Genomic DNA, 72,089 nt, shown 5'->3' with positions numbered 1-72,089 from the left:
GCTGAAAACACTGTATATATAATCAGTCATTTACTCCCTGAATAATCCAGTAAGAAAGGGAGCATATTGTATTTCCTCCCTTTCGCCCTGTATCCTCTTTCTTTCCTTCCCTACCTTACTCCTTCCCTCCTGATAATTGTATCAGACAAACCATATGAAGTCTGGCTTGGTAGGTCAAAAATGGTAGAATATTTTTTGTGGTTCAACCTAATATATTCTAGTAAAGGTAATAAAAGCTACATTTTAAGTGGACTTAAATTTTTTATTGAATACTGTAGAATCAGGTTTTTAATTGGACATGATCTCTTAAGATCTAAGACATTTTTAGCTTTAACTTAATGTTAGAGAAATCTTTTTGTCAGAAGGAAATTGATATATTTCTTTCTCTTCCTTTCCATCCTTCTTCACTTCTCGGAACCCAGCTTCCAGATTCTCTAGCCTGAGCCAACAGCCTCAAAGATCTTGTAAGCCTGGGGACTGTAACTAACTTATAGGTGCATGGAAACTTGTGTGACTTTAGCATGGCATGGAAGTTCAACTTATGGAAACATCCATACTTTTCATTTTTCACACTACATTAGCACAAAAATTCAGGAGCTGATCAGAAATGTCAGTAGCACTGGGCTCAGCTTTCTCTATCTAACCATCTATTTCTCCCTTTCCTCATGTCTTCACTGGATGCACTTGCCCTGATGGACTGATGCTCCATGGCAGGCCTCCATTCAGCCACTCACATCTATCTTGGTTTGTTTGGCTTTCTTCCTTTCTGCCAGAAGGATCTGATTTGAAGGTTTGCTGTGATTTAACAAAGGGGGAAAGTGGGGACCATCCAATAGAATGTGGTGATGAATGCATAACAGAACTACCAGAGGATGCAAGGTACCAAAGTCAAGAGGAGCCTTGATCTGGGGGCACACTCTGTTTTTTAGGGATTCCTATTTGCTTCATTCCTCAGCTTTAGGAGCTTAAGGATACCTCAGATTGATTTATTAATGTCTCAACTTTATTCACTTTTCAAGAGAAACTGTGTGACATCTTTGTAATGGTTCAGCTAGAAATCTCAGCTCTTATTCTGCTCAGGTCTGTTCCAAATGGAAAAGAAAAAAATGGAATTTTGAAACTTATCCCTCAATATTGATTTCTTTTTTGTGCCTGCTGCATCTTGTGTACTCTTTAGCTTCTGGACTAGCGTTTGTAGAAAGGGTTTATTATAAATGATCATTGTTTCCCTAGACAACTAAAAAGAGTTATGTTAGGGAATTAAATCGGCTGAAATTGTACACAGCGACACAGATACCCACACAGTGCTGGGATACTCACTCAGAAAGAAGGAGGCATACGAAGATGGGCTACCATCTGAGAGGTAACTTTGGGGCCCCAGCTGCTACCTAGGTTCTTAACTGGCTTCACACCTCCAACGTCCATCCCCATAAAGCCCATAACTCCTTCCTTGGTTAACCTTCTCCAACCACCAATGTTTTCTTGTTACTCCACTGCTTAAAGACCTATCCTTAAAGACCACATCCTACCCTTCTCTTGTTATTAAAAATGGACAGCATTCAGCCTGGACTGGAATATAAACCATATTTTTCCATGTTAGCATCACCAGGTCAGCTCTTCCACTTGTCCATCACAAATCTGAAGCACATGGAGCTCCCCATTTAAAATGAACATACACTTCAGGCACAGTTCAAAAACTAATCCTCAAAGAGTTCCTGCCAAAAGTACTGTGGAAACTATTGTTTAGTAGACATCATATAAGGCTTATACTCTCCATCCATTTTTGCAGTTCCTTTACTTACTCATAAATTAGGTTACCAAAAGCCAGTGCATGTGCTTGTCTGTCTCAAGAAAGCTTTTCCAGAGGATCATGAATTCTACTTGCCTTCATTTCAGGAATGCTACAATATAGCATTTAAAAATGGACTGTGAAAGTACAAATAAAGATAGCACTGCTGATTCCTCCACGTGTTATGTGGCAAGTGCACTGGACAACTCTCTGGCTGGCGCTTTTATTTCTTTTGTATTAGGAGTGTTGCTGACTCCAGTTTGGCTTTGCTCCCCCCACCCCTTTAAAACTCTTTTATTCCTCTCGTACATTACCCAAATGTATTTCAGATAATATTGCAGGCCATCCTCGATTCTTTCTGAAACAAGGTAGGTTACCAGTAAGTACCACAGACAGACCTTCAGCTGGACACTTCAAGAACTAGATATGTCAGGTCTCAAATATCAAGAAGTGTTCCACGTGGCACTGCCACCTCCCTGACCACATCACAGCCCCAGATGCTCTGAGCTTCCCTGCTAGATCCTTCATTGACCATCCTATTTTCTCCATGGTTCCCATGCTGCCCTATGTTCTTGGCTTCCTTTGGGCCTTGTGGGTAACTTCATTTTCAACTCAGATGCCTTCCAAATCGCCCCTTAACCTGACTTATAATGTTCAGTCATTTGAACTACTAAAACCAGCCTCCTGGGAAGGAACTTCTTTTATTGCAGCATTTTTCAAATTTCAGTCAGTTGTATCCTTCTTCACACCTGAACCTTATTTTGCTTAGTATCTTTCCTTAAATCCTCTTCCTTGCATTTCTGATTGGACCTAAAATACACAGAATTGAGTTCATCATTTTTTTTGTTGTTGTTGTTCTTGACAGACTCTCATCATCAAAGCTTATGTTTCCTTATTTTGTTAATTATTTAATTTCTTTGACTATGTGTCTGTAAACCGCCACCCCAAACAAAAGCCAGGATGTCTATATAACCCTTTCCCACAAACTATCCACCTACCCATTGCCCCCAGGAAAAGCATATTGAATCTTGTGGTCATCATTCCCTTTCTATATAGTCTCATTTCATCAATATGTAGATCTAAAATGTGCATGTTTTACTCTAATTGTTTTTAATCTTAAAAAAAAATTAATCTAACTGCATGTAATCTTTTGAGTCTTGCTTTTTTTTCATTTTATATAACTCAGATTTATCTCTATTATTCTCAGTGGTGGTAGTTCATTCATTTTGACTGTTATATAATATTCTGTTACGTGAATTCACCACCATTTATTCATCTACTTTTTTTTGCCATTGGGTATTTGGTGGAGTTCTGTGATTTCCTTAGTGTTCAGAGGACTGGCTGTGAACCTTATTCTGCATATCACCTGCATTCAAGTGCTAAAATGTATCTTGGATATGAACATACAGGCTGGGAGGGTGACTCATTAAAGCAGGCAAATATTCCATTTAAGGAGGCAATGCCAACATGTTTTCCAAAGCATTCACATCAATTTATTCTGCCACCAATCATTAAAGATAGCTCTGAATTCATGCCTTCCTCAATGCTTGCAAGTGTTAGACTTCTGAATTTATACCAACAGGATAGGTGAAAAGTCTCACTTACAAAATTAAGGGGAAATGTTATATTTTTAATTATAAGTAGAAAACTCATATCATTTCATACAAATAGAAAACCATGAAAATAAATAAATAAACCAAAACCAAAATCATGTTCAAAATCAACACTGGATACTTCTACCTATTGAAAGCAATTAGCCTGAGGTTGCCATTTCTTTTTTTTTTTTCATTTATTTTTATTAGTTGGCGGCTAATTACTTCACAACATTGCAGTGGGTTTTGTCATACATTGCCATTTCTCTTTTAAAAGGTAAAGTCAGCAGACATCAGCAAGCATTGGAGTTTATGACAACAAGCTGAGATGGTCTGACTGAAAGAACATTGTAAAGGAGCTTCCTTTTTCAATCTGTGATTTACTGTATTTAATTTTGAATACTCTTAATTCTTAACATCATCTGCGTTGCCACCCACACACTTGCCCTAATTTGGTTCTCTGCAGTATTTCCTTAAATAATCTCTTATTAATCACAGCCAATTCCCAAGTGATCCTGTGAGGTTCTGATATCTTGTTGACAATGTCAACTTATGTTTTGAATTTATGCAAATAAATTCATTACATTTCATATCAAGAAAGAGTTCATTCTTTGGCTTTACCTAATGAGGACATCTCTGGAGAAGGAAATGGCAACCCACTCCAGTACTCTTGCCTGGAAAATCCCATGGACGGAGGAGCCTGGTAGGCTGTAGTCCATGGGGTCGCTAAGAGTCGGACATGACTGAGCGACTTCACTTTCACTTTTCATTTTCATGCATTGGAGAAGGAAATGGCAACCCACTCCAGTGTTCTTGCCTGGAGAATCCCAGGGACAGGGGAGCCTGGTGGACTGCTGTCTATGGGGTTGCACAGAGTCGGACACAACTGAAGTGACTTAGCAGCAGCAGCAATGAGGACATCAAAGTCTGTTTGGATTTTACTTTTTGCTTCAGTAGTAAGGGATTCTTGTTGTACTTGAGGGCTCTTAGTCGAATATTTTTTTGCCTGAACTGTTTCTGATCTTTCTGGTTTATTTTTTAATGTTTTGTATCATACGTGTTTTAACACTGGAAGCTATCTCAAGTGTTTCAGACGTGTGTGCTAAATAAATTATGCTATAGAAAAGAGCTTCTACTGTGAATGAATAAGTGATCAATACTACTCTGCATTGTTTTTATACTGTTCTGTGTGGTGACCTCATGTTTTTCACATAGAATATAAGCTTCTAGGAGACAGGAATTGCCTTACATTAAATGTATGTATATGGTTTCCCTGATAGCTCAGTTGGTAAAGAATCCGCCTGCAATGCAGGAGACCCTGGTTTGATTCCTGGGTTGGGAAGACTCCCTGGAGAAGGGAAAGGCTACCCACTCCAGTATTCTGGCCTGGAGAATTCCATGGACTGTATAGTCCATGGGGTCACAAAGAGTCAGAAACAACTGAGTGACGTTCACTCAAATGTATGTATTCCTTGGTTTTTAGCAAAATGTTGGATAGTAGGCATCACCTAAACACTTGTGTTTCAGGGGGACATCCTGTAAAGTAATGGCAGGAAATCTGGAGCTGGCAATGACCTTAAAAAAAAAAAAAAGCTAACAAAAAATAGAATGAGAAAGGCTTTCTAAAATCATGTCACCTTCCCATGCAATAGAACAGCTACAGTACTGTTTTTCTTCATAAAACCAGTCTGCCGGTGTGCTGAGTGACAATTTTGCTTCAGTTCTGAACATTCAATGTTCCTTCACTTCATACATAATCAGGGAGAAAGATATTCAGGATTGTGTGGATACTGCATCTCTCCCAAAGGATTTTATTGACCCTGAGAATACGTGCTGGAAATGAGGGATAACATTTGTGTTCCGTGTGGGATAGGACCTTGCATACTCCAAGACACCCTGATGAGAAGGCTGGAGAATGTTATTCACACGAGGCCAGCATCAGATCCTGGGCTAATCAATGGGGGTGCTTGTAAGATATGAATCATGCCCATTATTTGGCCCACACTTAAGATTCTGAGTCTGTCAATGAAGTTGGTCAAATTGGCAGACATGTCCGTTCTGGTCTCTGTGAACACTGGAGAGCTATAAAATTGCTCTGAGTGGAAAATTCAACTCAAGCAGGAATTACGCGTCTGCAGCCAACACCACCAAGCAAACTGAAAACCAACCAGAATATTAAAAAAACAAATGACCACAAACCATACAAAATGTTCAGGTCCGTGGTATAAAGAAAAATACTCCAAGGACTCCAAAGGTCTGATTTATTAAAGACCTCGGTTCTTGCAAATGCATAAAACTGCACAATGACTCATAGAAAATCAGTCCCTCAATGCATTTTGCACCAGGTAGAAGATATATGAAGAAAACCCCCATTTATACAAGGAGCCCATGATCCCTGTGATTTATTAGGCAATTTCCCCATGTGCAATACTGTGTGAGCACCAGGCCCAACGTGGAACCCTAACCAGAAGAAGAAATCAGGATGAAGCCAGAGGGGCCAGCAAAAGTCTGGATTCAAAGGCATGTTTGTGTGCAACTTGGCAGCAATGAGACCAAGTAGGGAGGTTGGAAATCTTAAAGAAAGAAAAACATTCCCCATTGGGCTCCAACAACTACAGAAGGAAAGTTTTCCCAGAGGAGACCATTCATTCTCAGCTAGCTCTCCTGTTCTACAAATTAGTATGGCTTTGCCAGTGTCCCCACAGTTTTCCCAGGAAGAGAGGGGTGGCCTGATCCACTGTGGACTAGCTCCCTTTATTGGAAATGTCTGTGCTCCTGTGGACCGCCCCCACTCCGCCACCTTCCCTGAGGGGTGGTTCCATCATGCTGGTCCAGAAGATTAAAATCTGCACTGAGCTGAATAGAAATATTATGCCTTAGGGATGTAACGGCAGGGAAGAGGATGCTAGATGATAATCCTGAAGTCATGTTGACTGAAAACAAAGGGTGAATTTTAGTCTCAAAATGCCTGAAACCACTCATTCTGTGATCCTGGCTGCTCTATCTAAAATGGAGTCTGTTTGGGACGCTTGACGTCTATTAAGGAAAGTTCATTTAACCAGATGACTAGGAATAAGGCTGGATCTCTTTCATGTTTCCATGTCATGATTTTCTCCTGGTAGTTTCATGGAATATTGCCACGTGGGGCATATTTCTGTCTCCAGACACAAAATATCTAATTACATGGCTGGAACTCAACATGAGAAGATATTAAAAAGTTTAATTAGGAAGTTCATATATATATCTGTAACAAATGATGTATGTGTGGAAAAAAATGTATACATGTATGTTTTCCACAGACAGAATTCCTGGACAACTTTGTCCTGGAAAACCCATTCCCTTTTCTTTAAAAAATCTCAAGGCACATGCCGCCCTATTTCAGACTTTGCAGTTTGTGTCATGGCGGAATTCTGTCTAATATGTTGGCTAGAGCTGTGGAAGCTGGTGGGCCTCCATATCTCTTGTGGTATCTCTGGCCTTCCTCTGGGTGTCAGCACTGGAGATACTCAGGCTCCACTCTGTGTCTGAGTTTTTAACTCGTGGCTGCAGGTCAATGAGATCAGGATCCTTCTGGGTGTGGGGATGGGGGAAATGAAAACACAACTTGAATATTTCACTTGAGGGCTCTCCTGTCTTCTCCTTTCTCTAGTATGATTTTCCTAGGGCTTCCCTCGTGGCTCAGTGGTAAAGTATCTGCCTGCCAATGCAGGAGACACGAGTCCCATCCCTGGTCCGGGAAGATCCTACATGCTGTGGGCACCAAAACTATTGAGCCTGTGCTCTAGAGCCTGGGAACCGCAACTGCTGAGCCCATGCACCGCAACCACTGAAGTCGCCATGCCCTAGAGCCCATGCTTTCCAAAGAGACGCCACCAGAGTGAGAAGCCCATGCACCACAACTAGAGAGCAGCCCCAGCTCTCTGCACCTAGAGAAAAGCCTGTGCACTAATGAAGACCCATCACAGCCAAAAATAAATAAATAAATAAAATTATTCTTAAAAATCATGTTTCTAAATTAAAAAAAAGAGATTTTTCTATTTGCAGAAAATCATTCCTTGATTTCTTGTTTTCCCTTCCCCGTATTTACCTACTCAGTTCTCCAACTGCATTAAAAACATGTATTTAAGTAAAACAAACAAGCAAACAGTTAACTCACCAAAGCCCCTATTTTCTTTTTTTACTATGCATTTTTTAATTGAACACAATTAATTTACAATGTTCTGTTAGTTTCAAGTATACAGCAAAGTTATTCAATTATACATATATACATTCTTTTTCAGATTTTTTTTCCATTATAGGTTATTACAAGATAGTGAATAGAGTTCTGTGTGTTACATAGTAGGTCCTTGTTGTTTACCCATTTTATATATGGGCATGCATGCTAAGTCACTTCAGTTGTGTCTGACTCTATGCGACCCTATGGACTATAGCCCACCAGGCTCCTCTGTTCATGGGATTCTCCAGGCAAGAATAGTGGAGTGGGTTGCTATGCCCTCCTTCAGGGGATCTTCCCAACACAGGGGTCGAACTCACATCTCTTATGTCTCCTGCATTGGCAGGTGGGTTCTTTACAACTGGTGCTACCTGGGAAGTCCTAGATTCCTAATTTATCTCTCCCTGTCACCATCTCCTTTTGTAACCATGTTTGTTTTCTACTACTTTTCAAAGAAACCATTTGAATTCAGGCAGATACAGGTTCTAATATCAGTTTCACAATCTGTGAACAGAAAAAGCCAAGCGATATAAGAATACTACCATCACCCTAAGCAAAAATGTCTGCTTTTCAATTTATCAACTGATAACTTACCATCAGTTATTGTAAGTGGACTATATTAGGCCATTGTGTTTATTATCAACCTCAATTTTCAAAGCCTTGTGAGGTTTAACTGTTAAAAGAGTAATTTATAAAATTCCATGGTTAAATGTGGAAAATATATCTCACTTCAGAACTAAAATTATATATTATGGTTTCAAAAACTATATTTTAGAGAGATATACTTAATAATTACCAACATTAATTAAGTATCCATGAATATTAAATGCCTTGCTTTCCTACTTTTTGAGTGAGACTATGAAATACTAGGCTTCTCTAATAGCACAGAAGGTAAAGAATCTGCCTGCAGTGCAGGAGACCCGGGTTCAATTCCTGGGTTGGGAAGATCCCCTGGAGAAAGAAGTGGCAACCCATTCAAGTATTCTTGGCTGGAGAATTCCATGGACAGAGGAGCCTGGCGGGCTACAGTCCATGGATTCACAGAGTCAACACGACTGAGCGACTAACACAAACACACACACATAAAATACAGATTGTCTTTGGCATTTGTGAGCATTTGAAGGGGAGGAGGGAAATGAACTTAAAAAATTCCTTAATTTATTCCTCTCAAATAAATTACTTAAGTCTCATTCTGCTTTACCAGTGAAACTTTCAGGGACTAATTGGTTAATTAGAGGACATATTTGAGAATATTCCACTCATTTTTTTTTCTGGTAAGACCAAATGATGGAAAAGAAGTATAAAGCATAAGAAATGGATGAATTTATGACCTAATATAAGTGGAATCATGCAGAAGTTTTGTGTGTGTGTGTTTTCTTATTTTGGGGCCCATCCTGATTCACTACTAATATGTTTTTAAAAATCAAGGAGGAACTTGTCCAAACCTCAGTTCATAGGAATGGAATTAATATTGCTGTAAAAACAAAGAGTGGGGGGAATAAGCTCTGGCACTCTGACTAACAGGAACCGTTGAACTCAGTCTCTGTGAGGACCGTGTGACTCATTCCGGGAAAGAACTTTCCTCTGCCATTCTCTGAAGGGGATTCGACCTTGTCCATCAGCTATTAGCTCAGCTTTTTAAATTAACCACATTAAGACCCACCAAAATTGCCTAGAAAAAATCATGTGTTGATGTGTTGTCCATGTATTTGAAGACACAAGGACTGTGAGTCGGATGCTCTTAAGAATTTTTTTTTCTTTTTGTAGCATTTATTGTAAAATTTTAAAAAATCTTAGTTGGAAAAATTGGAAAAATAAAGTTTTATGGAAAAATGTCTGAATCCTGTTCAAATGAGAAACATTACAGGGAATTTTTTTTTTTCCTACCTCAATTGGTTTTGTTTTCAAGAAAACATGACCCATGCCACTTAAAAACTTCAAGATGGGAGAAGAAAACTCATATGCTTTCAATTAAAATAGGTTCTTTTTGTCTCCCAGAGAGTATTTAAGTATTCCATGGGAGCCTGAGAAATCAGTGCAGTTTTATACTTTTTTTTCAGAATGGATGTGCTACATTATCCCACAAATTCTTGCCTATGGTCTGGTCTCATCCAAATTTCCCAATTTGCCGAAAGAGAAAGGCTATTTCCTAGTTGAAACAGGTTTCTCTTTCACATATTTTATCAGACGAGGCTTCACTGATGAACTCTCACATATCAATGGCTAAACCACAATGGTTTATTTCTCATTCATGTTACACAACTACACAACCATCATGGTCATTATGGGCATTCAGGGACCCAGTTGCTGAGAGTCAAGATGGGTTGAAAGACTCCTTTGGAAGATCTTGCCTTAGCAATTAAGTGCGACCCAATTCAGATTTTGGCCAGAATGAGTCACATGATGCCATCCCACCTCAAAGAAGTCAGGAAGTACAATCTTCCTGTTTGCTAGCTTTGTGTGATGAAGTGTGAGAACACAACCACACATATAATTGCATACCTACATTAATTACTTAAAGCTTGGCTTCCAATAATTCCTCCCTGGCATGGAGGTGTCTGTGAATTCTAAAATCACTTGCAATTCTTGTAATGTGTGTGTGCATATGTGTGTGTGTGTGTGTGTGTGCTCAGTCATGTTCGACTCTTTGTCATCTTATGGATTATAGCCACCATGCTCCTCTGTCCATGGAATTTTCCAGGCAAGAATACTGGAGTGGGTTGCCATTTCCTCCTCCAGGGGATCTTCTCCAACCCAGGGATCAAACCTGCATCTCTTGCATCTCCTGCATTGGCAGATGGATTCTTTACCACTGACTGAGTCACCTGGGAAACTCTATTCATGTAATATGTTGACCCATCTCTTCCACCTTGTATTTGTGGACAGACATTAGTTTAGGTTAAACATATGGACATTTTGATTGTGGTTATCATCAAGCCAGTGGTTGCACATGTATTTTCCTTTGATTCCTGTATTTTCATAAGCCAGTTAATTCACCAATCATTATCCAATTGATAATTTATTTCTGCTCTCTTTTTCATTGACATGAGATTTTATATTTTTCTATTACAACTCACCAGAGAAATCATTAATTGGAAACCACTTCCCCTCTAGGAATTCACAAAATCTGACTCAGCATTCTGGCTAGAAAAAGAGATGTTTTAAAAAATTAATATAAAAAATTAATTTTAATAACTGTCCATTCAGTGAATATTTTGAAGATAGCATGAGGATTTTGCAACTATTTTGGAAAGCACTTCAAAATGTCCTAATAGTAATTTCAAGATTATGTCTAAATCTATTTTCACTCTAACATTTAGTATGTGAAGGTATTTGGCAAATGCCTTGAAGCTGTAAATGCTTTGAATTCCTAATTTTAAAGATATTAATCATAAAAAAGGTCAGAAGCTGCTCTAATTAGGCACTACTGCTAGGAAAAATATCTTAAAAATAATAAATGAAAAAGTTAAAGAAATGATGAGTTTAAAGATCAAGTGCAGTGGTCTTGAAACTTTTCTCATCCCCCCAATAAATATTTACTCAGAACGCTAAAGTATTAATAGGTAAGAGCAGGTCTGCTTTCCTTGACCTGGAGCCACTGCAGGTGGTAGGGATGGGGAGGAGGGAACTGAGACAGGGCTATGGTGGAGGGTTTTCTGCCCTAACCATCTGATTTTTTCCTTGCACCTGTCTACCTCATGATTGCTTTGGGGGCGCTTTCAAAACCTCTAGGGTTACATAGAGTACAGCTTCAAATTTGCTGATCTACTTCAACTCCTTATTTAGCAGACAAGACAACCAGAAACAGACAGGTCAGCCAGGGGACTAAAGAGGCATAGCTAATTGATTGAAAAGCCAAGTGTCTAGAAGTAAAAGATTGAGGTTTAGGGGTTTTGTGAAATTATTTTATTGACAGATTCCTTTTCTGGCAATGTATGCTAAATATACATGTAACACCTCAAATGACATGTATTTATTAAGACAGACCTTGATGCTGGGAAAGATTGAAGGCAAAAGGAGAAGGGGATGACAGAGGATGAGATGGTTAGACAGCATCACCAATTCAATGGACATGAATTTGAACAAACTCCAGGAGATAGTAAAGTATTCTTTACTATCCTCTATTCGAGGAGCCTGGCATGTTATAGTCCACGGGGTTGCAAAGAGTCGGGCACAACTTAGTGACTTAACAACAAAAACAAATATCTCTACTTACTTACTGAGAAGGGCAATATATCCTAGATGCCATGGGATTAAGAAAAATAAGTGACATTTCCCAGCCCTGAGGAATTTGTTGTCTAGTTGGAAGAGAAAATTCTTCTAATCTATTTCTCTGAATCTAGTACTCAACCATTTACGCATTCCATGAGCACTTATTCCATAAATATTTAATGAATATCTGATTTATCAACTATACTCTATGTCAGTTCATATGCTTCTTCAATCTCTTGCATATCTTCTGCTTTTCAATTGGTCCCTTTTCCCCTCCTTATTTCTGGTCTTTTTCTTTTTTCTTCTTTACCACTACCATCTAAAATAGGCTGTGAGCTAGTTAAAGCCTTGTAACATAGAAAATAGCCTTTCATTCCACATTGGAAGATAAAAGGATTAAAATGCAGATGAACAGTTGAAGGCACAGGTTATTCTTGTGTGACTAGATTTCAGTTAAAGTGCAATTAATCAATCCATCATCAAGGGTAAGTGACTGATAAGAGTCTTTCCTGTTTTCATAGGTGTGTGGGGAGCGGGAAAGAGAGTGAAGACCGTAGAGGCCTTTGGGCAAAGGGAGGGCGAGGGGGAGAGGTACCATCAAGAAGCAGAGGGGATCTGGCACTGCCCAAGTTTGATAGTTTTGCCTGGGACAAATAGAAGCATTACCCTGAAGTATCAGCGCCGTGCAGCTGCACCGAGAAGGCAGCTCCATGTGATTTATGAAAGAGCTCACATGATTTATGAAGACTTAAAAAAACATCAGCACACAGCTGACTTTCTATAAAGGAGCTTCTTTCCCCCGGGATTCAAGGAGCTTGGAATTTAATGAGGGAAACGGAATCTACAATGAGAAACGATAAGGAAACGGGACTGTTTCTCACACAGACAGACCAGAATTGATGTATTCTGATACTCTGGCCTTCACAGGCCTCAGCCAAACCCAGGAACTCCTTGTTCTCAGAAATCTCTTTGGAACTCGTCCACTCTGCCCATCACCCTGACACCCTTTCTAATATGGATCACCCCTGAGGTTTTCTCAGAACCTTTAGTTTCCCTGGAATGCTGGCCCAGCTCCTCACCACCCCCTGTCACGGCTGCCAGTTGAAATCCTATACAGCCTTCAAGCTGTAATCCAGATATCACAAAGCGTCTCTCTTGCCTCCAAACTTTTTAGCACTCTGTTCATGTCTCAATCATCTTATGTAATATACTTTTCTTTGTTTTCGGTAAACATTTTTTTCAGTTCAGTTCAGTTGCTCAGTTATGTCCGACTCTTTGTGACCCCATGGACTGCAGCACACCAGGCCTCCCTGTCCATCACCAACTCCCAGAGCTTACTCAAACTCATGTCCATTGAGTCGATGATGCCATCCAACCATCTCATCCTCTGTCATCCCTTTGTCCTCCTGCCTTCAATCTTTCCCAGCATCAGGGTCTTTTTAGATGAGTCAGTTCTTTGCATCAGGCAGCCAAAGTATTGGAATTTTAGCATCAGTCCTTCCAAAAAATATTCAGGACTGATTTCCTTTAGGATGGACAACAGCAAAAACAAAAAGATGAAACTGAACAACTTAAAAAACAAAAACAAAAACCCAAGTGTTAGGGTAGGATGTGTGTGGCCCTGGTATGATACAGATAACAGAGGAACCCTCATCTCTTAGTTTATTCCCATAGTTTCCGCATAGAGAATGGGAATCGTTTCTGTTTGTTTGCCTGACAAGCATTTCCATTACCCAAATCTTTAGCCATCCACAGTCAGGATGGAGTGGTAAGGAGCAGGGGAATGGCCATGTAGAACAGGCCTGGGCTTGACCCATTACTCTAGTCCCATTTCAGGGGACATGATGATTGGTCTAGAACTGGCAGGTGTCTCAAGTCCAGCCTATCAGAACCAAAATCTCTTAATGTAAATTAGGTAAGAAGCTTTAGGGGCTATGATGGGGGTTGCTGGATTGAAGTCAGATGGACAAATGAAGAAGCAGATGGAGGGAGAAAGAGACCAGGATATATTTCATCCTGTTTCCGACCCCCAATGTTACAGTTTCTTCTGTCTATTGTTTCAAGATATATACCCTAGTATTTCATTGAAATGAATTAGCCATGGATTTACATGTATTCCCCATCCCAGTCCCCCCTCCCACCTCCCTCTCCACCCGATCCCTCTGGGTCTTCCCAGTGCACCAGGCCCGAGCACTTGTCTCATGCACCCAACCTGGGCTGGTGATCTGTTTCACCCTAGATAATATACATGTTTCAATGCTGTTCTCTTGAAACATCCCACCCTCGCCTTCTCCCAGAGTCCACAAGTCTGTTCTATACATCTGTGTCTCTTTTTCTGTTTTGCATATAGGGTTATCGTTACCATCTTTCTAAAGTCCATATATATGTGTTAGTATACTGTAATGGTCTTTATCTTTCTGGCTTACTTCGCTCTGTATAATGGGCTCCAGTTTCATCCATCTCATTAGAACTGATTCAAATGAATTCTTTTTAATGGCTGAGTAATATTCCATGGTATATATGTACCACAGCTTCCTCATCCATTCATCTGCTGATTACCCTAGTATTTTCTTTTTTGTTTGCTTGTGCTAATTTAAATTGGCTTTCTAACACTTACTGTTAAATATCTTTACTAAATTGATCTTAAAGAGAATGACCCTAAAACCCAAATGAATAAGAAAGAAGCCAAAACAGAATCACTTAGCGAAAAACAAATGTCATATATCAACGAATATATATGGAATCTAGAAAAATTATATAGATGATCTTATTTGCAAAATAGAAATAGAGACACAGATATAGAGAACAAATATACGGACACCAAGAGAGGAAAGGAGGGGTGGGATGAATTGAGAGATTGAGATCAACATATATACACTATTGATATTATATATAAAATAGTTTACTAATGAGAACTTACTGTTTAGCTCAGGGAACTCTAGCAGTGCCCTGTGGTGACCTAAATGGTAAGGAAATCCAAAATAGAGGGGGATATACTGGTTCACTTTGCTGTACGGTAGAAACTAACACAGCATTGTAAAGTGACTGCACTCCAATAAAAATTAAATAAAAAGTAGAAACAATGAATGAATGAGTGAAGTAATTTTAACAGAACTTTCTAAAAATTGTTTGGATGTCATGTTAGCAATTCTCAAGGACAAAAAAAAAAAAAATGAAAGAAAAGAGAGAGATGGATAATTGCAAATAGAGTTACAATTTTCAAAAGGTAAGACAGGAAATATAGCAGACCTGACCAGCTGCCCACCAGAGATTTTCTTCCCATTTCCATAGCTCAGAGTGCAGCTGGAAGAGAGTGGAGCAACACTCCCATTTGGCAAAGCCAGGTGGTTGGTTGTCACCCATGGCATGTAAAGGTGACAGGGAGCAGGTGTACCTTCTCAGCTCTCTTTCTCTTGGAAGCCCTGGGGGATAACAGAGACACGAGGAATTAAATCCCTAAACCACGACATAGTCATTCTAAGAATCATAACTACTCTGAGAATGAAATTAACTTTTATTTCATTAATCCTCTGAGATTGTAGAGCTTACCTGTTATGGTAGCCAGCAGTACCCTACCAATTCAGACAGGTTTCTCAAGCTCAGGTCAGAAAGTGTACCATGAAGTCCTGGAAAAATTTTGTGCCAAATCTTATATGTTAGAAAAGGAAACTAGTATCCAAGAATAAGTTATGTGAGACTAACTGCAGTCCTGATTGAAAGAACTTCTTATTGAAACAAGAGATGTACCAGTGCATTTGTTATCTCTGGGTGTAAACAAGAAAACTGACATGGCTCTCTTGATATCCTTGGACACAAGACAAATTTGTAAAGAACTGAACTAGAGGGGTCCATCGATTATGATTGGTATTACCTGGAGGAGGCATTAGTGGTACATGACAGGACCCAATACTATTCTTAACCTTGTCCTACTCTGTATTCATTTTGTTGTTGTTCAGTTGCTAAGTCGTGTCTGACTCTTTTTGACCCCATGGACTGTAACATGTCAGGCTCCTCTGTCCTCCTCTATCTTCCGGAGTTTGCTCAAATTCGTGTCCATTGAGTTGGTGATGCTATTTAACCATCTCATTCTCTGCCTCCACCTTCTCCTTTTGCCTTCAATCTTTCCCAGCATCAGGGTTTTTCCAGTGAATAGGCCCTTCATATCAGGTGGCCAAGGATTGGAACTTTAACTTCAGCAACAGTCCTTCCAATGAATATTCAGGGTTGATTGATTTCCTTTAGGATTGACTAGTTTGATCTCCTTGCCGTCCAAGGGGCTCTCTAGAGTCTTTTCCATCACCACAACTTGAAAGCATCAGTTCTTCAGTGCTCAGCTTTCTTTATGGATCAACTCTTGCATCTGTACAGGACTATTCATTTCAGATTTCATAAATGATATAAAACATTATCCTTATAAGAATGGAGCCCTTGTGTAAAAGGGTTGGGTTATTCTATGTTTAATTCTAGAACTAAAAATCTAGACGAGGATTTGGCATATTTTTCCTGTAAATGGACACACAGTAAATATTTTAGGCTTTGTGGTCCAAGAGGTAAAATTGAGGATATTATGCAGGTACTTTGACATAATTTCTGTGTGTCATTAAAATATATATATATTTTTTACCAAATATTTACAAATATAAAAATGACTCTTAGATCGTAGGCAATATAAAACAGGGGGTGGGTCTGATTTAGCACATAGGCCACTATTGTCAACCACTGATTTAGAGCAAAATATTGGAGTGAATATAAAAGATGAAGTTATTAAAGACTGAAAATAGGATGATGGCATTAGACCTAAAAATAATCAGTCTCACAAGCACAGAATGAGGCTTAGAAGTAGATGAGTTTCCTCCATGGACCACATCATAGAGAAATGATTGAAGGCTCTGGAGACAGTGCTAGGAGGGACGGAGGACACTGGGTTTGATAAATGATGAGCTGCTCCTTGGAAGAGGAACCAATGCCTTTCACGTAAGGCACAGTGAGTCACCAGGGGCCTTCTTTTTGGGCTTGAAGTCTGCCCAGTAAGGAGAGAAGCCAGGAGATCTGAGCTCCCAGGACTGGCTGGCTTAGAGAACCTTTAAGACCTCTCCAACCTTGAGAGTCTGTTTCTGTTCTTTTATAATCATGCTTCTTTAAGACATGGGAGATATCTATTTCATGATTCTATTTCTCACCATAAATAAATATCTACTAGTGAATGAACCATCTAGATTTTGCCAATTGCTTTGATATATGAGACAAGGAAAAGTAAATTCTCCAAGCAGAGGGAGGTGGATTGCCCAAGTGAGGGGCTTGGTGTGGTGAAATGCTCAAGGGTTACTGGATTCAGTTCAAAGTTTGGCCCTTGTTCTTTGTAACCTTGGCCTTGAGGGATAGATAGCAACCCTTGGGCTTTTCTTCCCAGCCTCAGACTGCATCCCATTAGCCCTTTCAACACCAGAACAAACGTTCCTCCGGCTTTTAGGCTCAGCTAATCCCGGATGCCCTCTGACACTCACCCACGTATGGGTGGGTGGGAATCTTCCCCCGGAAAGGCTGAGCTTTCCAGCTTGGCTCATAAACAGGCATCATACAAGTCCTCAGAAAGCCCTGGAACGAGTGTCATCCAGGTCTTACAAGCTGACCGCAGAAAGAAAGCTCAGTAAAGCATCCATTGGTGTCAGAGCTTTTGGAAACCAAATGCAGGGGCAGGCACCAGGGATCTTTCAGCGAAAGTAATTTCCAGAGCTCACATTCAGCGCCTGGCATGCTGATAAGCATTTAGAAGGGGTCCTATTACTACCGAGAATGAACCGGCAGCTGCCTTGCCTGGATTTTGCCCCAAGGGGGAGAGGTCAGCAAAAGGTCACCCCAGAGAAAGGCTGAGACCAGGGGGGCAGGCCACAGGCCCCTGTGACCCTCAGTTTCACCCCTAGGAGCAGGTGCTGTTCTCAGAACAAGTTTCATCAGGAGGGCCGGGCCTGGATGCCTGGTAAGCAGGTTATTTCCCAGGATGAAAGGAGTGCTGCTCACTGCATCCCCTCGAGGCTAGGACCAGAGGTCTGAAGCGGCAGGCTGCAGACACCACCTTCTAGGAACTCATATGCCAGAAGCACAAATGGCTCTTCCCTTCTGCATATTGTGTCTAGTGGGCTTTAAACAGACACCAAAAAGTTTGTTGTTTTAACGAGAAGTTTTCTTAAGAGACAAGCCCCACCTGTTTTTTCTGTTCCCAGGAGACTGTCCGTTTATTTAACAGTTGAGTCTTTTCCCTGGGAATACAATCAGGAAGGCAGAGACTGAGCTGCTCCTGGCCTCATGTAACCACCCAGACAGCCTGTCACTGCAGGGCCAGCACATCCAGAAGAAAAGGTGGGCCATGCACAGCCCTTAAACGCGGATGTTCCAGGAAGACTTCCAGTTTCACGTTCTTTGTGAGGATTTGAGAAACCTTAGGGAGAGCTGGATGCTGCATAGGCCTGGGTGTGTGTTAAGTCACTTCAGTCATGTCAATTCTTTGTGACCCCATGGACTGTAGCCCGCCAGGCTCCTCTGTGCATGGGATTCTCCAGGCAGGAATACTGGAGTGGGTTGTCACTTCCTTCTCCAGGAGATCTTCCTGACCCAGGGATGAACCTGGGTCTCCCTCATTGCGGCAGATTCTTTACCATTTGTGCCACCAGGGAAGCCTGAAATTTGGCAAAAAGTGATTAGTACACTTACTTATTCCAGGTCCTCCCTATGGCCTTGAGCCCATTCTTATCCCTGCTCCTTATCCTTATCCCTGCTCCTCTGCTAAGGACAAATAGGACAAGAAAGGAGGCTCAGGGACCAACAGTCTTTGCCACTCTGAGGGCACAAGGGGCAAAGGTATAGATGGGAGACAAGATGTCAGAGGCTTAAGAAACATCTTCTGAGCTCTGGTCTCACCCCCCAAGTTGTCAGCTGGCCCCTAGGGTGGGCCTGGACCTTGCTCACTCTCTGGGACACTGTCTGCCAACTACAGGGGTTCCCTAGCCAGTTCACAGGGGTGGCCTTGCTACAAACTGACAAATCCTCCAGACTTCCACTGGCACTACTCCAGGACCCACATCAGCTTTGATCATGCTCTGATTAAAACCCTTTGGAGTAAAGTGTAAAGTTTTAAAAATAATGTCAAAGGCCCTTGTGGGCCCTTCCAACCTCTTTCATAACATCTCTTGATGACTTGTTCTCTGCTGCTCCTCACCACTGATTTTCTCCCAGGTTTCCACTCTTAAACTGGTCGTTTCCACACTGACACCCCTACACCCCAGCACACATGCAGACACACACACATACCACCTGGCCAGCACCTATTTGCCTCTACAAATCAGCATTAATATCACTGCACTTAGAAGCATTTCTTGACTCCTTACTCCCACAAAGAATGTTATATGTCCTAGGTTCTCTCTAAAACTTTGTTCTTCCCTTCATAGTATAATGGTTATACCATCATATCTGAATCACCCACTAAATGGGAAGTTCCAGGATGGTAGAACCATAACTATTTTTCTCATCGCTATGTTCCAGGCACTAGCAGAGCCTAGAACTTAGTAGGAGCACAGTAAAAGCTGATTCATTCAATGAAAGAATGAATGAATGAATGCACTTTGCATTTGCTTAGTTCCAGTGGTTGGCTGAGATTACATCATAGTCTCTGCATCAGCTATCCATTTATAATCACGAATGCTCTAACGCAGGGTGCCGTGTGGTGGTAGCTAGCCTGGACCATCTCTTAAATTGTCAGTTGGCTTCAACACAACACCTTCTTCATTCCCATGGGGAATTCTAATTCCAGGTCCTGGCCTCTTCTAATCTGCTCCACTGGGTGATAGTTGACTGGGTCTGGCCATAGGGTACCTGTAGACCTAATGAATGGAGCTTGATAGAAATACAACTTAGCATCAGCATATCAAGAAACATCCTCAGAATTTTAACTGCCAGCACACTCTGTGTGCATCTGCCATGTAACTGCTGAGGAAGCAAGTGCTAGAGTCTACATTTCCTGTACTGCTCTTCTGATAAAGAGGAAGTAATCACCTAGCCTACTGGGCATGTGTGATACCAAACCTATAGAGCCAAACTCAGTTCAGCACATCCCCAAAGAGGGAAATAAATGGATTCAACTTGGGAGAGAAACATGAAAAGTGAGGAAAGACTTACATAATTCAAGTTGTAGACAGAGAAGAGAAAATGATGCTTGAGAGCACTCTTTAAATATGTGAAACTTGTCATCTGAAAGCCTAATAAGCCCAATGAGGGATACAAATGTGCCTTCATGGGACAAGGTTGGTCCATAAACTGTCTGAATTATAAGCATAATTTCAATTGTAGGTACATTTTTCTTCCTGGAGAGAAATCCTGTAGTTTTTTTTTTACTTTTACCCACAAAAGTAATATCTGTTTATAAAGTATATAAAATTTAAAGTCTAAGCTCTTTCCTACTTCTATCCCCAATTATACTTCCCAAGAGTAACTAACTAATGTTTACTATCATTCTAGAATTTTATCTATACAAATACAAAATGCATACATATTTCTACATTTTTTGTTAACACTGCAGTATTTTAGAGATAGATATATTCTACTTTATGACTTTTAGATGGCTCTAATTCAAAATGCTTTATAAACATCAAAAATTACCAGATACTCCTTCCCCCTTTAAGGTTGTAAAAGTAGTAACCAGTGACAGAGAAACTGTACAATAGCAAAATGCTAATGTGAATTCAGAAATTAAGATATTTTATATCAATTTAAATTTGTTCATCAAACAGCAGCTCTAGATATTTGAAAAATATTTTTCATATATGTATGCATACATTCAGCCTGTAGATTTTCCTTGTTTCTCAAAGAAGTCCCCAAAATATTTAAAAAACTAGATATGATTGAAAGGCAAAAAAGTTTTAAAACCATTGATGTCTGCTATCAAGCAGAATTGAAGGCATGATCAAATAGAAAGTCACTATGTCTGGTAGGAGAAGAACAAAGGAAAGCACTGAAGAAAAAGGAAAACTCCTTACTGGTTATGGGGCAAATGATTATAAAAATGCTCTTGAGGGGAGGTTTCCAGATGAGGTATTTTTACATTCATTTTGCTGAAGCCTGACCACTCCTGTAGTTTGGTCCTATGGTTCCCTTCAGCTAGTCTTTAAGGCTTCTAGCATCTGAGTCCTTTAGAATATTGGGTTGGCCAAAAAGTTCATTTGGATTTTTCCATGCCATCTTATGGAAAATCATAGTTAGATTATTTTTTTTCTAGAGGTCTTTAGCTGTGTACAGTTGCTGGGCAGTGTTGACAGAAAAATCAGCCTCAGAAATAGCCTCAGATAATCCCTAAAATAGACTTGATTCTGGGTGCTCTCTGTGTAATCATCCAGAAACCTTGACACTCCTCCAAGCACCCCAAGAAGCAGCCACACAGGTGTGTGATTATACAGCAACAGGTATGAGAGGTTTTAGCCTGCCCTGGTAGAGAGAGGGTGTCCATATAGACCAGGGTAAGGGTCTCACTCTCACTCTCCAAAGCCCCAAGAGAAACCCTGCTTCCAGGAGCATGACAGAGTTGAGTATTAATTACTTGCTGAATTTCATGCCGAATAAAACCACATGTGTCTTTCAGCTGTGGTTTGGAAACATTTCTACCCTGGATATTATCTGTGGAAATTGGATGGGATTACATCACCTTGCCGCTGGTTTATGCATGTTCAAATTTCACATCAGCAGGGAAGAGAAGATGCTTCTGTGTGCTTCTAACCTCAGCATGCACATCATGGAGAGCTGTGTCTACCAGCTAGGGAGCCCAAAGTTGACCCTGTGCCAATAAGGAACCCATGGAAAGTTTTGTTTAAAAATTTGAATGAAATGTTAGCACTAAGCTAACAGCATGGCGTAAAGAGAGTATAAGCAGAGAAACAAGAGAAAGATTAAGGATCGAGAGCCTGAGAATAGAAGATATAAAAGATGAGAGGCATTTTGAAAAATATTTAGGATAAATATTCCAAGAAGTATAATAGTAGAAAGAATCAAATTATGCAGATAATCAAGTTCTGTAGTAGCAAAAGATAATTATTTTTTAATTGAAATATCAATGAAGAGAAAGTTGATGTTTTTTTCTGGAGGAGTTTTAGAGTTTTAGTGAGGGTAGAAGCTTATTATGAGACTCTGAGGTGAGAATGGGCAATAAAAAAATTTAGTGAGGAAATATATTCTACTTTTTCAGGATCTTCAACTTACAAGAGAAGTGGACTGAGCCAAGGGTAAAAGTATACTGTTAAGGGAATGGTTTAAGTTTTAGGGTATTTACTTGTTTCTGTGTTTGTTTTGATGAGGGAGACTTTATCAAGTTTAAAAACCAGAGGAAATGAGACAGTAGAATAGGATAGATTGAAGGCAAAAGGTAAGCGAGGGAACCAGGTCTTTGGGGGACAGAAGCAGAGAAGATAAAGAGTTAAGGTGGCTGTTAATAGAGGGAAGAACTAGGTGGGAGGGAGAACTTGATAAAGATTGAAAAATCCATAGTCAAGCCCCTCAATATCCTCCAAAAATGTTATAGAATACAATATCACCTTTGGAAAGAAGGGTAAGTATAGGATTGAGGGTTTGAGAAAAGTTGTGAGTCCATTAAAACATTGCTTAGGTGAAGATTGAGCTAATCAAAGACTAGCAAAGGAGTTCTCAGAAGATATTATTAGGAGACTTAGGAATTTGTTCCTAGGATATTGTATTTGTTACTAGGATATTGTAACTACACTAATGACCAGAGTTTCAGCTCTAAACCAGTAGGCATGGACCTGTGAACTTGAAATGATGGTGTAACTGACCACAAGGATATGAATTTCACCTGGGAAGAAAGAAACATGGAATGAAGAGAGAGGCTGAGTCTTTTGCCATTGTTTTTAGCGAAAATGAGGGAGTGTTCTGTAGTATGTTTAAGAGCAAGAGTTTTCAAGACAAATACATCCGGGTTTGCATACCAGTTCAACCACTACTTAAGTGTAAGATCTATGCTAATGGCCTTGTGGCTTCTTGTGCCTCACAGTCTGCAGTGTTGAACGAAGGAATCACAAACTAGTAGACCAGATGGCCCAGAATGCTTCCCTTGCCATATCACTGAAATGGGAAGGAGGAAATTGTTTTTAATAACTAGTGTCTCACCAAACTGGTCTGTCAGCCACTATCCTGCATGCTGTCTCACAAAAGAAGTGTTTCACATGGTAAAGCTAGAGATTAGAGAGAAGTTTATCACCGATTGCGTTCTGCTCTACCCAGGCCATAAAGTGAGAACTCTGCTCATTAATCATGTTAACTCCTCCATTCCCAGATGGGATCACGGCAGAAGCTGGAGATAAAAGTACAGGTATATTCAACCTTGCATCCAGTCTAGTAGAAACATACATTAATGCAGTTGCTACTACTTACATTATATCTTCTTAGAAAATGAAAAATCCAGGACAAATGCAAAACCAAAAGGGAATTGGAATCCGAGACAGCAGTCATAAACCAGGACTCAATGAGGCAAATCAGAAAGTAAGGTCACCTTTGTGGAAGTATGAACATCAACCCCAGAGAAGAATAGATTGAAGGTAGCATCCTCAGGAAAACAGCTTCAGTTATAGCTGAGCCAGGATCTAACTTCAGGTGGCTGTTCCCAAACCCGTTTCCTACTAGACCAATAAATCTCCATCCTCAAACACGACTAAAGATGCAGGCATTTCCAGGCATTGCTCAGCCTGGTCAGAAGAGCCAGCAGTGCTTGGATGTTTTCCCATCATGGCCTCTGCTGAGGTTGACTTCTTGCTTTTTTCAGTGGCAGCAGCTAAGAAAAAAATTTTCTGCTGTGAAGATTAGCTTTCATCTTTGAATTGTGGTTTCTGGTTTGGAGGCCACAGGGATAAAGTTAAAGACTTCTTCCTGCCTTCAGAAGTCCCCTTGCCTAGAATAGACAAAACCTTCCAGGGCAGAAGGTCTTGGGTCTGCTCACTGCAAGAAAACTTGGGTAACGCCATTCTAATTTGATGTAAAAAGTTCATCCAAAATCTCCCCTAATAGTCTATCACCATGGCTGATTCTTCCTTGTGATAACTTTCCGCTTACCATTGTCCTTGTAAAATGTAGACAGCTTCTGGAAATATAGAATAATCCCTCCTTTTTCACATTCCACTGTGAATTATTTTATCAGGCTCTTTTTCATCATGCATGGAGGAATCTGGATTGAGCATTGTTTAGGGGTGGAACCTACAAATCAAAAAGACAAACACAGGACAAAGGACAAACAGGTGTATGTACGTGTGTGAAGGAGCTGAGGACTGTAAGAGCCATGTGCCTGAGACAACTTACTGGCTCCATAACTTTGCCAGAAGTAGATCTGCTGAGGAAATCTGGATGAGTGAGCACTTCTTCGTTTTTGCTGTTTGAATTTTGGTCTTATAAACACTTTAAGTGAACTTACTTGACAGAGTCCATATTTGTTATCCCTGTGTCTGGTCTGAAGTTGGCAGCAAAAACAGAAAAATTGAGGTGTTTGAGAAATGACTTTCATTTCAGCCTCTCTGGAAATATTTAATGTCTAAAATATTTGGATAGTTACGATTTACAACTTTAAGGGACCTGCAAAGGGTAACAGTAACTACCTAACTACTGAAACTGATCTTTCAAAGTTTTATTTTCACTTGTTTTACTGTAAAGTAAAGCATATGCATATGTATTTATATAAAATACATATGTATGATTTTAAAATAATACAGGCATACCTTGTAGACATTGTGGGTTCAATTCCAGACCACCACAATAAAGCAAGTACCACAATAAAGTGAATCACATGAAATTTTTGGTTTCCCACTGCATATAAAAGTTATGTTTACACTATTATTGCGGTCTATTAAGTGTCCACTAGCACTACATCTGAAGAACCACCAATATACATATCTGGATGAAAAAATACAAAAAATCTCTAATTATAAGAGTGACATCAAAGATCACTGATCACAGATAATTACAGAAAATATAATAGTAATAGAAAAGTTTGAAATACTGTGAGAATAACCAAAGTGTGACACAGAGACATGAAATGAGTCAATGATGTTGGGAAAATGGCATAGATAGATTTTCTGGACACAGGATTGTCACAAAGCTTTAATCTGTAAAAAATGCAATATCTATGTGGCACAATAAAGCTAAGTGCAATAAAACAAGGTAGGTCTGTAAATCAGAGAATGAACAAACTATTTATGCATGGAGCAACATAGATAATTTCACAAACAAAATATTTATGGAAAGCAGCCAGGAAAAAAAGAGTATATATTATATAGTTCCATTTATATAAAGTTCAAAAACAGGCAAAACTGATCAACGGTGTTGGCAGTAAGAACACATTTACCTTTGAGAGGGAGTTGGCTACTAACATTCCTTTTTTGTGTACTTACACTTAGTATCTTTGTTCTTCAGTAAGATAGCTAGTTGATTCAGACGTAGGAAAGTTTTGGTGCTGATTCACTGTTTCAACTTCATTCACTGAGCTGCATACTTCTGTTTGTGCATTTTTGTATACATATGTTCTATTTAAATAGATTGCTAAAAGTAATACAGCAAATACCTGAGAACTTGACACCTATGTAAAGAAATAGATTGTGCCACTTTCTTAGATACCCTCCTTTGAGCCTTGCTCCTATCTGCCCACCACATGTAACCAGTATCTTGACTTTTGTGATGATCATTGCTGTGCTTTTCTTTAGGATTTTATGACTTTTGAATGTATCCAAGTAATGTTTTCCTTAGTTTGGTCTGTTTCTGAAACAGTACTCCATGTACTTTCTCTGACTTGATAATATTGCTTATCGTTATGTTTTTGTGGTTCTTCTGTGTATCAAGCTGTAGTTCATTTATTTTCACCACTCTCTAGTATTCCACTGCATAAGTGTAACACAAATTATTTAGCTATATATATGTACATATTGCATTCAGGGTAGGAGAATGGGTCATTTTTGTCTAGAAGTGAATTTTATTGAAAGGTCTGAAGTCTATCATCACTCTTCTTCCTGGCAACACCACTGCATCTCCATGACTTCTCAAGCTATGTTATTTGTTGCATACACATTTAGAATTCTTATATCTTACTGGTAAATTAAATAATTTACTATTTAAAATTAACCTATATCTAAGAAAATCTTTTGCCTTAGGATCTATTTTGTATATTACTAACATACAATGACTTTTGTTTTTATCATTAATATTTCATGATTCATATTTTTCATACTTTTCTTTAAACCTCTTCTATCCTTATTGTTGGGAATCTGCCTTTTGTAAATCATGTCTCATAGAATCAGATTTTTAAAAACCCAACCCAACAACTTCAGCACTTTAATTGGATTATTTAGTCATTTACATTTGCCATTATGTGTAATGTGCTATATTTGGGTTTATATTTATTATCTTGTGCTCTATTATTTTGGCCTCCATACCCCACAGGATCATAAAAGCTTAAATGGTTATGGTCTTCAAATCTTAAGGTAAAAATAGTGGATGAAACACCATACTTGCTTCTCCAGGTTCTCACCTGCACTTAGATTTTGGCCTAAAGATTCATTATTTTCTTGCTAGCTCACCAAATCAGTTATTCAACAAATATCTGTGGACTTCCTGTGATAAGGCAGCTACTATTCTATGTTATTAGCATAAAGCAGAGTAAGAAACACAACAGTCCTCTCAAAAAATTGGTATCACAACAATTGAGAGGTTGTTTTAACAAGATTTAAAAAATGTTTTCATCCAGTATGTTTGTTTTCAGTGAGTTGATGCAGATATGTAGCCTGACATATACCAAAAACCAGAATATCTTTCTTTCCATCAAGCTTTGTAAAACAGAATAATGACAGTTTTCAGGTTTTTGCTTTTTTTAAAAGATGTCTTGGATTTAGTGTTTTGGAATGAGCACAGGACTGGAAAACGGGAGACCTAGAAAATTGTCCTATTCTGTATCTTACAAGTGTAAATATCAGGGCTTACCTTTTTTCCTCCTGGGTTAAATGGGCTGATCATGTCTCTATCACTGGGTTACTTGGGGACACTAATTACGCAATGTAAGGGGAGACATTTTGTGAAGATTATGCTTCAAAGTCAACGTTCTTTTACTTTCAGTTTAGAGAATTAGTTTTAAAAGAGTGCAGAATCATGTCCGAAGTCACATAGTAATAATTTATTGTTCAAACTAAATCAGTTTTCTTTGAGTAAGAGGGTATGTGTGAGAGAAAGAAAAATTCATTTCTAATAGAGGCTTTTACTTTTTCCAGCTTTGAGTGAGAAATCACTTTTTTGAATTCACAGAACCCATCATGCCTTCCCCGTTAAATGGGGTGTAAGCGACATCAGTGTGGTCACTGAAGAGCCACACTAAAACCACATTCTGTGCGCTCGTGAGAGCCGGAGACGGGAGGAAAGACAGCGAGTGTGAGTGGGGCAGGGGAGGTGATACAAAGCCAACCCTTCTTAAAGATCCTACTTTCCAATACCCACAGCCCCTTCAAAAACGACCTCATCTGGGTCTACGTTACCCCCCGATATCAGCAAACACCCACAGTGAGGCGGCTGAAAGGCAACGCAACTATCTGATGGGCCTCTCCTGTGTTCTGATAATTAGCAAAGTGCTGACTGAGGCGTGTTTCTCTCAAAGGAGTGCCAAGCATCTCTGCACCATTCGCTCATGATGTAAATCAGGAAAATCAAGACCCTGTTCTAAGACTCTTCAGTGTAGCTGAATCAGCTGCTACATAGGATGAAGCAAAAGCCTGCCATGGACTCGCTAATTGTTTGTCTACTCTGTGTCCACTGATGGATTCTAGTGAGATTTAATCATACCTTGTGCTTCTGGCTCAGCACTCAAATTGCTCAGGAAACGCCAGTCCTTGGACTAATGGAATTCACAATCTTACCAGGACAAAGTGTTTATTTATAATAAAAAGAGAATTTTTCTAATAAAGAGAGGCAGATGTTAACCATCTTGATTCATTTCAAATGTGCTTGGACTAATTCAACAAGCTTCAAATGGAGGATCAGAGGGCAGGCCCTGTTTTGCTTATACCCTTCAGGGTCACATTAAATCCATGTTGTGTTTTCTGCAAGATTAGAAACAGACAGCTAAATGAACTCAACAGCTCTGAGATGCAACTTTTCTGCATTGAATAGAAAATCCCACAGTTTGGTTTCCATGCTTATGAGGAAGAGTTCTTATTTATGCTAAACAGTCTTTTATTCAAAATCTCAGATGTGGCTGGCTTAGATGCTGATTATTCAACATTCTCATTATTCACTATTTATTCATCACTGAGTGCCTAGTGATATCAAAGTGCATAAAATTCAAGGGATTTTTAAAGAGAAACATTCATAATTTCCTAACAATAAAAATGTATGTTTCTCCAACAGAAAAGACAGTGATACATGAGTAAGACTCCCTTGAGTCCAGGAGATGCTGCTTAACTCTTTGAGAAGTTTATTCTTGCCTCAAGTAAAATAAAACTACTAAATATTAAGCCACAATGCTGATCACCTGATTAACAAATTGCTTTAGTGCAAATGTGAGGCTCACATACTTTGACTTTACCATTTTTCACTGAAGTCTTTCACTAAACCTGACCACAGCTGTCCTTGAGGCCAGATGTTAGCTGTAAAATTCAGTGAATTTAATATACCATGCAACCTCCCTGCCTTTTTAGACAGGCTGAAGCCTACAGCGTCTGTGTGTATTAGCTTTACATAGCTCCAGTCGCTGTGCTGAGATGGCTATTATCCTCGTGTGGTTTGGCCATGTCTCAGATTGCCCCTAAGCCTGTGCACAATTACTCCATTTAGAACCTTCTGCTTCTCTTTGAGTGAGGGAACCTCACAAATGCACTTGAGACCGGCCGTTGCTAAAAGTATTTGGATGAAGTCAAATACCTTCCCTTTTTGTCATTGTTCAGCTGCCCAAGCCCAGTGCATTGTGGCCTCATCAAATGCATTTTCCTGGAGGGTTGCAGGACCGGGGCTTTGCACGCCTCACAGGAGAGCGAGCAGTCTGCAGAGTGCCGAGTTGTCGGGGTCCTTCACTCCTGCCTTGGCCAGTGCATTTTCTGGTCTGTTAATTAGAGCCTCAGGACTGCAAACGCCTGTCTGTAACTCCTCAGGGCGAATTCACAAAGCCTGGGGAGCAGTGATGCAATGGAAAGAGTACAGGGTTTCAGAATTGGAAAGACCCAGGCTTAAATCAAGCAACACCATTGAATTCCCTGAATGCCCGTTCATTCCAGTCTAAGCCCTACTCCTCCCGATTTAAAGCAGTCATTTTCAAGCCAGGTTTAGGACTGCTTCAGGGTCTGCAAATGTTTGAATGGCTTTTTAAAGAACACATTAAAAGCTTTTTAATAAAATTGAGCTTAAAAAAAGCACATATGCTCTGATGCGTTAGGTACCAAAATGTGGTTTTCCCTAAACTGCCCCATTATCCCTATTGATTGCCCTTAAAAATGTGAAATTATAAATTAAATTTTGACTCATAAAGTTATGCTTTCATCTATATTATATGTTGGAATCTCAACTAATGTTTCATGTGAAAAAAAGGGCCTCCATCATTCAAAACGTTTCAAACCCCCAGTATGAATTCAGCATTTCTAAAATGATTTCTCTCCCGGGGAATTCAGTGTTGCCCATCACCCCATGAAATGTTGCGGTTTAAGGTGCCTAACTTTCAGATCTCTCTTTATAATTCCTTTTGCGGTTTGAAAAATGACAAGGATGTGGGCAGATTTGGTGAAGCACATCCTCTGTGTTGCCAAAGAGGCTCCACCCAAGTGACGGCTCCGTGGAGAAGTCAATCCAGTGGAGGGCGTGGCTAACGGCCTAGGAGGGGGTGGGCCTTGTAGTAGGGCAGCCGAACCAGCAAACGTGGAAGAAAGCAAGACATTTGACTGTCGGAGGTTGTTCTGTGTGAACGGACATACAGAAAAGTAGGTCTTAAGCAAACGATGCAGTCTTGTATGCTGCATAAATGTGTTTGAATTTTATCCAGGAAGAACTTGCTAAGCAATGGGAAGTTTTTTGTTTTTGTTTTTGGTTAAAGAAAGATGCTTGGAGACTTCTGCGTATATCTTCTGTATTTTCCCAATGGTTGTTTATGTCTCTTCCCTTTTTTCTGCTCAGAAGTTTAAATTCTACAGAATTTTTTTTTTTTGGGGGGGGGGAGGGGATCAAATAGGTTAAATAGAGTAGTTTAGGTTTTATCTAGTTCTTGTCACTTCCAAGTGTGCCTTTGGCCAAGCCCTTAAACATCTGAATTGAGTTTCGTAGGTCTGGTACCCTTCCTCTAAAGCATATTTGAGCTCACGGTAAAGGAAAACCTTATTTGCACATGTTCTTTCTTCCAAAACACTCTTCTGACTCCTCTTCACAAAGTAAACTTTTCTTGATTTTAGCCAGATGTGCTATCTCCAAGGACACCGTTCTCAGATGCTCAGGTTGGATCCAGACCACAGTCCAACAGCACCCAAAACTAGTCTATAGCTGTGGTCACTTTTGTAATAGAGGTATGTCTTCTGGGTTCTTACATACTTGAGAAACTCCAAATGTTTTCATAAAATCATTACCTAATAAAATGATATTGTCATGAAGAAATTTGAGGTTGTCTTGGAAGTTTTCACCATTTTTAGAGCTCAATTCCTATGTTTAGGTGACTGAAGAACTAATTTTTAGAACGTATGGGGAAGTACAGTTTACATACAATGAACTGTACATATGTATAGTATACAATTTGATGTTTTAAAACAGGAGTCTCCAACCCCTGGATCACAGACTGGTACCCCTCCTTGGCCTGTTAGGAACCAGGCCACACAGCAGGAGGTGAGTGGCAGGGGTGCAAGCCAAGCTTCATCTGTATTTACATCTGCTCCCCCGTAGCTTGCATTACTGCCTGAGCTCTGCCTCCTGTCAGATCAGAGGCAGCATCAGATTCCCATGGGAGCACAAACCCTATCGTGAACTGTGTGTGCAAGGAATCTAGGTTGTGTGCTCCTTATGAGAATCATCCCCAAACTATCTCCTCCCACCCTGGTGCCAAAAAGATTATGAAAAAATTGTCTTTCACGAAACCAGTCCCTGGTGCAAAAGATTATGAAAAAATTGTCTTTCACGAAACCAGTCCCTGGTGCCAAAAAGGTTGGAGAACCACTATTTTAAAAATGTACATTACTTTGAAATAATCAACATAATCAAGGTCATACATTCATCACCCCCAAATGTGTGCTTGTGCCCCTTTTTAATTGCTCCATCATGCCTACATCTCCCCCTCCCCAGAAAACCACTGCTCTGCAAGTTATCTGGCAATTTCTAGTGTTATATATAAGTGTAGTTATCCAGTATGCACTCTGTTTTTTGGTCTGACTTCTTTCACTGAGCATAATTATTTTGAGATTCATCCATGTTGTTGCATATATGAATCATTGCTGATTAGTATTCCATTCTATGTTTTTATCAACATTTATTTATCCATTCACCTGTTGATGGCATTTGCACTGTTTCCAGAGTTTTGGTATTGCAAATAAAGCTGCTATGAACGTGTGTGTGTGTGTGTGTGTGTGTGTGTGTGTGTACATTGGAACTTAAGAAAATGAGAACTTCTGCCCTCTTTGAAAGACATTGTTTAGAGAATAAAAATAAAAACCACCTACAGGAAGAAAGTATTTGCAAACTGCATATGTGCAAAGGTCTTGTATCAAAAAAATATATATATATTGTATATCTAAAAATTGATGAGAGTAGATCTTAAAAATTCTCGCCCCAAGAAAAAAACATTTATAACTATGTGAGTTGATGGGTACTGAGTAAACATATAGTGGTCACCTTTGCATTATATATGTCTATTAAATCATTATGTTGTACACCTTAAGCTCATACAAGGTTATGTCTCAGTAAAACTATATAAAAAGAATATATGAAGAATTTTTGAAACAATAATAGAAAACAAAAAATTCAGCTGAAAAAGAAAGACAAAAATTTGGTTAGACACAAAACTGAAGAAGTTACTTGGAAACATTGAACACATTGAAAACATTTTTTTTTTTAATTTAATTTTTTTTATTAGTTGGAGGCTAATTACTTTACAATATTGTAGTGGTTTTTGTCATACATTGACATGAATCAGCCATGGATATACATGTATTCCCCATCCCGATCCCCCCTCCCACCTCCCTCTCCACCCGATCCCTCTGGGTCTTCCCAGTGCACCAGGTCCCAGCACTTGTCTCATGCATCCAACCTGGGCTGGTGATCTGTTTCACCCTAGATAATATACATGTTTCAATGCTGTTCTCTTGAAACATCCCACCCTCATCTTCTCCCACAGAGTCCAAAAGTCTGTTCTATACATCTGTGTCTCTTTTTCTGTTTTGCATATAGGATTATTGTTACCATCTTTCTAAATTCCATATATATGTGTGAGTATACTGTAATGGTCTTTATCTTTCTGGCTTACTTCACTCTGTATAATGGGCTCCAGTTTCATCCATCTCATTAGAACTGATTCAAATGAATTCTTTTTAACGGCTGAGTAATATTCCATGGTGTATATATACCACAGCTTCCTTATCCATTCGTCTGCTGATGGGCATCTAGGTTGCTTCCATGTCCTGGCTATGATAAACAGTGCTGCGATGAACATTGGGGTGCACGTGTCTCTTTCAGATCTGGTTTCCTCAGTGTGTATGCCCAGAAGTGGGATTGCTGGGTCATATGGCAGTTCTATTTCCAGTTTTTTAAGAAATCTCCACACTGTTCTCCATAGCGGCTGTACTAGTTTGCATTCCCACCAACAGTGTAAGAGGGTTCCCTTTTCTCCACACCCTCTCCAGCATTTATTGCCTGTAGACTTTTGGATATCAGCCATCCTGACTGGCGTGTAATGGTACCTCATTGTGGTTTTGATTTGCATTTCTCTGATAGTGAGTGATGTTGAGCATTTTTTCATGTGTTTTTTAGCTATCTGTATGTCTTCCTTGGAGAAATGTCTGTTTAGTTCTTTGGCCCATTTTTTGATTGGGTCATTTATTTTTCTGGAGTTGAGCTGGAGGAGTTGCTTGTATATTTTTGAGATTAATCCTTTGTCTGTTGCTTCATTTGCTATTATTTTCTCCCAATCTGAGGGCTGTTTTTTCACCTTGCTTATAGTTTCCTTTGTTGTGAAAAGCTTTTAAGTTTCATTAGGTCCCATTTGTTTATTTTTGCTTTTGTTTCTAATATTCTGGGATGTGGGTCATAGAGGATCCTGCTGTGATTTATGTCAGAGAGTGTTTTGCCTATGTTCTCCTCTAGGAGTTTTATAGTTTCTGGTCTTACATTTAGATCTTTAATCCATTTTGAGTTTGTTTTTGTGTATGGTGTTAGAAAGTGTTCTAGTTTCATTCTTTTACAAGTGGTTGACCAGTTTTCCCAACACCACTTGTTAAAGAGGTTGTCTTTTTTCCATTGTATATCCTTGCCTCCTTTGTCGAAGATAAGGTGACCATAGGTTCGTGGATTTATCTCTGGGCTTTCTATTCTGTTCTCATTGATCTATATTTCTGTCTTTGTGCCAATACCATACTGTCTTGATGACTGTAGCTTTGTAGTATAGTCTGAAGTCAGGCAGGTTGATTCCTCCAGTTCCATTCTTCTTTCTCAAGATTACTTTGGCTATTCAAGGTTTTTTTGTATTTCCATACAAATTTTGAAATTATTTGTTCTAATTCTGTGAAAAATACCGTTGGTAGCTTGATAGGGATTGCATTGAATCTATAGATTGCTTTGGGTAGTATAGCCATTTTTGACAATATTGATTCTTCCAATCCATGAACACGGTATATTTCTCCATCTGTTTATGTCCTCTTTGATTTCTTTCATCAGTGATTTATAGTTTTCTATGTATAAGTCTTTTGTTTCTTTAGGTAGATATACTCCTAAGTATTTTATTCTTTTTGTTGCAATGGTGAATGGTATTGTTTCCTTAATTTCTCTTTCTGTTTTCTCATTGTTAGTGTATAGGAATGCAAGAGATTTCTGTGTGTTAATTTTATATCCTGCAACTTTACTATATTCGTTGATTAGCTCTAGTAATTTTCTGGTAGAGCCTTTAGGGTTTTCTATGTAGAGGATCATGTCATCTGCAAACAGCAAGAGTTTCACTTCTTCTTTTCCTATCTGGATTCCTTTTACTTCTTTTTCTGCCCTGATTGCTGTGGCCAACACTTCCAAAACTATGTTGAATAGGAGTGGTGAGAGTGGGCACCCTTGTCTTGTTCCTAATTTTAGGGGAAATGCTTTCAATTTTTCACCATTGAGGGTAATGCTTGCTGTGGGTTTGTCATATATAGCTTTTATTATGTTGAGGTATGTTCCTTCTATTCCTGCTTTCTGGAGAGTTTTAATCATAAATGGATGTTGAATTTTGTCAAAGGCTTTTTCTGCATCTATTGAGATAATCATATGGTTTTTATCTTTCAATTTGTTAATGTGGTGTATCACATTGATTGATTTGCAGATGAAAACATTTTGAGTCTTGCTTCTAAACTTTATTAGGCAGACCCAAAGCAGCATTTAGTCTAGAGGGAATTTTTTCTTATGATTGAGACAGTAGAACACTCTACCGGATGGCCTATGATTTTTGAGGTTTCACATCTGGCTCTTGGGAACAGGAACAATTTCTGGCTTTGTGTGAACCTCAGAAACTATTTCCTTTAATCCTTGCAGTGGTTCTCAGGTCCCTTCCTCTAATGCATTGGTTGCCCTACTCAGCTGCAGATTGGATGGGGCACCCTGCAGATCTCCAGAGCTGGTTCTGGGCAGCTCTCTCCTGTCCAGAACTCTGCCCTGGGTCCTCTGGGCACCAGATGCCCACCTCCATCTCTTCAACTCAGGGAAATCCCTTTGGACTGGCCTGGAGTCCCCTGTTCTACACTGCAGCCTAGAAACTCTCCCCAGGAAGAAAAATGGGGCAGTGGGAAGGCTCAACTTGTTACCAGTCTCCCAGGGATCACTGTGGTTTGTTGCCTGGGAATCTAATGTCTTAAAATCTTTGTTTCATATGGTTGGTCTATTTTTTAGTGTCAAGAGGGAGAGTAAATCCAGCCCTTGTTACTCTGTGTTGGCCAGATGGAACTCTGAGTGATTATTTTTTTTATGGCAGTGGTACCTAACAGTTAGTGACACAGTTACTGACAGTTGGTTAATCCTCATGACAGCCCTGTGAGATGTGGACACTTTGAGCCTCCAGAGAGTAGCTCAGACTGCCAGGGAAGATGGATGGTAACTGGCCGAAGTGTGGTCTGAACTCTGGGGGTCTGACTCCCAGCCCCAAATGCTTCAAAACTACACCATACAGTTTATTTCTGAAATGTGATGTCTTAATCAGCATTTCTCACATATCTAGATTCCATATATATATTTTTCTGAATCAGAGTGTATCTTATCTTATGGACATTTTTTCCTTACAATTTGAATACATCTTTGAGTTTTTTTATTCAGGTACATCTACCATTTATATATTGGATTACTTCGAAACAAATATTTATGAAACAAATATCCTTTCATTCAAATTGGGGAATGACTCACTGACATATTTTCTTTTTTTTTTCCCCTCTAATTTTTACTGTGCCTTATGGCATGCAGGATCTTAGTTCCCTGACCAGGGATAGAACCCATGCTTTCTGCAGTGGAAGCGTGGTGTGTTAACCATCAGACTGCAAAGTCTGTATTTTAAATAATAAAGTCCCTGTATTTTCTTACCCAGCAGTAGTAGTCACAATTAGATGATGCTGTGTTATGTTGGGTTTACTGAGTATTAAACAGAAAAAACACAGACATCAACAATTCTGAGTTGAAAGGGGACTCAGCAATTGGACACTATGAGAAGAACTAGGAATGTCTTAACTAATTTATCTCTGTATATATCTTGATAACGTATCCTTTTTGTATGCACCAGAAAAATATGTGATGTAAAACAATCAATGTCTAAGATTAAGTGAGCTCCTTTGGTAAATATAAAAATTCTAAGACATAAGACAGCATCACATCATAATGTCATTGGCAGTGTTTTTTTCCTTTTTCAGTGGTACATAAACTAATGGTGTGTCTTACAGTTGATGGCACCTTTGATTTAATGAAACATGGTGTCATCTATCTTAATGTTTTATTTTTTTATATTTGTCCTTTGTACTAACTCTTATATCTCAAGAAATTTCAGGCATGGTATTCTCTTTATTATAGTTTCTAATGTATGTGTTTCTAATACTGTCATTTCATTCCTTGCTTTATTGCTTTAACTGCAATCACTTTTTCCCTCAATTCATTCTATTGTCTTTACTATTCTTTTTTCTGAGCTTTCTCTTTGAAAATGAGTTTTTATTAAGTTCTATCATGGTAAGGGAATTTCTTTCATTTCTTTGAACTGAGTTCTTGCCTATGGAATTAATTTCCCCAAAGAACTTTCCCACTTTATTTTTTTCTACTTAAGCTCCAGTCAATTTGTCCCATATTTATCCATTCCTCCATTCTGCAGCATCCTGCCATGCAACTTCTGCTTGTCAAAATTGCCATCTACCCTTCAGTGTTTATCTCAAATACATCTTTAATAAAGACATTATGGTATCAGGGAGACCTTTCCCTCCTTCAAACTCTCATAGCACATTTTCCATCTCTTATAGATCCTACCAGATTCCCCCTTGAAGTTTAAATATGAAAGTAATTGTGCAATAGGTTTTGGGATTTTGTTTGTTTGTTTATAGCATATTCTCCAATCAGAGGTAGGTGGCTTGTAGATAATATATTCTCAATAAATATTGGTAGAGTTGAACCAAATGTATATATTTAAATTATATGGGAAAACTGTCATATGAACAATTAATTTTCCAAAATGATTGTTAAAATCATTGACAAATTATTAGGATATTTCAAGATCATGGTTCTCTACCTTTAGGACATATCAGAATCACCTGTATAACTTTTGCTTGTTTTAAATAGCAGTCCTTATATGAAAGTTGCTCAGTTGTGCTTGACTTTTTATGACCCTGTGAACTGTATGTAGCCTACCAGGCTCCTCTGTCCATGGAATTCTCCAAGCAAGAATACTGGAGTGGGTATCCATTCCCTTCTCCACAGGAAATTTCCACCCCAGGGATCAAACCTGTGTCTCCTGCATTGCAAGCAGATTCTTTATTTACCATCTGAGCCACCAGGGAGCAATCTTTGGTTCCAGCCTAATCTATTAAAACTATAATCATTGAGAATGAGCCCCAGGATATTGTTTTGAAAGGCTCTAAGGAGATTTTGCTGGAGAAGGCAATGGCACCCCACTCCAGTACTCTTGCCTGGAAAATCCCATGGATGGAGGAGCCTGGTAGGCTGCAGTCCATGGGGTCGCTAAGAGTCAGACACGACTGAGCGACTTCACTTTCACTTTTCACTTTCACTTTTCGCTTTCACACATTGGAGAAGGAAATGGCAACCCACTCCAGTGTTCTTGCCTGGAGAATCCCAGGGATGGGGGAGCCTGGTGGGCTGCCGTCTATGGGATCATACAGAGTCGGACATGACTGAAGTGACTTAGCAGCAGCAGCAGCAGCAAGGAGATTTTGCTGCTCACAAAAGATTAAAATACTGGTTTTAAGAAGTCAAATGATGATGAAATAGTCTTCTGAGTTCTATTTAGATTTGGGGATGTTTCTTGGATCTCCTAATAATAGGGCATGTGTCCTAATTAAACAAAATGGTGAACGTGCAAGAATAGCCAAAATCTATTTTCTCAGAAAGGGAAAGAGATAGAACAAATAAAATATGTTACTATAAGCCATTGCTTCACAGATTCAATATATATGTTGATGTAGAAATAATCTATCTCTGACTATATTCTCTTTCCATGAATATATCCCCAAGAAACAGAGAAATGCATAATTATGTTGTGCCCATCATAACATAGACTCCTATACAAAAATATACATCAAGAATATACTTACATCCTTTCAAGCAAGAATAAAACACTTTTTTTTTTTTTTTTGGCAGCTTCAGCTTTATTTAGTAAATAGTCTGGAAACGTGATTTTAAGCACGACTATCAAAGCATGTATGGACAAGTTTGTAAGACAGCATTTATATACCACCCTAGGTAAGTCGTTAATCAGATAATGTGCATAGTTCACTACTGTGTACTGAGTAACCCAGTGTTAATCATCCTGAAGCATTAGAGTTCTTATTAAGAATTAATGTGTTTAAGTTAGTGTCTGTACAAACTTCAGAGTAGCCTCTAGGGTCCCTTTCTTCCAGAATTTAGAATCTAGTGTGAATGAACAAATGTGGATAAAACTGAACTTATTTAAATGACACTGAATTGATGGAATAAGTATTTTCACCCCCATTGGCTGTATTTACAGATTTGCAGGCATGTCTTTGCCTTCTGTCTTTTATTGCGCCCATCTTTGCATGAAATATTCCCTTGGTATCTGTAATTTTCTTGAAGAGATCTCTAATCTTTCTCATTCTATTGTTTTCTTCTATTTCTTTGCATTGATCACTTAGGAAGACTTTGTTTTCTCTCCTTGCTATTCTTTGGAACTCTGCATTCAGATGGATATATCTTTCTTTTTCTCCTTTGCCTTTTGCTTCTCTTCTCTTCTCAGCTATTTGTAAGGCCTCCCCAGACAACCATTTTGCCTTTTTGCATTTCTTCTTCTTAGGGATGGTTTTGATCACGGCCTCCTGTACAATGTTGCAAACCTCTGTCTTTTAGTTGTTCAGGCACTCTGTCTATCAGTTCTAATCCATTGAATCTCATTGTAACTTCCACTGTGTAATTATAAGGGATCTGATTTAGGTCATATCTGAATGGTCTAGTTGTTTTCCCTACCTTCTTCAGTTTAAGTCTGAATTTTGCCATAAGCAGTGTATGAGGGTACCAATTTCTCCATCCTTGCTGACACTTGTTATTATCTGGTCTTTTATAATACCTTTAAACTAGTTATTGTTGCTATAAAGTAAAATTATAGCAAATCTTATAATAGATCTTCCCAAGGCCTCTTCCTTCTGTGTCTCTGTTAGACCTATTGGCTAATGCCTCTTGCACAATGATCTGTCTCCTGCTCTCCAGGATCTGCCCAGGAGAATCAAGGTAGTGCACTGTTTAAAGAATACAGGTTGTGGGTCCAAACTGTCTGGGGTCAAACCTCAGCTCTGTCATTTACCTGCTTGTGTGACCTTGGGCAAGTTGTGTACACTGAGTCACAGGTGCCCTTGAGGTCTTTGCATTAATAATGTGATTTATGTAGCAAAGTGAATTTTAATGGATACACACACACTAAAGGAAATGGCCTTAACTTCATGCCCCTTCATGGCAAATTGTCAAATATTTTAATTGAAACATTTCTCAGGTGTGTGTGTATATATATATATATACTTTGCATATACATATATATACATATATAATTTTTAATGATTCTTTACTGAATAAGTTGTTTTCTCATGAATAAACCAAATACACTTAGTTTTATCAAATAAAACATGTACACCCATGGCTGATTCATGTCAATGCATGGCAAAAACCACCACAATATCATAAAGTAATTAGCTTCCAATTAAAGTAAATAAATTAATTTAAAAATATTTCCATAAGTATCTTTGCCTTTATTTATGCAGTTAGGTTTTTTTTTTAAATAAATAACTATCATCTACAAAAACTGACAGCTGGTAGATGTTTAATAACTGGCTCTGGAAAAATGTATGTATATGTGTACATACATATACAGAGGGATAAAAATTTTACTGATATAAAGGATTGTAACACACAACTGTTAAAAATTTACAATACTTTTTATTGAAATCCAATATAGCTAATTGATTTTTACAAAATGCTTTCACTGAGTTTTGCCAAACTCTAGTATTTATGGCCAACTTATGGTTACAATTCAGCCATGAGTCTAAAAGTAGACTCACAGCCTAATTTGCTTTTCCCAATAAATTTATTGTCATCAAATTGAGTGTGTGATCTACGGTTAAACTCTTTCTCACCCTTGATAAAGTGCAGACCAAGAACAATAACCCATCACATTCTGACCTCCATCACTGCCAGGATTCTGCTAGAGAGGCTGTCCAGAGTATCGTCTGTGGTTGGAGTACATTCATCCCTTCTTTGATTGCAGAACAAGTTATTAAATCATTCAACAGGACAGAGGCTGCTCAGCTAACAGTTAAGACACTGTTCAGATAGATCAGCCAATAGTAGTAGACATAATTAGCTTTTATTTATCATTCTCCTCTTTTCATCTTTCCTATGTAACTTTGAAACTTCTCATATGTGTCTACTATTTTTCCAGTATGATTTTTGTAAAGCTAATCTATCATACTCTACTTGATTTGTTTATAATCCCTCAACTAGCCCATATATATTTTCATTCTTTTCACAGACTCCCTTGAGCCCTATTCATGACTGCTCAAATTTGTTTTAAAGATAAAATCCCCTTCAATCATTTGGAATTGAACATGAGAAATTCTCTAAATTTTCCTCCTGTTCTTTGTAGCAAGTTACTTTGTGTTCCTAGAGAACTTTTTTTTCATAGATATGCCATATTTTTTAAGAGAGTTGATGATTTTTCTTTTTGTTCATCTTTACACACTAATCTATGGTTAAACATGAATTATAGTTATCCCAAGAATGGGATAAGCATCTTCAGGAAAATTTTGGATCCAGAATGAAAAAAAAAAATGACATTTACTGTATTTATGCATTAATTTGCAAACACCCCCCAAATCTAGCAAAGTGGGTAAACTATCACTTGACCACTCCAGCATATTTTGATTCTAAAATTCTTGCACTGTGTTTGAAGAAACAAAAGGCGGACACAAGCTCCGCTGGCAATCAACTTTCCCTCTAGCATGGCCTAAACTCTAGAAATAAACAATGGCAGGAGACAGTCCCCTCCCTGTTCTCCCTTCATGTCAATCACCCCAACCACTGTGGCCTTGCATGCATTGGCCACTTCAGGTGACAGAGGGCTCCATTCTCCCTGTGGTCTTGTCTCATCTCTAGCTCTCATATTATTGCTGAGTTAAGAGACCTTAGAGTTTTATTAGCATCTTCTCTGATAACTTCTCAGGCAGTTGCTGTTTCTTAGGAATGGAGTCTGATTTATACTACTTCCTGCTAACTATATTTCCTGATGTTTCTAGTATGTGGATGGCATTCCTGATGCTGGTAGAGGTTGATCTCTGCTTTGACTTCCATTTGTTCTTTAAATAAAAATCTGAGAGCTGGAATTGTTATATGCCTATACTTGTTTTGCTATTGTTCTCTGGAAGTCTTTATTTGTATGTTAGTTTTTATTTTATATATATTTAATGTTAATTTTATTTTATATAAAATATTTATGTTAATTTTTATTATATATACATGCATACAGAAGTCTTTCATTAAAGCATCATTAAGGAGGGAAAAGCAAAAATATTCAACTCAAATTAAAAAAATTTCAATTAGGAGTCACTATGAGGAAAATTTGATGTGTTTCAAGCTGAAAAAAGTTTACAGGTAATCTTTTTCTTTGATTCTTTAGGAAAACATGAAACATTGTGAGTTTTGTAATGCTATTTTTTGTTATCAGAAGACTAACTGCAAGTTACTATTGGCTTTTCTGATCAGTGTCTACCAGTCATTTGTAATACAGACCATGAGTCCCATATGGGACCTCATATTGACCACATCTTATTGTTGGCTTCTGTGGAAAATTGATCCTTCTTCTCCATCTCTACTTTTTATTCAATCTGGACCTATTTAAATAGCTGAATTGTCACTTTATTTAAGAATAATAACTCTCTTTGAATATGGTGATACAATTATGGTTATCTAATAAGTTACTTTTTCTATAAAGTCTTTATGTCCTGAGCAGCTGTGAATTCAGAAGTCTTGATGTTGAAAAAATAAAAGAAGAAAAGCTGTAATCTCAGTTGGTGAAATGTGTCAAAGACTTTCAATTGAATTTAACCACACCAGTTCAACATAAAGCATAATAGCTTTACATCAGTGGTATAATAAAGAGTATGTTTTCAGAAGAAACTAAAAAGACATATGTACTATGCTATGAGAATAAAACAACACCATTTTACTAATAATGCTAAAACAAGGATCAAAAAAAATTAAGACATATCTGACTGGTCAGATCCAACAATTTGGGATGTTTCCTTATGTAACAAAGTTTAGCTAACAAAAATTACCCTGTCCAGAATGTTCTGACTCCTAGCTAGATGGAATAAATACACTCTATCCTGTGACATTCTCCCACTGAACACAATTATAAACTCTGGACAGAATCCATAAAACAACTCCCTAATGACTCTGAAAAGTAAATGATAGCGGGCATAATTAAGAAAAGAAACCATAACTTGATGTAATATGACACTGGCAGGGAGTTTCTCATTTTTTTTTTTCTTTAGGATCATTCTGCCTGAGCTCAAAAACAGCCAAAACCCAGATGAAGACATACAGCAGGTGGAGATGGAAAAACTTTGGAAGAATGTCTCTCTCATAAGCCCAAGAGCAGGCCACAAGACTCCTAAGTGTTGTAAAGAGAGGGAGAAATCCCTCCTTTATTTCTTTTCTTTCCTACCCAGCCCCTGGACAATACCATGATGGCATGTTATAGGCAAGGATGAAGGCAGCAGTGGGCCTAAGGGAACCACCTTTAAGGGAAAGAATTCTCTCTGACCAGAGGAACTGTACTCACAAGAGGGTGGGGCAATGCCTATTGCCATTTTTTTTTTCCCTCTGCTCTGTGATTGATTCGTGGTCCTAATACAAATGCAGTTATGGGAATTGTGAAGCTGAAAAGAGAAAATAACGCTCTGGCTTTCTGACTAAAGTGCTGTCAAAGTGAGAGGGAGACCTAGGATCCAGAAAATTTCAAAGAAGGACTTTCTAGGTGGTCAAGCTTCTAGGACTCCACACTCCCAATGCAAGGAGCATGGGTTTGATTCCTGCTCATGGAACTTAGATCCCACATAACACAACTAAAAGATTCTTCACACTGCAATGAGGATTCTGCATGCCACAACTAAGACCCTGCACAATCAAAGAAATAAAACTAACTAAATAAATATTTTATAAATTTTGAAAAGAAAATTTCAAGGATATTGCAGAAAGGAAGGAGATAAAGAGGTCAATGCAATAATATTGTTTATGAACTAGATTTATCTGAGAGCTGTCCATGATTGTATCTAACTATAAATAGTGTACTATATGTGTTGAGAACTTCATTAGAGGACAGACAACCAGTCATGTCTGGCTTTCAGGTTTTCCATTTAGATCAGTCCAAGTAGCACTCCAAAGGAAAATAAATGGGTATTGAAACCGCAGCTGAAAGAAGGTAGATTGAAGTTGCAGACTAAAACTAACTAGATAAATTGTTTGCTAAATCAAACAATCAAAAAAGTCAACAGTCTCCTCAAGATTTAAATAAGATACACAATCTCATGATACATAATTCAAAATGTTCAAGATACAATCCAAAATGGCTTAGCAAATGAAAAACAGGTAAACTTCAATTTATCATGGAAAAAGCAATCAAAAGCAGTTAACATGACTTTGTCCCAAGACGTTAGGCTGAACACTCTTTAAACAAATAGTAAGATAGAAAATCTCAGCATAGATATAGAAAATATGAAAAAAGAACCAAACTGAAATTTGAGAGTTAGAACATACAAAAGTTGACATAGTGATTCAATGGATGAGGTCAATAGCAAAACAAAAATGACAGAAGAAAGAGTCAATGAACTGAAGAAAGAAATTACACCACCTGAACAGCAGAGAGAAAACGGTTTTAAAAAATTGAACAGAGACTCAGAGACTTCTGGAAAACAAAAGATCTAGTATTTATGTCATCAGAATCCATGAAGGAGAAGAGAAAGCAAAGCACAGAAAATCTGCTTGAGGGAAAAAAATGTCTGAAATTTTCCCAAATTTAGCAGAAGACATAAACTTGCAGATGTAAGAAGCACAACAAATCTCAAAGAGGATAAACTCAAAGAAATCCACACCCAGATATGATGTAACAACTGCAAACTAAAGAAATAGAAAAAAAGAGCTAGAGAAATAAATGTGTTACCTATAAGGAAACAAGGATTAGAATGACTACATATTTCTCATCAGAAACCATGGAAAGAAAAGGCAGTGCAACAACATTATAAAAGTGTTGAAAGAACAGAACTATCCATTGAGAACTACATATCTAGCAAAAAAAAAAAAAAAACTTTATAGGAAGAAAAATGAAATAAAAATATTCTCAGATAAAAGAAAAATAAGAGAATCTGCTGTTAGCAGATCTGCTATATAAAAGAAATGTTAAGGTGAGTTCTTCAAGTAGAAGGGAATTTATATCAGAGAGAAACTTGGGACATCAGCAATGAAGCAAGAATGAAATAAATCATAAATATATAAATAGATATAATAAACTGTTCTTTTTCTCTTACATTGTTTGACGCAAGTATGCAGTTGAGAGATAATGTCATAGCATTATCGATAACAATGGAGTTTTGAGGTGTGTAGATGTAATACATGACAACTACTACAAAGGATGGGGGAGAATAAAGAAACTTCTGGGGTGGGAAGTTTTCAACATCCCACTTGAAGTGGTAAAATATCAGCTTTAAATACACTATGAAAAGTTAAGTTTGTATATATACTGTAATCCCTAAAGGAACAACTAAAATAATTATAAATGGGCATATAGTCAAAATTCCATAGAAAAATTAAAATAAAATGCTCAAAAATTCAAATAATTTGGAAGAAAGCATCAAAGGAGAAAAAGAGAAATGAAAAACAGAGGAAGTGAACAGAATATGGAGACTGTCATTATGGATAAAAAGAAGATCCAATCATATACTATCTAAAAGGGTCCCACTTTAGAATAATGATACAGATAGGATAAAGGTAAAAGGATGGAAAAGATACCCCCTAGGCAATCAATAAGGGAAAGAAATCTTATATAAGTAAGTGGTATGTAAATATCACATAAAGTAGATTTCAGAGCAAGGAAAATTAACAGGGATAGAGGGAGACACTGCATAATGATAAAACCCCAAGTGAACATAATAACCAAAAATTTATATACCTAACAAAAAGCTTCAAAATACAGGGGAAAGTGATAGAAATAAAAGGAGAAATTAAAGTTGCAACATTTCTCTCTCAGTTATGAAAAACAAGTCAAAATAAAATCAGAGATGAAACAACAAAATAATGTGTCAGCCAAATGGATCTAATTGATACTTACAGAATGTTTTATTCAACAGCAGCAACGTGTGCACTGAAGTGCACATGTGTGCGTGTGTGCTCAGTTGCTTCACTGGTGTCCAACTGTTTGCGACCCCATGGAGCCTGCCAGACTCCTCTATCCACGGGATTCTTTAGGCGAGAATGCTGGAGTGGGTCGCCATGCCCATCTCCAGGGGATCTTCCTGACCCAGGGATCGAACTCACGTCTCCTACATCTCCTGCCCTGCAGGTGGATTCTTTACAGCTGAGCCACAGGGGAAGTCCTGAAGTGCACGTGGATATTCATCAAAATAGACCATATTCTGGGTAATAAAACAAATTAACAACTAAAAAATAACGGCATATAAAAAATTGTGGGATGCAGTTAAAGCAGTACTTAGCGGGAGATTTATAACATTGAAAGATCATGCCAGGGCTAGAGATATCTAGAAGCCAGTTCGTGGCTGAGGGATGCTCTGCTAGATGGAGGATGTCTGGAGCAGAGGCTTGGAGGATCTCAAGTTGTGCTTCAGACTCTGTCAGGTTTCAAGGAGTGAGGACAAGTTGGGGAGCCACGTTTAGGGAGAGTTTATTGGACTAGGGCACACAGCATACAGAGGAGAGCAGGCAGCGCCCCCTGGGGGGAGCTTCCTCAGCCTTACGCTGTAAGCCACGCTGTCTGTGCTCAGGACATTCCCATCAGAAAGGATCTCCTTACACTGACCTGTAACCCCTGAAATGCTATTTAAGTGCACTTCCTCTCTGAGAGGAAGAGCAGCTGGTCTCCCTTCCCTGTGTCAGCATACCTTAGGAAAGTAAGCACTTGTTGCTGGCACATTTAATATATGTGGAGATTACCGAAGCTGCCAAGATGTATGGCTTCTTTGTTTTATTAATTTTTTTGGAGTATAGTTGCTTTGCAATGTTCTATTGGTTTCTACTGTACAGGAAAGTGAATTAGCTATATGTCTATATTAGTTATACATGATAAGTCGCTTCAGTCGTGTCGGACCATGTGCGACCCCATAGACGAAAGCCCACCAGGCTCCCCCGTCCCTGCGATCCTCCAGGCAAGAACACTGGAGTGGGTTGCCATTTCCTCTCCATTAGCTATACATATATGTGTATATATATACATATAGATATACATATGCATATTCAGCCCCTTTTTTTTGGATTTCCTTCCCTCTTAGGTCACCACAGGGCACTGAGTAGCGTTCCCTGAACGATACAGTAGGTTCTCATCAGTTGCCTATTTTATACATGATATCAATAGTGTATATATGTCAATCTGAATATCTCAATTCATCCCAACCCCCTTCACCTACACCTTGGTGTTCATTTCGTTTATTCTCTATGTCTGTGTCCCTTTTTCTGTTTTGCAAATAAGGTCTCCTATACCGTTTTTCACATGTTTGCATTAATATGCATTTGTTTTCCTCTTTCTGACTTACTTCACTCTGTATGACAGTCTCTAGGTCCATCCACGTCTCTACAAATGACCCAATTTCATTTCTTTTTTATGGATGAATAATACCCCATTGTATACATATACCACATCTTCTTTACTCATTCCTCTGTTGATGGACTTTTAGATTACTTCCATGTCCTGGCTACTTTAAATAGTGCTGCAGTGAACATTAGAGTGCATGCCTCTTTTTGAATTATTAAAAGGCTAACCCACCCAGTATTCTTGCCTGGAAAATCTCACGGACAGAGGAGCCTGGTGGGTTACTGTCCATAGCGTCACAAGGAGTTGGACATGACTGAAGTGGCTGAGCATGCACTGAGTATATGCCCAGGAGTGGGAATGCAGGATCATACGATAACTCTATTTTTAATTTTTTAAAGAACCTCCAAACTGCCCTCCATAGTGGTTGCATCAATTGTGTTTGTCTTTGTCTTCCATTATTCTAAGATAATACTGCTGAAGAGTGTTCTCCATGTGTCAAGAGGGCCTAGACACCTGATTTGTGATCTTGGAAAATGTGTATTTTACTTTAGCCTGTCTATAGAATCTGTTGTTGCTCACAGCTCCTGCCTCTCGACCTTGCAAGATCACATGATGCCTTTGCTCAAACGCTGTCTCCCTGTTCTCCATCCTGTCCCCTTCCCAGTACGTCTCAGATGGCTGAATTGTGGCATCTCTATCTTCCTTGGTTTCGAACCATGGCTCAGTCATGCCACACTATCTGAAAGAGCTTCCCTCATCCTCATCACATTTCCTTAGCTTGCCAGGCTTAACTTATTTCTGCAGCATCTGCTTTCAAGTCCTGAGGCCATGCAGTTTTCAATCTGTTCAAATTAATGGGCTATTCTTTTTTATTTTTAATTTTTTAAAATTTATTTTTTATTGAAGTATATAGTTTTACAATGTTGTGTTAATTTGTATTGTACAGGTATACATGTGTATGTGTGTATATATATGTGTGTGTGTGTATATATATATATACACACATATATGTATGTATATATATGTGTGTATATATATATATATATATATATATCCAATCTATAGTTTTCATCTACTAACCCCAGACTCCCAGAACATCCCTCCCTTACCCTCCTTCCCCCTTGGTAACTAGAATTCTGTTCTTTATGTCTGTGAGTCTGTTTCTGTTTCATAGATAGGTTTTATCTGTGCCTTATTTTAGATTCCACACATAATGGTATTTTACTTTCTCTTTCTGACTTACTTCACTTAGTCTGATAATCTCTAGGTCTATCCATGTTGCTGAAAATGGCATTACTTCATTCTTTTTATGACTAAACAGTATTCCACTGTATATATATACCACATCTTCTTTATCCATTCATCGGTTGATGGACATTCAGTTTGTTACCATGTCTTGCCTATTATGAATAGTGCTGCTGTGAATATAGGGGTACCTGTTTGTGAATTACAGTGGCTATCCCCACACATAATTTTAGCCACCAGTCTGAACTCAGACCTTGAAATCTAGCTACCAACCTTCCCTTAGACATTTTGCTCTTTTCCAACAGCGGTCCTCACACATGATGTGCATTTCAGTTACTTGTGGAACTCAGGGAAAAGATAGATGAGTAAGCCCTATCCCAGACCAGCTGAATCAAGATGATCGGAAAAGAGCTCCTCACGATGGTCTATTAAGAAAAAGCTTCCCCTGGAGGTCCTGCAAGGCCAATATTAAGTGGTTTTCAACTGTCTCTGGATAGTGGTGGTCCTAAAGCTTGAGCACATTTCAGAATCACCTAGAGAGCTTGAGCAAACATGAATTGCTGGGTCCCACCTCCCAAGAGATTTGATTCAGTAGGATAGTGACAAAGTATCTGCCTTTCTAACAAGTTTCTAGCTGATATAGATGCTGCTGCTCCAGGATCATGCTTTGAGAATCACTCCTTTAGAGAATCTTTTTACTGTTTGGTTTATGGAGTTAGTAATTTGTATGAGGACAAGGAGACTATAGGAGTCAGAGAAATGTTTTCTTCCAAGTGAAGACATCTGATCAACGTGATGAATAATCAAGGAACCAAAGATGATACATGTGACATAGGTCTAAAAAAATAAAAAGCCCAAACAGAGAGGCACACCACCAGACTTTATGTATGTGTGGGAAAACTTAGCGTACATTTGTTGATTTTTCGCCTGCCTGGGGTCTTGCGTTGAAAGAATTCTCTTATCAAGAACCTATTCCATGCAGTTGGAGTGGAAGTGACTCCTCCTCCTTCACCTCCATGGTGGGTAAACACATGACCTTGACCTGGCTCCCCATCATTCTGCATTCCCCTGTCCACAGTGTTTAGATTACAGAGGGATATATCACCCAAGCTGGCCAATAAGTACGCTCTCTGGATTGCACTGGAATTCCCAGAAAAAGAGGCATTCTTTCATTCTGAAATCACAGATTTGCCACCTTATAGAAAGAGCCTTTTTGGGGGAAGGGAGAATAGGGAGAGACTGAGCTGAAAGATGAAAGGAGAGAGAGAGAGAGAGAAAGTGACCAAGAAACAACATGAGACCTTGAAAGAGGATGAGACCATTCTTTACCTGAAAACCTACTCAGCCCTGCACCAAGCTGCTCTATAAAGCTTCTCAGCAGCACTGCCAGTGCATTTTGTTTTTATTTAAGCTACTTTTGCATTGAAATTTTATCACCTTGTTCCCTAAGAGTTTTGCCCAATCCAGGGCACCTCCCAGATATCTACCATCTTAAGCAAATGCCCATCCCATAATAACTGAGATTTTATACCATGCAAAGACTGAATGTGTTTTAATAACATTATGTCACACAAGAGGGTTTCCTTGATCAAAAACTTTGGAGTAATACTTCACATTATGTTCTTCTCTTAGAAATATTTCACTCATTAGCATAGTGAAGAACCTGAGAAGTTTTTGTAGTAAATAAACCATTTAGGTTTTTGTAACTCAGCATGTCTCTAATACATTTGATCATAGAGGCATGTGTGTGTGTTTGTGTGTGTGACTGGCTACACAATATCCATAGCTTTCATTTTGCTTCAGTGATGAATTTGAGGCCATTTTATATGGTCCATACATGAAGTGTTACTCTTATATATAAACCATTCCTCCAAAAATCACATTATATCTGTTAGAGAAGAAATACTATGTGAAATGCAAAAGCATGTGGTACCTTTCCTGGAGGATTGCTCTTTACATAAATAACACTACATTTAGCTTAGACTATGAAAAATTAAGTGGTATGATCAAAGTGAGGAGGAAAAGAAGTCTTCCTTTGATTTGTGAGGAGGCTTGTATTTCTCTGCAGCTGGTCTCTCTTTTTGATAGCAAATTCAGAGCATGGCCTCAAAGTCTCTTCAGTAGAGTGAAGCTGTTCTTGCCCTGCCTCTCTGTGAACCTACAGAGAAAAGCAGATGAACCTGAGTGCTATCACCTTTTATCCAGGAAGAAATATGTGGAGTGAGGTTAGGAGAAAGAGTCAACCAGAGGCGCACATTCTCTTCTTCACACCCTGGTTGGTCCAAGACCAATTCTCTGATTCCCATCCCCTCTGATTCCCATGGCTACTTTCAAAGCAAATGGGAAAATAATTCTGATGGAAAAGATATTTGTTCCACCCACTTCAGTGTGGTCATGGTCTGTCTTTTAGCAACTCAAATAAAATCTGCCAAGGCTGGATTCCTGAGTAATGTTCTTTAACCCTCAACCAGCTCTGTCAGGCCCCAGGAACTATAAGCAGGCACTGAGGTTCTCTCTATACATCTCCTACTCTGACCTCCACTGAGCCTCAAGGGCTGGCACTTCTGTTCAACCAAGCTTTATTCAATAAGCACCACTAAGGTGACTGCCTTCCGCCATCTTGGCTGCTACATCCTTGGATACCAGAAACTGCCTAGAGCTCAACAAAACTTCATGATATAACATGGCGCCATGGGGAGAGATGCCCCTCTCCCTTTCATTTTGTGACTTTATCGCCCTTCAAAGAGATCCCAGAGCAGTACTGCATTTGATCTCTTAAGAGGTGGTAGTGAAATAACTCAGAAGAATTCTTTATTAGGATGGGAGGACATGAGTTCTATCAAGCTGGCACTGGAACATAGATTCATGTAACTGAAACTGAGCTGTGAGTTCTCTAGAAATGTTCTTCAGTCCCCGTAAAAATGGATTTCTGGATCCTCTAGCTCCCTGCCTATGTATGTCTGAGGCTCCTACTTGAGCTGGAACACCTACTACAAAATCATTAAAATGAAACAAAGATAGCAAAGGAAATAAAAAGGCTATCCAGACAAGACTATAATTCAAAATGACACATACACCCCTATGTTCGTAGCAGCACTATTCACAAGAGCCAAGACGTGGAAACAGCCTAAATGCCCATCAACAGATAAATGGATAAAGAAGATGTGGTACATATATACAGTGGAATAATACTCAGCTTTTAAAAAGAATGAATAATGCCATTTACGGAAACATGGATGGACCCTAGAGGTTACCATACTAAGTGAAGTAAGTCAGAAATAGAAAGACAAAAACAATACAAAAGCAGCTGTAAGTGGAATCTAAAATACTATACAAATGAACGTATCTACAAAACAGAAACAGACTCAAGCATAGAGGACAGACTGTGGTTGCCCAGGCAGAGGGGGATAAGAGAAGGAAGGATTGGGAGTTTGGGGTTAGTAGATACAAACTATTATACAGAGAATGGATAAATAAGGTCCTACACTATGCACTGGGAACTATGTTCAATATACTGTGATAAACAATCTTGGAAAAGAATATAAAAAAGAATGTATATGTGTGTATCTGTATAACTGAATCAATTTTCTGTACAGCATAAATTAACAGAATATTGTAAATCAACTATACTTCAATTTAAAAAAGAGAATATCAATGATATTTCATACATTTTCGGGGACTATTAGTCAGAGATTCAAGTAGTTACCCCTTACCATCTTCCATATTAGAGATTGGAAAACATTTTCTATAAAAGGCAGATAGCAAATATTTTAGGCTTTACAAGCCATAGAGTCTGTGTTGGAACTACTCATTTCTGCTATTGTAGCCCCAAAGCTGCCATAAGCAATCTGTAAATAAGTAGAAAAGTCTGTATTCCAGGAAAACTTTATTTTTGAAAACAAGGGACAGGCTAGACTTGGTCTATATGCTGTAGTTCGACAACATCTGTTCTGTATGATAGAACTATTTAAAGATCTTTCTTCTTTGAAGTGTGAATATAATGCTTCTAATTCATTTTCCTCATATATACATATTGAAAGAAAACATTTGATTGATATTTTCTTTTGTTGCTGTTCTTAGTTTTCCATTAAAGTGTTCAATGCTTTGTAATTACAAGGAGCTGTTGAAACATGTCTTTTTGCTCTCAAGCTGCAGTTAATTTGGAAGCCTGAGATACAAGTTGCCTGGGAAATGTTTATTTAGCTCAGTCTTATTGCCAGAGTTGATATGTATTTCTCAACCTCTCTTGCAAATATGGAAGATAAACACAGCCTGAACCCCTCCTGTGCACACAAGAAGGTAGCAGAGGTACCCAGTTCCTTCAGTTCTGAAATGTCTGTCACCTCCTTCATCCCAGTGCATCCCCGAGAACAGTTCTAAGGCCCACATTTATTTTGTGTCCCCTTCTTGTAGTTGAGCCAAGACCAGATGGCAAAAACTTCTTTGCCTTTTGCTCTATCTTCTTTCTTCTTTCACCCTCTAGTTCCACTCTTTTCTAACTATCCCTTAGATGAGTAGCTAAAAATCTCTGCATCTTTTAAATGAACTTATATTGGTTCAGAAATAAACTTGAAGAAGTAAATGCAGGTACATTACAGATTCATATAAGAGGATCTCACATTAGGAGAAATCTTTCATTTTTTTTCAAGAATGAGTTAGACATCCTTGCCATCAACCAACAAACCCATGTGAAACACCTACCACATATCAGGTCTGTGCCAGGCATTTTACATGGTTGTTGAGCTCAGACACAGTTATATTTTACTGCCTGAGACACCACTCAGAACTTAGTGAATCAGAACAACTAACATCATTTTCATGCATCATTGTGGGCATCATTGTATGCAGTAATAAAAGACAAAATGGGTTAATATGCAAACATATTCTACTGATAAGTCTGCTAGTGAAACACCAAGAAGGACATTTAAAAGTGAAAACTATCAACAAGAAATTAAAAATGTAATTTAACTGAGAAATGAAGTTAAACAATATTTTTGTTTGCTTGTTTTTCCAAGTATCCATTGAAGGGAATAGAAGGCTGGAAGTGAATGAAAACATCCCTGAGCGCTCACATCACCAGTTCTCCAGGTTTCTGTGGAGTCTCAGATGGGTTCTGGGGTCCCAGATGGACTGGCAGGGCTACTTTCCTTACAGGTTCTCCATAGCCTGCCAGCGCAGGCTTACTCACCCAATGGCAGAAAGTTTCCAACAGCAGAAAGTAAGTCCCAGTGGGCAAGCACTTTCAAGCCTTTGTCTGCATCCCATTTGCACTTGTTGCATAAGCCAGAACAAGACCCTGGAGTGATGAGTAGAGTAGAGAAATTGAGGAGTAGAGAAGAGAAATTGAGGAGTAGAGAAATGGACTTCATATTTGTGGGCAAAGTCACATTGCAAGGTGGCCCACATACAGGGAGGCAGGAACAAGTTGGGGCTGTTATTGTAACAATCTCCTCCAGTCATCCAGGCATGGAATGAATATGCATCCTTCCTTGTTGTATTTCCTCCTAAAAAAGAGTTAGAAAAGGACTCTGCAGCCACACATATCATTATTATAACTGACAGTACGAAATGAGAAGGCCAGCTGCCCCACTGCGCGGTTGTGAGTGATACAACCCAGAGTTCTTACTGAATGGTTGCTGCAAATTATATTTGGGTGAATTATGGCTTTTTACCTAGTATAGTTGTTTCATTGGAAAAACAATGAATAAAAAGTAATAGAAAAAATATTCCCTTCCTGGCACTTACTGTGGGCCTCAGAATTATCATGTTAAAGAGATGAATTCATTATTTGGAGAATATAATCTTTTTCCTTCTAGACATTGGTTATAACAGGAAAAAAATTATCCTTCTCTCCATGCCCAGTGATGATCAACACACCACATGGCCAAAAACCCTGGGTTGTTGTTCGATCACCAAGACATATCTGACTGTTTCTGACTACATAGAGTGCAGCACGCCAGGCTTCCCTGTCCTTCACCGCCTCCCAGAGTTTGCTCAAACTCATGTCCATTGAGTTGGTGATGCCATTCAACCATCTCATCCTCTGTTGCCCCATTCTCCTCCTGCCCTTATTTCCCCCCAGTATCAGAGTCTTTTCCAGTGAGTTGGCTCTTCACATCAGGTGACCAAAGTATTGGAGCTTCAGATTCAGCATCAGTCCTCCCAATTAATATTCAGGGTTGCTTTCTTTTAGGATTGACTGTTTGATCTCCTTGCTGTCCAAGGAGTTTTCAACCCTGGTTAGGAATTTTCAAATGCACAGTTGTGAAGATAATGTAATGAACACAAAGTCATTCTTCTTCAGATACAGATATGATGGATTCTACAGAGCTGAAGAGCCAAGAATGGACTAAGATGGGCATTACACCTGATGTGAGGAATAAGTGGAAATTGTATTATGGAAATTGGGAGGGTAGCTAAGAAACATGTAGTTTGCAATGCCCAAAGCCTAATGACTGCATTCATTATAATTACAGTCTGCCTTCCGTATCTGTGGGTTTTCCATCTGTGGGTTTTGCATCTGTCGATACAGAGAGCAAACTGTATTTGTTGTACTCTACCATATTTATTTATGGTTTTTTGAAGCACATCACACAACATGAAGGATCTTAGTTCCCCAGCCAGGGATCGAACCAGTGCTCCCTGCAGTGGAAGCTCAGTCTTAACCCCTGGACAGCCAGAAAATTCCCAGTCCTCTGCCATTTTATATAGGGGACTTGAGCGTCCATGGAGTTTGGTATTCTTAGAGTCTCCTAGAACCAATTTCCTGCAGATATGAGGGACAACTGTACAATGTTTGAGCCTCATCCCAAATCCCAGATTTTAACTTCTTGTTGGAACCAGACCTTCCAGGTAGGTTTCTAGTGCTTCTTGGTCCTCATTAGTTAGGCAGATGACCACAAAACAAACAAAGCAAACTAAATAAATAACTCTATATTCAGTGTTCGGGGAGAGGAGGGTGAATATGGGTCCCTTTGTCATTCATGGGCCATCTAGGAAAGAAGAAACCAGTTGCCATCATTCATACCAGCCACTGAAGAGCTGAGAGGTCAAACAGAGGAAGAAGAGACAAACAGAAATTAATGGCAGCAAGAAGCCACTCACATTCCAGGAATGGAGAGAACTTGGGAGGAGGCCAGCAGCTCAAGACATGTGTTCGGAACTCGAATCACACGGTGCTATTGAGTGGAAGCTGGAGCCCCACAGCTGCTGGTGGAGATACTGCTGGAGCAGCAGTTGGCATTGCTGTGTCCTCTCTGGGTGATGCTCCTTGTGGAGGTCATGGGAAAGCTGCTACAAAGAGCCTCCAGCTCTTGGCCTCCCCCGAAGGTGGCCACCCTCTCTGCATGTGTGTGACTGCTCTCTGCCATTGTCTGAGACTGTGAGCTACTAGGGACGTGACTCTGCATCAGCCTGGCCAAGACACTTTCTTAGCTCCACTGAGGTTTGAGGCTCCTCCTCTTTAGTCTTTTTATTTCCCTCTCTTCTCTGATATGGGTCAGACTGTATAGCAGTCCAAGACTCTCTAACCTCCTCCTGCTCTCTCTTCCTTTCCCCAGTCTCCAACATTCCACACCTCTATAAATCTCTTGCATGTCTGATTCCATCTTGGTTGTCTGCTTCTCAGACAACATAAACTGATAAACACTCCCCAGTTTCTCACAGTGTAAAGAGGAGCCCCAACTCGCTGCAAAAACTCAACCACAAACATACCCACCTCTTTCTCCCTCTCTCTAATTACATTGAAAATCTATCTCCTGCTCAAGCTTTAGTCCTCCTCTTGTCCTCTGAAGCTATTTCTCCCTCATTTCAAAGGGACTTCCCTCTATCATTGTTCTTCTCCTTCTTTTTTTATGCCTAATTTTTTATTGGGGTATATAGTTGCTTTATAACATTGTGCTAGCCTCCACTGTACAGATACAAATATCCCCTCTCTCTTGGACTTCCCTCCTATCAAAACTACAATGAAGTATCACCTCACACTGGACAGAATGAGCATCATCAAAAAAATCTACAAACAATAAATGCTGGGGAAGATGTGGAGAAAAGAGAACCCTCCTACACTGTTGGTGGGAAAGTAAATAGATACAACCATTATGGAGAACAGTGTGGTGGTTCCTTAGAAAGCTAAAAATTGAGCTACTATAAGACCCAGCAATCCCACTCCTGGGCATATACCCAGAGAAAATTATCATACAAAAAGACATGCACCCTAATGTTCATTGCAGTGTTATGCACAATAACCAGCACATTGGCACAACCCTTCTCCCTCTTAAATCTTCAGTTTCACACTCCCTCCTGGCTCTTTTCTATCAGCATAAATATGTATCAGAATCTCATCCATTACCAAAGGTGTTCACCTCAATTCCCAGGTTTTCTGCTTACTCTCTCTTCTCACAGCCAGGCTCTTATGAGCACCAGCTATAGGAATTGCCTCCATGTCCTCACCTTCCATCTACACTTCAACCTCCAGGTCCTCTCCTGTGCCTGCCCCCATCCCCTCCCCCTACCCCCCAACCAGTGAAAATACTCATTTCTGGGTTCCCAAGGACTCCCTGGTCACCAAGTCCAATAGTACCTTTATGTCCTTAAATTACTTACCATTCAGCCTCTTTGGAGCATTCAACTTTCTTATCTATTCCCTCCTTTTCTGGAGACTCTTCTCTTTCGTTGTGGGGCATATTTTCCTTCAGTTCTATACCTGATGTTTCTTAGACTCTTTCTCTGATCATTCAACTTTCTTTGGGCCCTGATCATCACATTTTTTCATACAAGGATGTTCATACAAGGACTGTCATAATGTGGCCTTAGCCTTCATCCTAATCTTCAACTTCTCTTTACTCTCCACCATTAGCTCTCTCCTCTCATCTCTTCTCCCTTCTTTTTCTCATCCTCACCTTCTCTTTCTCTTTCCCTCCTGTTATTTCCCATTTCAGGTCACATGTAAGCAACTGCAGTTTTCTGATCATGTCATTTCTCTCCTTTGCAAAACTTTGTCCCAATAGCTCCTCTTCTTGGAAGATCTTCTCTACACCATGTGACTGCCAAATTCAACATCTCTGTGGTACTTCATAGTTAAGTCCTACAACCCTTCCTCTGATACCCATCCCTTCATCACCATAGCTTTTTAAGATGGCTGATGTCTTTCCCTGTAGAACTGCACACCTCCTTTTCTAGCCCGTAATGCATTGTGTTGTAATTGCTTGTTTTCCTGTCATTTTTTCCAAGAATAATTCCTTGAGTGCGTAGCTATGTCTTCTTTACCACTGAAGCCCCAAGACAATGCATGGGACCTGGCAGGAGGAAGATCAATTTATGAAATGAATAAACAAGTTATTCTGCTTTAAATCTATTAAGTATTGGCCAATAGATAACGATGCTATTTTTACTTAGGTGATCACATTCTTAAAGACAATTAGTCATAGAGTAAAATGCTAAACTCTTAGAAGGCATTTTTAATTTTATAGTTGGACTCCTACATAGTAAGTCTTAAGGCTGTTGAAAAAATAAAACTCTCCAATATCTGTCCAACATATGGAAAGTTTAAAATTTTCAGAAGGGCAATTTGATGGAAGAAAAAGTTACTCAAAATTATACCAATGTCCATTCATACACAGAAGTGATCAAGGAATTTTAACATTTGACCTATTCAAGTTTCAAAGAAAATCTGATAACTGATAGCTGATTAGATATTTCAAGTAAAGGAATGGAATTGTCTTTATGTAACCAAGGCATGGAAGGTATAAATAAATGAAGTTATCCCTGGGAGAAATGTGATGAAGTGAGTTCCTATCTTTATAGTTACGGAAGTATAAATTAGATTAAGCATCAGATTTGGGGAGAACTCATCAGATGACATTTGAGAGTCTTTATAACCCAGCAGTTAGATTTTGATTCTGATGATTTATATGTTTAGATCTCATAAACATACAATTACAGGCCTGAAAAATATTTTAGAAATTAATGCAGAATCTCAGAGTTGTAACTTGGAGGAAAGCAGTCTATAAGCCTTTGAGTATATGTATGGATGAATAGCTGGAATTTTTAATATTTAAAAAAACCTCTAGTATAGCAAATAAAGATGAAGTAGCATTGCATGAACATCAGTCAATTTTGGCTACAGCTCTTGACCTAGTGGGTAATTTGGTAGTGCATATATGGTAGGGTCTTTTTCCAGCCATGTCAAACAACAACAAAATTGCAAAGTTCATCTTTGTTCTTCTTTGGTCCCTATTTCTTTCCCAAGTCTTCTGCTCATTGTGCTTTCCCAAGTCTTGTGCTTTCATACTTTCACTATGATCCCTGATTTCTCCCCCTGGATGTTTGATCTGGAACTGCTCCTCTGCTTAGCATGCTACAAGCCAATGGGCATGGGCCATGCCATCACAGCTTTCTAAAGACTGGTCTGTAGACACATATTTTAGAAAACGCATGTGCACAGAGTAACCTTTGGATACAGAGGTATCGTAAAAGTGTTAGTCACTCAGTTGTGCTTGACTCTTTGAGACCCCATGGACTGTTGCCTGCCAGGGTCCTCTTCCATGGAATTGTCCAGGCAAATGGGCGGGGGTGGTCCTAAGATGGGAGGAATAGGACAGGGAGACCACTTTCTCCCCCACAAATTCATCGAAAGATCATTTGAATGCTGAACAAATTCCACAAAACAATTTCTGAACTCTGGCAGAGGACACCAGGCACCTAGAAAGGCAGCCCATTGTCTTTGAAAGAAGGTAAGACAAAATATAAAAGATAAAAAGAGAGACAAAAGAGTTAGGGATGGAGACCCGTCCTGGGGAGGGAGTCGTAAAAGAGGAGAAGTTTCCAAACACCAGGAAACCCTCTCACTGGCGGGTCTTTGGGGAGTTTTGGAATCTCAGAGGGCAACATAACTGGAAGGAAAAATAAATAAATAAAACCCACAGATTACATTTCTTTTTTTGGGGGGTGGTCTTGATTCCTGTCTCCTGTACAATGTCATGAACCTCCATTCATAGTTCTTCAGGCACTCTGTCTATCAGATCTAGTCCCTTAAATCTATTTCTCACTTCCACTGTATAGTCATAAAGGATTTGATTTAGGTCATACCTGAATGATCTAGTGGTTTTCTCCACTTTCTTGAATTTAAGTCTGAATTTGGCAATAAGGAGTTCATAATCCGAGGCATAGTCAGTTCCCAGTCTTGTTTTTGCTGACTGTATAGAGCTTCTCCATCTTCGGCTGCAAAGAATATAATCAATCTGCTTTCAGTGTCAATCATCTGGTGATGCCCATGTGTAGCATCTTCTCTTGTGTTGTTGTATGAGGGTGTTTGCTATAACCAATGCGTTCTCTTGGCATAACTCTACTAGCCTTTGCCCTGCTTCATTCTGTACTTCAAGGCCAAATTTGCCTGTTCCTCCATGTGTTTCTTAATTTCCTAGTTTTGCATTCCAGTTCCCTATAATGAAAAGGACATATTTTTTGGGTGTTAGTTCTAGAAGGTCTTGTAGGTCTTCATAGAACTGTTCAACTTCAGCTTCTTCAGCATTACTGGTCGGGGTATAGACTTGAATTACTGTGACATGGAATGGTTTTCCTTGGAAATGAACATAGACCATTCTGTTGTTTTTGACATTGCAACCAAGTACTGCATTTTGGACTCTTTTGTCGACTATAGTGGCTACTCCATTTCTTCTAAGAGACTCCTGCCCACAGTAGTAGATATACTGGTCATCTGAGTTAAATTCACCCATTCCAGTCCATCTTAGTTCACTGATTCCTAGAATGTCGATGTTCATTCCTGCCATCTCCTGTTTGACCACTTCCAATTTGCCTTGATTCATGGATCTAACATTCCAGGTTCCTATGCAATATTGCTCTTTATAGCATCAAATCTTGCTTCTATCACCAGTCCCATTCACAACTGGGTGCTGTTTTTGCTTCGGTTCCATCCCTTCAATCTTTCTGGAGTTATTTCTCCACTGTTCTCCAGTATTGTATTGGGCACCTACTGACCTGGGAAGTTCATCTTTCAGTGTCCAGATGTTCAACCTGGTTTTAGAAAAGACAGAGGAACCAGAGATCAAATTGCCAACATCTGATGGATCATCAAAAAAACAAGAGAGTTCCAGAAAAAACATCTATTTCTGCTTTATTGACTATGCCAAAGCCTTTGACTGTGTGGATCACAAAAACTGTGGAAAATTCTGAAAGAGAGGGGAATACCAGACCACCTGACCTGCCTCTTGAGAAACCTATATGCAGGTCTGGAAGCAACAGTTAGAACTGGACATGGAATAACAGACTGGTTCCAAATAGGGAAAGAAGTATGTCAAGGCTGTATATTGTCACCCTGCTTATTTAACTTACATGCAGAGTACATCATGAGAAACACTGGGCTGGAGGAAGCACAAGCTGGAATCAAGATTGCTGGGAGAAATATCAATAACCTCAGATATGCAGATGACACCATCCTTATGGCAGAAAGCGAAGAAGAACTAAAGAGCCTCTTGATGAAAGTGAAAGAGGAGAGTGAAAAGGTTGGCTTAAAGCTCAACATTCAAAAAACTAAGACCATGGCATTTGGTCCCATCACTTCATGACAGATAGATGGGGAAACAGTGGAAACAGTGGCTGAATTTATTTTTTGGGCTCCAAAATCACTGCAAATGGTGATTGCAGCCATGAAATTAAAAGAAACTTACTCCTTGGAAGGAAAGTTATGACCAACCTGGATAGCATATTTAAAAGCAGAGACATTACTTTCTCAACAAAGGTCCGTCTAGTCAAGGCTATGGTTTTTCCAGTGGTCATGTATGGTTGTGAGAGTTGGACTATAAAGAAAGCTGAGCGCCAAAGTATTGATGCTTTTGAACTGCAGTGTTGGAGAAGACTCTTGAGAGTCCCTTGGACTGCAAGGAGATCCAACCAGTCCATCTTAAAGGAGATCAGTCCAGAGTGTTCATTGGAAGGACTGATGCTGAAGCTGAAACTCCAATACTTTGGCCACCTGATGCAAAGAGCTGACTCATTGGAAAAGACCCTGATGCTGGGAGGGATTGGGAGTAGGAGGAGAAGGGGATGACAGAGGATGAGATGGTGGGATGGCATCACGGACTCGATGGACATGAATTTGAGTAAACTCCGGGAGTTGGTGATGGACAGGGAGGCCTGGCGCGCTGCGGTTCATGGTGTCGCAAAGAGTCAGACACAACTGAGCGACTGAACTGAACTGAACTGAACTGATTACATGCCTAACGGCAGCTCCCAGCCAAGAAGTAGCCCAGACGCTCACATCCGCCACCAGCAAGTGGGGGCTGAACAGGGAGGCGCAGGCTGCATTGCTTAGGGTAGGGACCAGGCCCGAATACCCTGAGAACAATCTGAGGGAGCTAATGTGAGATAGCAACCCAAACAGTGGATAGCCAGAGAGAGAGAGAGAGGAAAAAAAAAAAGAGTGAGAGAACTTTCCAGTGAAAAGCTCTAACCTAAGGCACTGCTAGACCCTCTCACAGAACAAAGGATGACAGCCAGAGCCAGAAAGGGGCAATCTCAGCCCCAGAGATGGCATCCTCTACCAAACTGCGAGCAGGCTCCCAGTTGCTAACCAAGTCTTCCTGGGATCCTGGACGGTTGACATCCGCCAGGAGGGCGGTTGACATCGCAGCCAGAGATCAGCCCCCAAGAGGAGACACATGGCATGAGGCGGCACTCCTGCTATGCACCCAGGAAACAGAGGGGCTTGGATGAGGGAGGTGATAAGATCCTCCACCCAATCTGGGGAGAGTGTGCTCACCAAGCACCTGGTCGCCTGAGCTGCCCGGACCTGGGAAGGGCACAAAACGCAGGCCCAACTGTGTCTGTGCCTTTGTGGAATACCCGAGAACCTGAACCTGAGCAGTGTAGACCTTGGAAGTGCAGGCAACCCAGGGCCCGCTTTAGACAGTTCCCTTGCAGAGCAACCTGGAGCCTGAGCAGTATAGACTGGGAAAGCACACATTCCATGAGCGGGGGCAAACCCAGTGTGGCCCAGACACTGCAAGCACTCCCCACGCATGCCAGTGACATTTGTTTGCAGTGTTCCTTCCTCCGCACAGCATGACTGAACATGTGAGCCTAAATAAGTGACCACCACCGCTCCCTTGTGTCAGGGCAGAAATTAGACACTGAAGAGACTTGCAAACAGAAGAAGCCAAAAAAACAGAGGGAACCACTTTGGAAGTGGCCGGTGCAACAGACTAAAACACTGTAGTTAGCACCGACTACATTGGAAGGGGCCTATAGACCTTGAGAACTACAAGCTGGAACAAGGACCTATCTGAAACTGAACTGACTCCACACTGCCTGCAACAGCTTCAGAGAAATTCTTAGATATATTTTTACTATTATCCCTGACCCCAGGGAACATTAATCAATAAGAGCTCACCCAAAAGCCTCCATACCTACACTGAAACCAAGCTGCACCCAAGAGCCAACAAGTTCCAGAGCAAGACATACCATGCTAATTCTCCAGCAATGCAGGAACATATCCCTGAGCTTTATATACAGGCTGCCCAAAGCCACACCAAACCCATAGACATCTCAAAACTCACTACTGGACACTTCATTGCACTCCAGAGAGAAGAAATCCAGCTCCACCCACCAGAACACTGACGCAAGCTTCCCTAACCAGGAAACATTGACAAGCTACTCATCCAACCCCACCCACTGGGAGAAACCTCTACAATAAAGAGGAACCACAAACTGCCAGGATACAGAAAGGCCATCCCAAACACAGCAATATAAACAAGATGAAAAGGCAGAGAACACTCAGCAGATAAAGAAACATGATAAATCCTCACCAAACCAAACAAAAGAGGAGGAAATAGGGAGTCTACCTGAAAAAGAATTCAGAATAATGATAGTAAAAATGATTCAAAATTTTGAAAACAAAATGGAGTTACAGATAAATAGGCTGGAGACAAGGATTGAGAAGATGCAAGAAATGTTTAACAAGGACCTAGAAGAAATAAAAAAGAGTCAATCAATAATGAGTAATGCAATAAATAAGGATTGAGAAGATGCAAGAAATGTTTAACAAGGACCTAGAAGAAATAAAAAAGAGTCAATCAATAATGAGTAATGCAATAAATGAGATAAAAAACACTCTGTAGGGAACCAACAGTGGAATAACAGGGGCAGAAGAACACCCCAAGGCACATATTAATCAAATTAACAAAGATCAAACACAAAGAACAAAATTAAAAGCAGCAAGGGAAAAACAACAAATAACACACAAAGGGATTCCCATAAAGATAACAGCTGATCTTTCAATAGAAACTCTTCAGGCCAGAAGGGAATGGCAGGACATACTTAAAGTGATGAAAGAGAAAAACCTACAACCCAGATTATTGTACCCAGCAAGGATCTCATTCAAATATGAAGGAGAAATCAAAAGCTTTACAGACAAGCAAAACTGAGAGAATTCAGCACCACCAAACCAGCTCTTCAACAAATGCTAAAGGATCTTCTCTAGACAGGAAACACAGAAAAGGTGTATAAACTTGAACCCAAAGCAACAAAGTAAATGGCAATGGGCTCATACTTATCAATAATTCCCTTAAATGTAAATGGGTTGAATGCCCCAACCAAAAGACAAAGACTGGCTGAATGGATACAAAAACAAAACCCTTATATATGCTGTTTACAAGAGACCCACCTCAAAACAAGGGACACATACAGACTGAAAGTGAAGGACTGGAAAAAGATATTTTATGCAAATAGAGACCAAAAGAAAGCAGGAGTCATAATACTCTAAATATATATGTGCCCGACATAGGAACACCGCAATATGTAAGGCAAATGCTAACGAGTATGAAAGGGGAAATTAACAGTAACACAATAATAGTGGTAGACTTTAATACCCCAATCACGCCTATGGATAGATCAACTAAAAGAAAACTAGCAAGGAAACACAAGCTTTAAATGATCAAATGGACCAGTTAGACCTAATTGATATCTATAGGGCATTTCACCCCAAAACAATGAATTTCAGCTTTTTCTCAAGTGTGCATGGAACCTTCTCCAGGATAGGTCACATCTTGGACCATAAATCTAGCCTTGGTAAATTAAAAAAAAAAATTGAAATCATTCCAAGCATCTTTTCTGATCACAATGCAGTAAGATTAGATGTAACTATTAAAAGTTCCAACATATGGAGGCTAGACAACATGCTTCTGAATAACCAACAAATCACAGAAGAAATCAAAAAAGAAATCAAAATCTGCATAGAAACGAATGAAAATGAAAACACAACCCAAAACCTATGGGACTCAGTAAAAGCAGTGCTAAGGGGAAGGTTCATAGCAATACAAGCTTACCTCAAGAAACAAGAGAAAAGTCAAATAAATAACCTAACTCTACACGTATTGCAACTAGAAAAGGAAGAAATGAAGAACCCCAGGGTTAGTAGAAGGAAAGAAATCATAAAAATTAGGGCAGAAATAAATGCAAAAGAAACAAAAGAGACCATAGCAAAAATCAACAAAGCCAAAAGCTGGTTCTTTGAGAAGATAAATAAAATAGACAAACCATTAGCCAGACTTATCAAGAAACAAAGGGAGAAGAATAAAATCAACAAAATTAGAAATGAAAATAGAGAAATCACAACAGACAACACAGAAATACAAAGGATCATGAGAAACTACTGTCAGCAACTATATGCCAATAAAATGGACAACTTGGAAGAAATGGACAAATCCTTAGAAATGCAAAATTTTCCAAAATGGAACCAGGAAGAAATAGAAAATCTTAACAGACCCATCACAAGCACGGAAATTGAAACTGTAATCAGAAATCTTCCAACAAACAAAAGCCCAGGACCAGACAGCTTCACAGCTGAATTCTACCAAAAATTTAGAGAAGAGCTAACACATATTCTACTCAAACTCTTCCAGAAAATGCAGAGGAAGGTAAACTTCCAAACTCATTCTATGAGGCCACCATCACCCCAAATAGCAAAACCAGGCAAAGATGCCACCAAAAAAAAAAAAAAAAGAAGAAGAAGAAGAAGAAGAAGAAAAGAAAACTACAGGCCAATATCACTCATGAACATAGATGCAAAAATCCTTAACAAAATCCTAGCAAACAGAATCCAACAATGTATTAAAAAGATCATACTTCATGACCAAGTGGGCTTTATTCCAGGGATGCAAGGATTCTTTAATATCCACAAATCAATCAATGTGATACACCACATTAACAAATTGAAAGATAAAAACCATATGATTATCTCAACAGATGCAGAGAAAGCCTTTGATAGAATTCAACATCCATTTATGATTTAAAAAAACCCTCCAGGAAGCAGGAATAGAAGGAACATACCTCAACATAATAAAAGCTATATATGGCAAACACACAGCAAACATTATCCTCAATGGTGAAAAATTAAAAGCGTTTCCCCTAAAGTCAGGAACAGGACAAGGGTGCCCACTCTCACCACTGCTATTCTACATAGTTTTGGAAGTTTTAGCTATAGCAATCAGAGAAGAATGGAAATAAAAGGAATCCAGATTGGAAAAGAAGAAGTAAAACTCTCACTGTTTGCAGATGACAGGATCCGCTACATAGAAAATCCTAAAGACTCTACCAGAAAATTACTAGAGCTAATCAATGAATATAGTAAAGTTGCAGGGTATAAAATTAACACACAGAAATCCCTTGCATTCCTCTACACTAACAATGAGAAAACAAAAAAAGAAATTCAGGAAACAATTCCATTCACCATTGCAACAAAAAGAATGAAACACTTAGGAATAAATCTACCCAAAGAAACAAAAGATCTATATATAGAAAACTATAAAACACTAATGAAAGAAATAAAAGATAACACAAATAGATGAAGATATATACCACGTTCATGGATTGAAAGAATCAATATAGTGAAATTGAGTATACTACCGAAAGCAATCTATAGATTCTATGCAAACCCTAACAAGCTACCAACAGTATTTTTCACAGAACTAGAACAAATACTTTCACAATTTGTATGGAAATACAAAAAGCTTTGAATAGCCAAAGCAATCTTTAGAGAGAAGAATGGAACTGGAGGAATCAACCTGCCTAACTTCAGGCTACACTACAAAGCCACAGTCATCAAGACAGTATGGTACTGGAACAAAGACAGAAATTAGATCAATGGAACAAAATAGAAAGCCCAGAGATAAATCCATGCACTTATGGATACCTTATCTTTGACAAAGGAGGCAAGAATATGCAATGGAGAAAAGACAATCTCTTTAACAAGTGGTGCTGGGAAAACTGGTCAACCACTTGTAAAAGAATGAAACTAGAACACTTTCTAACACCATACACAAAAACAAACTCAAAATGGATTAAAGATCTAAATGTAAGACCAGGAACTATAAAACTCCTAGAGGAAAACATAGACAAAACACTCTCCAACATAAATCACAGCAGGATCCTCTGTGACCCACCTCCCAGAATAAAGGAAATAAAAGCAAAAATAAACAAATGGGACCTAATTAAACTTAAAAACTTTTGCACAACAAAGGAAACTGTAAGCAAGGTAAAAAGACAGCCTTCAGAATGGGAGAAAATAATAGCAAATGAAGCAACTGACAAAGAATTAATCTCAAAAATACACAAGCAGCTCATGAAGCTCAATTCCAGAAAAACAAACAACCCAATAAAAAAATGTGCCAAAGAACTAAACAGACATTTCTCCAAAGAAGACATACAATTGGCTAACAAACACATGAAAAGATGCTCAACACCATTCATTATCAGAGAAATGCAAATCAAAACCACAATGAGGTACCATCTCACACTGGTCAGAATGGCTGCTATCCAAAAGTCTACAAAGAATAAATACTGGAGAGGGTGTGGAGAAAAGGGAAGGCTTTTACACTGTTGGTGGGAATGCAAATTAGCACAGCCACTATGGAGAAGAGTGTGGAGATTCCTTAAAAACCTAGAAATAGAACTGCCATATGACCCAGCAATCCCACAGCTGGGCTTACACACCAAGGAAACCAGAATTGAAAGAGACACGTGTACCCCAGTGTTCATCACAGCACTGTTTATAATAGCCAGGACATGGAAGCAACCTAGATGCCCATCGGCAGATGAATGGATAAGAAAGCTATGGCACATATACACAATGGAATATTACTCAACCATTAAAAAGAATACATTTGAATCAGTTCTAATGAGGTGGATGAAACTGAGCCTATTATACAGAGTGAAGCAAACCAGAAAGAAAAACACCAATACAGTATACTAATTCATATATATGAAATTTAGAAAGATGGTAATGATAATCCTATATACGAGACAACAAAAGAGACACAGATGTATAGAACAGTCTTTTGGACTCTGTGGGAGAAGGTGAGGGTGGGATGATTTGGGAGAATGGCATTGAAACAAGTATATTATCATATGTGAAACGAATCACCAGTCCAGGTTCAATGCATGATACAGGGTGCTCAGGGCTGGTGCACTGGGATGACGCAGAGGGATGGGATGGGGAGGGAGGTGGGAAGGGGATTCAGGATGGGGACCACATGTACACCCATGGCGGATTCATGTCAATGTATGGCAAAACCAATACAATATTGTAAAGTAATTATCCCCCAATTAAAATAAATACTTTTTTTTTAAAAAAGAAAACATTTAAATCAGTTCTAATGAGGTGGATGAAACTGGAACCTATTATACAGAGTGAAGTAAGTCAGAAAGAAAAACACCAATACAGTATACTAATGCATATATATGGAATTTAGAAATATGGTAATGATGACCCTATATGCGAGACAGCAAAAGAAACACAGTATAGAACAGTCTTTTGGACTCTGTGGGAAAAGACAAGGGTGGGATGATTTGAGAGAATAGCTTTGAAACATGTATATTATCATATGTGAAACAGATCACCAGTCCAGGTTCGATGCATGAGACAGGGTGCTCAGGGCTGGTACACTGGGATGACCCTGAGGGATGGGATGGGGAAGGGGGGATTCAGGATGGAGAACACGGGTACACCCATGGCTGATTCATGTCAATGTATGGCAAAAACCACTACAATATTGTAAAGTATTTAGCCTCTAATTAAAATAAATAAATTTAAAAAAAAAAAAAGTATTGTCCAGACAAGAATACTGCAGTGGGTTGCCATTTCCTTCTTCAGGGGATCTTCCCAACCCAGGGATGGAACCTAGGTCTCCTGCATTGCAGGCAGATTCTTTACCATCTGAGCCAAAATCAAACTCTTCAGACTAAGTGAAACAAAGCAGAAAGACAAGTTTGTTGTAAGGGTTTCAACCTGCAAGCTGGGAAATTCAAGGCTATGGGAGCACCGAGTTCTGAGTTGCTCACAGACTAAAGGGTTATTATTTCAGCTTATTTATTGCCTAGTGATCTTCACCCTTATTTAGATCAGGGTAGTTGAATCAGGAAAGCAAAGAAGTCCAAAAATGGAGTGAACAGACTTGGTGTTTGGGCGTTGGCTGGTGTCCTTCGGTTGAGTTTCATTTTTCTTTAACGTGCTTGTACTGGCCAGTTCCTTTCTGTTGTCAACATAAATGACTCCATTTTACTTTGGGTCTTTAGCAGGTACTTCTGAACAAGCTTATTCCACATTTACCATTCCAAGAGAATAATGACTAACAGTCGTTTTCTCTTGCATTAGAATTTACAACAGTGGGGCTCTGGGAAATCATCATGGGACCTTTCCAACTCCTGCTGATCTTTCCATGCCTGATTTTTTACTCTATGATGTGCTAGATTTTGACTTATCCTATGACTCCTTGGTTAGATAAAAGTACATAAACAAGCAATCAAAAAAAGGAATCAACCAGGAAAGACTGGAAACATTTACCAAAGATGCCATACATCAATAAAGAAAAGAATTCTGTATCAAGCTAAAATCCTCTCTTATAGCCTCAAATGCCACCTCTTGCTCAATTACTCCTCTCTTGGCTAAACTACCTACTATATTGTCATGACCTCAAAGCCATGCTAAATAAATTGTTATCTAATTTTTGAGAAATCATTTCATTAAAGTATTAACCCTCACTATTTTTTAACGTATTATTCTCTGTCAGGTAATATCTGAATTCTGATAGGTACTTTCAATGCCTCAGTCAGAATACTGAGCAATATGTTAACTTTAGGCACTATGTCAAATCTTTGGAAGACCTATGAAAAGAAAAAGTGAAAATGTTAGTCACTTAGTAGTGTCTGACTCATTGAGACCCCATGGACTATAGCCTGCCAGGCTCCTATGTCCATAGAATTCTCCTTGCAAGAAGACTGGAGTGGGTAGCCATTCTCTTCTCCAGGGGATCTTTCTAACCCAGGTATCAAATCCACATTTCCTGCATTGCAGGCAGATTCTTCACTGTCTGAGCCACCAGGGAAGCCCTGAGACACCTGTATTTGCCCATTAACTCTTCAGTTCAGCTCAGTCACTCAGTCATGTCTGACTCCTTGTGACCCCAAGCACTGCAGCACGCCAGGCCTCCCTGTCCATCATCAACTCCCAGAGTCAACTCAAATTCATGTCCATTGAGTTGGTGATGCCATATAACCATCTCATCCTCTGTCCTACCCTTCTCCTCCCACCTTCAATCTTTCACAGCATCAGGGTCTTTTCAAATGAGTCAGTTCTTCACATCAAGGGCCAAAGTACTGGGGTTTCAGCTTTAACATCAATCCTTCCAATGAATATTCAGGACTGGTTTCCTTTAGGATGCACTGGATGGATCTCCTTGAAGTCTAAGGGACTCTCAAGAGTCTTCTCAAACACCACAAGTCAAAAGCATCAATTCTTTGACCCTCAGCTTTCTTTACAGTCCAACTTTCACATCCATACATGACTACTGGAAAAAGCATAGCCTTGACTAGATGGACCTTTGTGGACAAAGTAATGTCTCTGCTTTGTAATATGCTGTCTAGGTTGGTCATATCTTTTCTTCCAAGGAGTAAGTGTCTTTTAATTTCATGACTGCAATCACCATCTGCAGTGGTTTTGGAGCCCCCCAAAATAAAGTCTGTCACTGTTTTCAATGTTTCCTCATCTATTTGCCATGATGTGATGGGACTGGATGCCATGACCTTAGTTTTCTGAATGTTGAGCTTTAAGCCAACTTTTTCCCTCTCCTCTTTCACTTTCATCAAGAGGCTCTTTAGTTCTTCACTTTCTGCCATAAGGGTGGTGTCATCTGTATATCTGAGGTTATTGGTATTTCTGCCAGCAATGTTGATTCCTTGTGCTTCATCCAACCCAGTGTTTCTCATGATGTACTCTGCATATAAGTTAAATAAGCAGGGTGACAATATACAGCCTTGATGTACTCTTTTCCCTGTTTGGAACCAGTCTATTGTCCCATGTCCAGTTCTAACTGTTGCTTCCTGACCTGCATACAGGTTTCTCAAGAGGCAGGTCAGGTTGTCTGGTATTCCCATCTCTTTCAGAACTTTCCTCACTGCCACTCGTTGGTGCTTGCTCCAGTGCCACGCAGCCACCGCTCGATCCAGCTCCATTCTGTCATTTTTGAGATCGCATCCAAGTATTGCATTTCGACTCTTTTGTTGACTATGATGGCGACTCTATTTCTTCTAAGGGACTCTTGCTCACAGTAGTAGATATAATGGCCATCTGAGTTAAATTCACCCATTCCAGTCCATTTTAGCTCCCTGATTCTTAAAATATCGACATTCACTCTTGCCATCTCTTGTTTGACCATGTCCAGTTCATGGACCTAACATTCCAGGTTCCTGTGCAATATTACTTTTTACAGCATCAGACCTTGCTTCCATCACCAGTCACATCCACAACTGGGGGTTGTTTTTGCTTTGGCTCTGTCTCTTCATTCTTTCTGGAGTTATTTCTCCACTGATCTATGTAGCATATTTGGCACCTACCGACTTGGGGAGTTCATCATTCAGTGTCCTATCTTCTTGCCTCTTCATACTCTTCATGGGGTTCTCAAGCAAGAATACTGAAGTGGTTTGCCATTCCCTTCTCCAGTGGACCACATTTTGTCAAAAGTCTCCACAATGACCCATCCGTCTTGGGTGGCTCTACACAGCATGACTCATAGTTTCATTGGGTTCGACAAGGTTGTGGTCCATATAATCAGATTGGTTAGTTTTCTGTGATTGTGGTTTTCATTCTGTCTGCTGACTGTTGGAGATGAATAAGAGGCTTATGGAAGGTTCCTAATAGGATAGACTGACTGAGGGAGAAACTGGGTCTTGTTCTGGTGGGCGAGTCCTTGTTCAATAAACCTTAGAGGAAGCCATTCACAACTAGCACTGTTCCATTTTATTGTTCCAGTTGTTAAAAAGTTGTTTTAACCAATGCCAGGCAAAAAAGTGTCCCAGATGGTGAAATTTTAGGTACAGCTGATGGTGAGTTAGTGAGGGACACATTTTGGATCCAGTGACCACAGTTCTGTTTCCAGACTTGATACTTCATAGCTGTAGAACCTTGGACAGATTATTCGCCTTCTCTTTGTTTTTGTTTCCTTCCCTAAAATGGTTCTTGCTGTAACAAGAAACACCATTAGAATTTGCCATAAATTATTTGTTACAGGTTGAAAATATCCTGCTGAGGCACACTATAAATCTGAAATATTTATTTACTAAGAAATGCTTGTGTTTTTCATCTACTTTGTTACAGTGGACTTTAGGAAAGCCATCCTTTTGTGGATGACAAGAATAAGTGGCATACACATGGCTAATGACAAATACCACTGAGGGTTGAGCTATTTGAGAGTTGGCTTAGCTTTGTTACTTGGCAAGCTCTTCTTTTTCCCTAACTGGTTAATTCATCTTTTGTTTACAGAACCCTGAGCCTCTGTTTATACCTTAAAGGCAACAGAATTTTACTTGGTTCCTAAAGCAGTTACACCTAGAGGAAGATCATAAGATACCCTGAATGTGGCATTTGACCTTTAAAGGATGGATAAGTCATTCTCAGTGCCTCCAAGGTTAAACTCCACAGCTGTTATTTTAAAGAGTGCAGTACAGACTGCTTTACCGCAACCTAGAAAATAGCAAGTTATGTTCTCTCTGGGGTGACCATTTTTTCCTAAACAAATAGAGATAATTGCCTATTTAATTTATGACTTGAGGCAAGTCACTTATTGCCTGAAAATACTCATTGGAAGAGGCTGACATTTTAAAATTAAAATACACTGTAATTTAGGTTACAATCTGTCATTTCTTTTTAATCCAATCATCATCCATTATTATATAAACAATTCTGATTGAAGATGTATATTTTATAAAATAGCTCCTTTCCCAACTTCCTACTAAATTAACTATTGT

The sequence above is a fragment of the Odocoileus virginianus genome, chromosome 1, assembly GCF_023699985.2.
Source record: "Odocoileus virginianus isolate 20LAN1187 ecotype Illinois chromosome 1, Ovbor_1.2, whole genome shotgun sequence".
Classification (NCBI taxonomy): Eukaryota; Metazoa; Chordata; class Mammalia; order Artiodactyla; family Cervidae; genus Odocoileus; species Odocoileus virginianus.
This window is presented reverse-complemented; position numbering follows the sequence as displayed.